The sequence below is a fragment of the Onychostruthus taczanowskii genome, unplaced genomic scaffold, assembly GCF_017590055.1.
Source record: "Onychostruthus taczanowskii isolate IOZ18803 unplaced genomic scaffold, ASM1759005v1 scaffold24, whole genome shotgun sequence".
Classification (NCBI taxonomy): Eukaryota; Metazoa; Chordata; class Aves; order Passeriformes; family Passeridae; genus Onychostruthus; species Onychostruthus taczanowskii.
Genome location: NW_024499684.1, coordinates 9784402 through 9855551, shown reverse-complemented (window position 1 = coordinate 9855551; position 71150 = coordinate 9784402). Strand labels below are relative to the sequence as shown.

Below are 71150 nucleotides of genomic sequence, written 5' to 3'. Positions count from 1 at the left end.
TTCTTTGCAAAGCAAAACAGCATTGATTTCAGTGCCAGCTCTCCAGCCCTGTTATTTATTTAGCATGAAAAGGCTAGTTTGCACGCTTCTTCCCTCTCTGCTTATCAGTCAAGGGATGTTTACACTGTGAAAAGCATCTGTTAAGACAACAGCAGCTTTCTCCATAGTAATTTATTGTCCTCAAAAAAAGAGTGGGGCAGTTTAGTATCTTGTTAATGAGTCTGTCAAACTGACTGTGATGGCTGGGGAAAAATACAAAATAAAAAATGGAGTTTATATTGAAATCAATGGGAGTCTAACTACTTTTTTAAATGACATTTTTCCCATTGGGTGTCGATTAAGCTGTCAGACTTAATAGGCCTGTCCCAGAAAAAAAATATATCTTCAATAAATAAACGGCCTAGATAAATACATTAATAACTGGTATGTACTGAAGACTCCTCTGCTGGTACTTGTTATCTTTTTTTCCTCCTCTCTGAAGTTTACATAACTGTCTGAGAGCTAAAAAGCATTTAATTCTCTCCTAGCATATGGCTATTAAGTAGGATTTACTGTAAAAAGTGCTTTCTGACATGTGGCTAATGAAGTCTGTGTATGTCTCGGCTCTTTAATAGGCTCTTGAACTGCAGCCACACTTCCATGCTGCTGAGGACTGAGCAACAGTCTGCCTCTGCCATCTACCAGCTCCAGACTAATTTGGCAAGTTTGAGGAGCTCCTCATCACTTCCTCCCTGGTCACAGCTCCCCATCCCTGCCTTTGGAGGAGACCTGGGACCAGCATTCCCAATCAAGCAAGCAGCTCATGGGCTGGCTGCCAGGAGGAGAAATCACATGGAGGATTTTGGGCACCTATGGGACCTCCTGGGTCCCCCACAGTCATATCAAGGCCAGGACATAAAGAAGGAAGTCATCAGGATGCATAAAATAAAGGATTTTGTGCTGACTTTTTATCCCATGATTTCACCTTCTTTCATTTTCCTGCCCAAAGACTTGATGGGAAGAGGCTATCTAGACACAGAGATGTAAAACCAAATCAAAGGCTTTACCTTCTCTGGGTTTAAGTAGCAGCAGACATCCCTGAATTTGCTGGAATTACCTTGCGTGTACAATCACGGCTGAGCCTTGAATTTTGCAGACTCTGTGTCCATGCCAGTACACAGCTGTTGGTGCAACAGGCTCGGGACACAGCCTGCTCACCCTTCAGGGCTCATAGTCCCTCCATTCTGGGTGTCTGGGACTGCCCCGTTCACAGGTGGATCTGTGGTGCTCACTACCAAGATGTCCTTCCAGATAGGAATGTTTTCCCAGGCTCTGTGCAATTGAAACAAGCCACTTACTGAGCAATCACCTACTAGAGCTGTGCTGCCAAAAATCCTGTCCCTGCTGAGCCCTCTCTCCCAGGACCTCAGATTCTCAGGCAAGGACCTTCATGGACTCTTCCTATGAAAGGCAAGTACTCTTCCCTACAAAGAGCCACTCCTTACTCCTCTCAGCAGCAGTTTTTTCAGCAAATAACTCTTCTGGATGAAGAGTCCTTGTCAGTTCCCCTGTCTAAGTGACACATAAGGTCCTGATGAGGCCCATCAGCCACTTCTGGGGGTGACAAGGCTGGATGGGGCTCCTGCATCCTGCTGTCAAGAACAGCCAGCCAAGACACCCCATCCAGGGATGCTCATTAACACCCGGCCATTCCCATTAGAGCAGAGATGACTGTAAGTCACAGCAAAAATAGAAACTCCCATGGAGCAGGGAGCATCTCTCCCGGGCAGGGCTGATTGGCTCCCTGAGATGAATCGCTTGCCGGGGGGCATTGGGGGTCCCATGTGGCAGGGCTCGGAGAGGTGGCAGTCCCTCCCCCTTCCTCCTCCCTGCCGGGGCCAAGCTGCCGTTGATACAACTAAGTAGAGTTACTTAAATATTCAGACTCCTTCCCCCATGGTGTTTACCAGGAATTTACATTTCCACAAGCACTTTGATTTCACCACATTTCCTTTCATTCTTCCCCCAGGGAAAGGCCACCAGGGGAGGTTTCTTCTCCTTTGCTTTTCAGCAAAGCTTCAAGCCCTCCCAATTTCAATTTGGAGTGTTTCCTTTTTCCTTTCCTCTCTTCACTTTTCTTCAAAGAAAGAAAGCAAAGAGACAACAGAGGGGAGATGAAGGAGAGCCTCTAAAACCACCAAAGTCCTCCCCCACCTCCAAAAAAATGCCACGTAAAAACCCCCCAGCATTCCCAAGCATCCCAGGCTGATGAAAGAGAGAAGGTCTGCAAAACTTCCAGAGCTAGACCCATCGCTTGAAAACACTCGTTCCTGTTTTACACCCAGCTTTGCCAGACACCGCTGTTCTCCAAAGGGATGTGTCCCTTCCCCGTGCTCCTCGACTGCTGCCTTCCCTGGCAGGCAGCAGGCAGTGTTTGGAGGCAGGAGAGCTCCCACTCGCAGCCAGGCTGGCTGGCAGGGCGTGTTGGCTGCCAAGGCAGCTGGCCAGGGCGCGGGGAGCTCCTGCTGCTCGGGCAGCTGCCAGGCTTTGGCTCCCAGGCTGGCCGGGCAGGAGGAGCTGCTCTCCGCGCCGGCAGCCCGGCTCTGCAGGCAGCCTGTGGCCAGATGCTGCGTAGGTCTGCGCTGCAGTAATAGCCGTAATTAATAACAATAACATGCCTGCAAAGCATGATGACAGCAGGCACTAATCTTTCATAATACTTTTAAGACAGGAAGGGGAGAATCCTGCCATACAAGTCCTGCTCTATATCCGTTTGGAGCCAATGCTTACAGGAAGCAGAAGACCTCTTAAATGGCATACAAATTTGTTTTTCACTGAGCCAGGTTCGATCAAAACCTTCTGTCTTTACGCTGTCACTGAATTTACTTTGTCCCAGCCTGTGTCTATTGCATTAGGCAGCAAACATGGTCCTTGCAGGAGGAAAAATATTCAGGAAAATGGCAATTTTATATGGTTACAGCTGCTTCACTAAGGTGGGAATCAGGGAGGACTTACTGCTGTGCTGAGTGTGAGGCAGTTTAGTGCTGCTGCTTCTCCTTCACTGAGGTGTTTGACTTGATCAGCTGGGAGCAGGGTGGCAATGGTGCTACCTGAACCCACGCTGGTGAAGCAGTGTGCAGGACACCAGCTCCCAGGAGCACAGCAGCTCCCAGGGATCAGAAAGTCAGGGCTCAGTTTCCCCAGCCCTGCCGTGTGTCAGTGTAGAGGGCAGAGCTGTCCCCTCCCCACTCCACAGCCCCCCCGTGCTGCTGTCTCACACCTCCCCATGCTGCTGTCTCATTTATTTCAGGGTCATCAGCCAACTCTCATCCTGGAAAACCTTTGGTGTGTTAAATTCCCTGCACCTGAAAGAAGGATAGAGCACAGGCAGCTTTGCTAGCTCACCTCACACCCTGCCTCCCTCATCCTTCCCCTCCAGTGCCAGCTCCATTAAAACCTGTTTTGCCCGCACTGTGAGCCAGAAGTTTCTTGCCCCACAGCATAGTTGATGTGGCAGAGTCAGTTGATGTGGTAGAAGGTGGGCAGCCGTATCCAGACTGTCCCAGGAAGAAAGGACACCTTAGAGAACGCACACCATGCTGCTGCTCCCTTCCCCTGGCTCTTTGGAAACAGCTTTGGAGGGAGGTTTTCTGAGGGAGGTTTTCTCCCCACATCCACCTTTTCTAGCCTCACAGTCCTCCAGGGGCAGAGAGGAGACAGCACTGCTCCTCTTCTAATTCATAGCCCTCTGCCTCAGTTTCCCTATCTGTGACACAGGTGCTGGATAACTACCTCCCGATCCCTGAGGATAAATTGTGAGTTTTTCATAACTGTAGACAACCTGTGGGTACCTAGATACAATGGCAAGCATTTATGAAGAGGGTGTAGCTCCAGGGGCAGAGGCGTTGCAACACAGGCATCACAGAAACAACAGATGCTATTTAAAAAGCGCTGTTGCAATGTTTGCTGAACCCTGCAAGGAGTGAGTGCAGAAGGTCCCTGTGAGGGGTCAGAGCTGATGGTCCCCCTCACCCTATTGCGTCTCAAGTTACGGGACTCACTGCCTCAACAGTCTGATGGTTCAGTGGCTGGGTGGGCTCTGCTAGAGTGGAAACATCTCCCAATTACACTAATGAGGTGCAAGTTCCCCAGAGGGATCTGGAGATGAGGCACATCGCTTTAAGAGGATTTTAATTGGCCTGAGAGTCTGAGGGCTACTGGAGGTGCACAGCAGCCAGTGGAGGCTCTCCAGGGTCCTGCTCCTCCCCTGGTGCTGGAGACAGACAGGACACTCTGCACATCAGCCACTGTCATGGCTGGGGTGGGCACTGGGTGACCTCAGCAAGGACACAGAGTGGTTTACAGCCACCCTGTGCAGCAGGACTCTCCGAGGCACCTGGCAGTGGGTTGGGTTCTCTGTTGCCCTGAGGACTGCAGCTCTCTGTTGTCCCATGTGCAAAGCATTGACTCCAAGCACCCGTGGAAAATGGAGCCTTGCTCTTCAGAGGGTCCTCTCAGCATGTTTGCTCCCACCGAAGCTGCCAGGAGAGTTGCTTTAGCTGCTGTCACCCACAGAAGGGGAAATCCAGTGTTTTATCCTGCAGAGCCCTCTCAGCCCATGTGGCTGCCGAGACCTGCCTGCTGCTGTGCATTGCAGGGGCAGGACTGAGGGACCTGACACAGGTGATGGAGCCAAGCCTTGGTCATGCAAGGCTGGGGCTGCTCTGTGCAATCTCTAAATTCCCAAGAAGGAGAACTGGAGCTCTTGCAGGGGTGATAATGTGGCAGTGTCACAGGGAAACATCTCTCATGGACAACTACAAAAGCCTCCCCTGCTGCTTGCTGCGGGGGATAGATGTTTGCTCAGCATCTTTCCACCTGGGCTGGTGCCTCTGCAGGGGTGTAGATTCCTATCCCTCCCCTTTGTGAGCCATGGATCAACTGTCCCAGCATCTTCCTCCTCTCTCGAATGTTGTCCCTTTCCCTCATCCCATGCCTCCCTGCTTCTTCCTCCCCAAGGAGAGACAGTGAGGATGGGGACAGCATCACTCCCCATCCAGGGAACAGAGACAAGAGTAGTGGAGAGATGAGATGGGAGCAGGACAAGTGAGACATGCAGGGCAGGAGATCCTGGCTCTGCCATGCCCTGCCTGCCTGCTACACCTGTGCTCCCAAACACTCTTCTGGAAGCTGGCTCAGCTTCATGCCTGGATGTGAAAATTCCCAGGGAGCTTCTTTCATTCACAGTGTGACTGCTCTTGCCATGCTGAGACACAGGAACCTGTTGAGAGGCTGTGAGATATCATCCAAGGCAACCCTTTAGTGTTTGATTTATCAGAAAGGTGACCTTGGGAGGACCAGGGTAAAATTTGCTAAAGAAAAGATGGTTTTCCTTGACAAGAACCACAAGGTGCCAGTCTGGGAGCTCCTGCTGCATTACCAGCCCCAGTACAATATGAGGGTGGATGGGTGGGCTGGTGTGTTTGTGCAAAAATAATGGCTGTACTTCAGTGCATAGATAACTGCGGGGTTCACTGCAGATGGATGGATGCATGGATGGATGGATCCACTAAATAGAAAAATAATGCAGATCCTCAGAAACAAGATATTTGAAAAGTCTTGGTAATGTCTGCTGTGAACTCACTGTGACTGTCTGCTTTGTCAGTCTCAAATTCAGAGAAATGGGAAAAGCTTTTATAAATCTCCTTCATGTGCCAAAGGGGTAAACAAAAAGGATTGCCTGCTCCTGTAACTTGGGGTGAACTTGTCCATCAGGTGATTGGAAATCTGAAAGTAATAGAACCTTTAGAAAGAAATGCCATTATCTATCAGCTTTGCATTTGTACTCTGTGTTAATCCTTTTTGTTTTAAGTCAGAGAAAAGCAGCCCTTCATTTTGGAGTGATTTCAATGTATGAGAGATATTTTCTAACACTGCAAAAAGTGACCAATCTGAAGTGGAGGATGAATGTTATTCTTCCTGCTGGGAAAATTATTAACAGAGCTGTGGGAATTGTTCACCTTATCTTTATTTCAGGTACAGAGCTACTGCATCATGCATCAAGTTTAGTATCCATATCTGCAATACTAACACAAGCTTTCTCCAAAAGAGCTGTAGGCAGGATCAGGAAAGCTTAGGTATAAATATATATATATATTTTTTTAAATGTATTTATATAAATGTGTAAGTGTATAAAATTGTCTATACTTTAAACGTAGGTAGAATTTACTTATTCCTTCTGAGTAGAAGCACTGAAAAAAACTCATAGAGCATGACAAGCCCATCATCATAATTAACATTTTCTACAACAGTTTAAAGGAAATAAATTCAGTTTGGTTTCTTTGGGTTTTTGTTCTTACTTTCAAAAGTAACTACTTGTTGTCTTAAGAAAAGCCTACAGATGAGGCAGAGACAGAAACTGCTTATTTAGAATGCTCCTTATTATGGAAATGTTTGACTACCCTTTCGGGATTGTTTCAGAGGAATTAGGCACACAAGACTGGAAAGGAAGAAAAGGGACTTCAAGCCACATCCCCGGCAATTGCAGCCCCGGGGCAGCCATGTGATGCAGGAGAGTCCCCAGAGCATCTCATCCACATCCCGTGAACACAGCACGTCAGCATCCCCTTGTGATGCTGGAGCTCTGGCAGAAAACAAACCACAGCTCTCCAGTGGCACAGGGAGAGGGAACAAGAGGTAGCAAGTGTGCCTCCAGATGTCTGAAAATGCAGTGGGTTTGCCTGGGGAAGTTCAGAGGTGCACGGCTCAGGAGATAAGATGCTGGAGCTCTGTACCCATGCTACCACAGCCCAGGTCTTTGCCCAGCTGCTCTGTGCTGAGCCCTCCTGTGTGTGACAGGGGTTGTGCTGTAGCAGGACCTGCAGCCTGGGGCAGGAAGCACTGACAGAAGAGCAGGCAGCATGCTCCTCTTCCAGGTAGAAGCCACTTTGTTAAAAATGCATGACTCATGGAACAATCTGCCCCCAGCTGCTTGATCCTCAGTTGCTCCTCTCCACCTGGGCACAAAACTTTCCAGTATTTGGTGCTGCTCCCCTTTGCCCTGCCATCAGCTCACCCTCCAGGCTGCCAGGTGAGGAGATGTGCAGAGGTCTTGCCGAAATATGGCTTTTGCCATCTGTGCCATCCACACAACAGATGGACATGCTAAATAGAGGTCCTTAGCAAAGGCCCATTTGAGCCCTGGATTTTGATGAGCTGTCTATCAAACTCATTAGCAGCACCAGCTCTGTGCACAAAATTAAGTCATTGGTAAGCCAACACAGTGATGAGAATGATACAGGGGCTGTGGACCCATTTCTTCCTCTGGCAAGAGCAACATTTCACAGAGTCAAGATTGACTGTGACTGCTGCCAGGAGATGGGTCAGAGTGTGGAGCATCCACAGGGCAGAAGTGGCTTTACGCAGCAGCTGCAGGCAGGAAAAGTTGTGGTGTCCTGGCTCTCCTCATGGCTCTTTCCTTTGCATGTCCCCTCCCACTCCCACTGCAAGAGTAGCCCAACCCCAGTTTGTCATCAAGAGCCATGATTTGGTCTTAGCCTAGAGATGCAAGGCTTGAAAGTTCAGGAGGAGCTCGATTAGCAGAGATGGATCCTCCTTCAATGAGGAGGATCCGTGGCATCAATATCAGTGATTGTTTAAACATCAGTCAATACCAGTATGGCCTCAGCTCAGGGAGTGTGTCACAGACCTATAAATACAACTGTGTGATCCAAACTCCTGACTACAGGAATAGTCACAAAGGCTGCAGGAGCCTGCTGTAAAATCCCAGCCCACAGAACAGGAAGCTTTCAAGCAAGGGGACATGGCCCTTTCACTCATCCTTTGTACAAGGAGACTGACTCATGAGTGACTTCATCCCCCACGACATTCATCAGCCTCATCTCTTCTGCTGTTCCTGCAGCCAGGGATATCCCTCTCATGTTACTCCCCCTACACAGACCCCTGCATCTCCCTCCTGCAGTCATGCCCCTCCTGAAAACATGCATTTTTCTGCTCTTGACTCAACAGAGCCAGTAGCAGGGTGGAGAAGCAAATGAGCTTCCACTCTGCCTTGCACATTAGCAACAAAACAAGACTGACTGCATCCTGATTGCAAACACTTTATTCTTGGTGACAGCATGGCAGAGGCACAAAGGATACAGTTGGATTTCCAGAGCCCAAGATGAGCTCTGCAGAACTGATAATTAGAAGAAATCATCTTTTTGACTTGTGAGCTGAGTACATTTGAACTGAGATCAGTGAGGGGGAATAAATATGAAAACCAATTATGTCATTTGAACCAAGTCACTTCCCCTGATTATAATCACCTCCCTGTATGGACATAAAAAAGGTGAAAAAATGCCCATGTCAAATTATTAAGGAATTAGGGTGACCAGACTGCACTTAATGACTCTGTTGCTCGTAGAATTTAAGTGAAGTTGTCTGATGGGATTCTGAAGTTAGGTGTGCTCTGAGAGGGATAATTGGAGCATCGGAGTGAGGATTTATGGTACCGTTGTGGTAGAAGTCTCAGCTCAGGTTGTACCGTGCTGCACTGCTACAGCAGGAAATCTCCCTGCTGGCACAGGCTGGAGAAACAGCAGCAAAGTGTTCTGCAGAGTTCCTGCCATATGGCAGAGCTCCTGCCATAAGGTTTGACTGTGGTGAAAAACAGTTACACAGCCTGATGGTCCAGCACCACTCCTGGCATCCCAGCAAATACTCCTTGATTGCAGCAAATGGAAGAAGTGGGGACTTAGCTCAGAAAGAACGCGAGAGGTCAGGTGAATGCTGCATGAAACAATCAGTTGCAATCTTCTTGTGAATGTGGCTGAGATCCAGGGTCAAAGGTCCACAGTCACAATCCCTAAAAGTGGAGATGATCCCAAAGGATTCATTTCAAACCCACTTATTGCCACTCTAAGGCTGGATCTGAAAGATGCTGAGCATCCATGAAGAGGTACTCCGTTTCCTCCCAAGAAACACATTCACATTTCTCATCTGTCTGGTCCAAATTCACCAATATTATGTCAAGAATATTCCTGTATACAGCTGTGCTGCAGGCAAAGGAGAAACCCTGACAGCAGCATGCAGCCCTTTCACCAAGCTCCAGCACCCATTTCACCATCATAACCCTCCAGAAAGCCTTGAGATGAGATAAAAACTTCAGAACTGTCCGCTTTTTCTTGCTGTTCTGCATGAACCAAGCCTGTGCTGAGGAGCTTTCTGAGCAGTGTTTACACACTTACATCCTCTAAGCCTCAGCAGCTTTGCTATCTCTCAGTGGAGATGTTTCAAGAAATACATTTTTGATCCTTTGTTAGCTATCCACTGGAGGTCTTGTGGAATCTAAATTAAATGCCATTAGGCAGCGCTTCCAGTAAAACCAGATGGTCTCTCCTGAGCACACAGACTCTCCCGGCACGCTTACCCTCCACACTGCAGCTCGGAAAGCCAGCCAGGAGCTCAGCAGGATGGAATTGGCTGGGTTCCCCTGCCGTCAGAGGGGAAAAGCCAGTCTGTGCCAGCCAACAGTCTGAACCGGTATTCCCTCACAGGAAGGAAATCAAGGAATTTGGACAGCTCTTCCCAGTGGACTGCCAGGATCGTCTAAGAACCTGCGTTGCTGTCTTTTGCTCACACAACAATTCAGGAGGACAGAAATACTTATGTCTGTCAAACTGTTTAATCTCCCTGGCTTAAGCTGCCTGTCCAAATTTGAAACCTGGCTAGATTTTCCCCAGACTGCTTGTAACTGTGTCTTATCCTTTTATTAAGATGAGGAGGATTATTTGAAGCTTTTGTTCTTTACAAATTCCCCTGTGCAAAGGCAAGGTGGCGCTTTAGATGAAATCTTCATTCCGGGCTGCTCAGATGAGAGATGCAGTGCTTTCCCACAAAGGATTTAGTGACATTGGATGCTGAAAACTGGTACAGCATTGTTAGGGGGGTGGTGTGTGATGCTCTAGTCTCCATGATTGCTGCTTTCTTCCTTAGAGCCTAAGAAGCTGTGTTACTTCAACCCCGCAGAATGAGTCAGAAATCCTCATTTTTGGTGCTAGAAGCACAAAAATAGGCAAATTTTCATGTTAAATGGAGGACAGGAAGAGAGTTCCCTCTGACAACTTACAAACCTGTCTCCTCTGAAAGCCTTTTCTTAGCTGCATCACTTGCTCATATTTCAACCTGCCTTAGTGATTTGCAGTCATTAAATCACTTAGTTAAAACATGTATAAGTCTTAGTGTTGAATCCCTGAAAGCTAAACATCTCTGGGGAAAGTCTGATCAGGTCCCCCTGAGAAGGACCTAAAGGATATTTGCTCACTGGTTCACAGACATACAGGCCTGCTGAAAATGGGCAGCAGTGACATTGGCTGGACAATATTATCCTCAACAAAAAGGATAAATCTGGGAGGTGGGTCCCTCCCAGACCAAGGGCTTTAGAAAGCACCCAGCTTCACTCGTGTTTTGTCCAAGGAGCAGGGCACAGCCATGATACACATGCCTATCTCATGCCTCCTTGAATCTTTTAAGAGACAAGGACTGATTGTTGTGGATGGAAAGGTAGATAAGGACTTGCATCTGCAAAATTGTCAACAACCAGCAAAACTGCAGGTGTGGTATGGGGGAGCAGGACCTCTACAGAGACACACACAGACCCAGAGCAAGGCACAAAGCCCCATTCCTGCAGAGCAGGTACTGTAATGAATCACTTCCTCAGCCAGTTTTTCCCAAGCATTGCTCAAAAAAAAAAAAAAAAAAAAAAAAAAAAAAAGCCCCTTTTTTTGGTGGGATACCCATCTGGGAGATGTGCCAATTTTGCCTTAGCCTCCAGGGAGTTTCTTAGCATTGGTGAGCATTTGAGGTTCTTAGATACCTTTTTGAAGTTGGGTCTTCATTTCTCTGGGTTTCCAGCCTCTCTCCTTTGTGTAGCCCTTTCAGACTGTAAATGTCTCAGAGCAGGAAGTCTCTTTTATTATGTACAGCACCTAGCACCGCAGAGCCCACTTGATGATGCCATCAAAAGCCTGCTACATACCAGCAAGGGCAAAAAGGGATGCTGAATCAAAGGAGCTCTCATTAGCAAGCCAGGCAGGGAATGCTGGAGGAACTGCCACACTTCGTGACACGTTGCATATGCACCCAAGAAGTCAAGAGCTCCTTTCAAAGCTGCCTGACATCCCACTGTGATCTGCTTGCAGGATGCTAACAGGGCCAGCAGGGAAGCCATGTCTGACAGACACAGTTTCTGATTGCTGTTGTAACCTAGAGTGCATCAGTAGAATTGGGTGCTGGGTCCATCCCTCGGTGCTTGTCCATTCTCAGTATTCTCATGCTGCTGTGACAGAGCCTCCCCTCCTAGGTAATCTTCTTGGCAAGTTGTGGTGACTTTGACTTACTCTTTGGGAAGTCGTTCTGGGGAGTGTAAAGGGAAGAATCCCGTAAGCAATTAGCAGGAGGAACACGTGCATTGCAGATGGTTAATCTGCCTGCTTTCATGTGAACAAAGGAGAAGTCCCTTGAATGAAAGGAAACGGGTAACTTTAATGCAGGCTACAGTAAATGCAAATTAACTCCACAAATAAAGAAGCTTTTCTTCTTGGAGCCAAGAAAACATTTCTCAAAGTCTGTATTTTAAATATACAATAATCTCTTTTATACCTCAGAAAGCTGTCCCTGCCGTGAGCAGTCTGATATCTTCTTTGCAGACAGTAATCAGTCCATCACCAGTGCTCAAGGATGAATATTAATATTTAATTGTTCTCTTTGAATCCTGGCACATCCAGTTGCAGGGCTGGAACCAGACTGACTTCCCCTGCAGCCTGCAACCTGCCTGGCCTCAGGTTTTGGCTGGAGTCCAGGAAGGTGTCTCACATCAAGCTCTGGAGCATCCAAAGACCTTGATATGGACTTGCTGCCCTCCTAAGCACTAGGGTGTATCAAAGTTGTGACCCATGATGCTGTAAAGACCCCATATCAATTCAGCAGGTGCAGGGGAAGAGAGTGGAGCCAGATGGACGCAACAGGCTCAGCCAGGTGGCCCAAGAGTCTGGGGAAGCTTTGCTTGAAGATATGACCAAGAGCAAAAGCTCCCAAAGGAGTAACCCGGCCCCACTCAGCACCCTCACCCTCAACACTGCTAGTCCCACCTCCAGCCCAGTGTGACACAGAAAACCGGCACTTCAGATAGTGCAGGAGAGGTTATGGAATACCAGTCTCCAGCAATGGCCAAGGCAGTCCCAGCACTGGTTCCTTCCAGCAGAAGTTTGAAAGGGACATGAAATCCAAAGCAGTGTCAGGCTTCTTAAGGCAGTCCCAGCACTGGCTGGGAACTTCCTCCCAGGAGAAGTTTGAAAGGGACATGAAATCCAAAGCAGTGTCAGGCTTCTTAGCCCACTCAAGCACATCAGATTTGTAAGTCAGTGAAGCTGGTGGTGCTTGTGAGGATTTGGTTGCAGACGGATCAAAGAAAAGCCATCCCAGGAGAGAACATTTGCAATGAGAAGCAGTGTGTGTGTGTGAGACAGGGAGGAGGGAGCACAGTGGGGGTAGAGGAAAGGACACAATGCAGAAGATTACTTTAATTTCCTTCTCCTTCAGGCTCTTTATTAACACCCAGCCAGATCTCTCTCCCTGGCTGCTGCAGCAGTGGTAGGGGCCAGGCTAAATGTGATGGCAGGGGGGTGAAAAGCATCTACACATCCTGCTTCTCTCACAGCAGCCATGAGATCACATGGGGCTGGAGGGGACATGGGAATACAGGACCCATGACAAGCTTTTGCTTTTTGTGACCAACCCAAGTGACCTGCTGCAAACACAGCTCTGAGAGGTGCTAATATGCAAAGATGTAATTTCCTGGCCAGTCCACACCTGCTCAAGCCTGCACATCACCTACTGCCAGCACAGCTGTGCCAGTCCAGCAGCCACTTGCCTCCAAGGCTTGCCTGCAATGTGGCACTCATGGCCTGATCCTAAGCAGGACACACAGGCAGGGAGGGAGGACAAAGCCTACAGGAGCTCTGGCTGGTTCTGGGGTTAAAGTCCATCGTGAGGACTTTAGAAAAGGGGATCTTGTATAGAAAACAGCAGCCAGTTTCAGCCCTCAGGTACAGAGCTGCTGTCCCAACACTGCCAGAGCTGCCACCTCTCCCTTGGCTTCCTGGAGAGATGAGGCTCATATGGACCAGCTGAACCATGAAGCACCATGCTGCCAAAGGGCTGCCAGTTTTTTTTAAACCCTCAGGCAATTTCCAGAGAGGAAGACATCCTAGAGAAGTGAAGTCCCCGCAAATGTTGTGAGCTACCAGATGTGACTAAGCTGAGGAGGTGCTCCTGCTATTTTTTCCACCAAGGCAGAGCAGCTGGAGCTCAGCCCCTCGGTCCATAACAGAGAATATACACATATACCCACAGAGACAAGCACACAGGCACAGAGCCAAGCTGGGATGCACTTTCACATCTTCTGGATGCTAGAGAGTGCAATTGTGAGAAATGGAGGCACAGGAAAGATGGCTTGATATGGGCTCAAAGATAGCTCTATTTCCAAAATAAGAACATATATAAGTAAAATAAAGCCAGGGCTGAGGGAGATGATAAGGAGAGGGAGCACTTTCTAATTCTCCTTGAGGTGCCTCAGCGGGTGGGCAACTGAGCAAGTGCCTGGAAGCCTCCACTCCGTCAGGGGCACTGGAAGTTAAAGCACCACCAGCGAGGCAAGCCCTGGAGTATTAGTGCTAATAGCCATCCCAGCCAAATTAATTCCAATTGCGTTCAGCCGACCATGAAAGCGTTGTTGGTGGCAGCGCTTCCCCATCCGCTCACATTTTCGTGAAGTAATTAAAGCCATTAGAATGTAAACCAGCTCTTTTGGCTTGGGAAGGAAAGAAAGCAGGAAGGGAAAAGGGAAACTGAATGACAGCTTAGCTAATTCAGCTAATATTCCCACTATTTCCGTATATACTGATTAGTTCCCATTCTCCAGCCATTTCCATACCGATGCAGAGGCTCGGCTCCTCTGCAGAGGTTCCTACAGCTCAGCAGCACACCCTGACCCCAGCTCAGCATCCCCCCCATGGAGGATGCTGGCAATTGGGCTTTCTTTCTACCAGCCCTCACCCCTCAAGCATTCACATCCCAGGATGCAACTCAGTTCTCTCCCCCACCAGGAATATGTGGAAGGAGGAAAGATAGCAAACAGGCTTTGTGCTCAAAGGAAACAAACCCCACCGTGAACTTCGAAACAAATGGACATCAGCAGTAGATCTGAGGCAACCACAGTGCTCTGGAAAGTCATTTCTTGTCTGAAAAATCCTGCACATGGCATTCAGCTGCCACATGAATAGCCTCAAGTGATGGAGCTACTTCTTCAGTGTCTTTACTTTTTGGGCAAGCAAAGGGAAGCAGCCTTGTGCATGGCAGATGGCCAGAGCTGGTACCTGGGGCTTACTTCTCTGCCTGGTGCTGCACTGCATGCCAGAGGGCAGGCAAAGTTCAGGGCCAGCAGGACCTGCAGTGAGGGTGGCAAGTCCAGGTTAAAGAGAAATTAGCTTGAAAGCAGAGAGGCAAGAGAAGGAGATGCCGAGCAAGGTGCAGAGGGTTGCAGGTGAGAGATAAAAATGCCAGTGCCAGGAGGAGGAAATCCTGCTGGACCCCAAGGCCAGATGTCAGCTGGTCTCCACTAGTGCCACTGTGGCTGGGCCAGTGCCTGTGATCCTCCCTGGACAGTGGCTGGGAACTGCTGTCTCCATGTGCATCCAGGGCAGATGCTGCCTGCAGGGTTGGCTCTGCCTTCCTCACACTATCCTGGTTAGACAGAGGTGGAAAAGCTCTGGTTACAGCAGCAACTGTCCTACTCATACAGCTTTTTCCTGCCTTCCACCCACTCTGTCCCTGCTGAAGCAGCCCTGTGCCAGGGCAGGTGTCTCAGGCTGCAGTGAGGACCTGGGCAGCACAAGCTGTCAGTGAAGCCTGAAAAGCAGGACTAGCCCCAAGTGCTTTCTGTGAGGGCTGGAGCCAAGCACAAAGTGCTGTGATGGACAAAGAGGGCACAATAAGTTATTCAAATACCTGCAGAGAAGTTCTTTGTGGAGGTGCTCTGCCTGTCTCTGGCTCTGTATCCTTCCCTCATCAGCCTGCCCTGCAGGCCATGTGGGGCTGTGGGTGTCCTGACATTTCTTTTCAAGGCACAGGAGTTCAAGAGCATCAGAAGGACATATTTTGTCTGTGAACAGCAGTAATTCCCTCTTTGGGAGGACCTTGTAGGAGACCAAGGGGCAAGTGATATTGGATGCAGCAGCCGTCTGGGGGCTCTTCTGAGCTCAGCCTGTGCTTTATTGCACCAACTCTCGCTTGGTGGACTTCTCTCAACACTTCAGAGCTAAAGGCCTGGCAGCATCATGCAGTCTGCAGGACCCAGAATGGTTTAACCAGCTGGGCCTGTTGTGTCTCTCACATTGGCAGACTGGAGCATTAGACTGAGAGTTCAACTTTCCCAAGGGATCAGTCTACCTGGAGGATGATTTCCCCACAAACAAGCCGGGCTAGGAGGCTTGTGAGCACTGCTGCAACCAGCTCAGCTGGCTTATTTTGCATAGGACTGACCTAGGAGCATTCACATGGATTGTCCTGTGTGCCAGCACTGGGACACAGCAATGGGAGCTGTGGAGGGCTACTGGGACTGAGTGCATGCAAGTCAGCGACAGGATCTGGACTGAGAAAGGTACTCTTTATCTGTATACTTGGACAGCAAAGAAAAAATCCAGTCAGGAAGCTAAGGAGCAAATTTACATCTAGGATTACTGAGGTAGCAGGTACTAGTGTAAAATCAAAGGGGTTTGCCCAAGAAATACAATATTATTGATCCCAATGGAGCAAGCAGTGCAATCTTCCCACTGAGATTCCCACCAGTAGCTGCTCATGCACACATGCCCCAGAGATCTTGGAGTAAGAAGCATGGGGGAAGCAGCAGGAGGAGGAAGGAGCTGCATTTATCTGGCAGATCTTTGTAGTGGGATTCCACTTCCAACTCCCCCAGTGCAATCCCACCACTGCTGTCACAAAGTGTGCCTCGAGGAGCACAGCACAATGCATCCATCACCCAGGCATTCATCCCACCTGGGTCTCCTGGCGCAATGTGGCAAGCAGCTCTTTCAATCAGGCAACACTAAAATGAGAGAGATTCACTTTTTCATTGACATCAGCAAAAAAAAAGAAAGAAGAAGAAGAAGAAGATGACACCAATTGAACCCAATGGGCTAAATAACATCTTTCACTCGATTTTCTATGGGCTCCCAAAACTATGGGAGAAAATTGAAATCTGTCTCTTTCTGTCTCCTTTTCTTCCTTTTTTTGTAATAATTCCTGGTATGCAAGGCCTTGTGCCAGGGCTGGTATTGTGGGTGATGAATCCTGAGTCAGGCGGCGGGGAGGTTTCTGTCCTATCAGAGCACGCTTGCCATGGTTTGGGATAATGTGCCTGCGGCTTGTCAGGTGCTGATGGGGAGCAGGAGGGGTGGGGGGATGAATGCATTTTTGATTGCTATAATTGCCACAGATTGGATGCTTGAGAGGAGCTAATTAACAAGGAGGCTATGGGCGGATTATACTTGCAGAACAGAATCCCATGCAGATCCTTTCCCTTTGTGCCACATGTATGAGATCATTGGTAGGTGATTATGGCTGTGAATACGGTGCTAATTTACTTTGCACGTCTGACGAAAATCCTGTACATAATAAAACGCGGAGGCAACTTAAAGTAGCCCAGTTCAGAGGGGAAGGACAGCCTTGCTGCTAAAACACTGAACCCAGAGCTAAGCTCCTGAGGTCTCCTACTTTCCCTGAGTAACCGTGGCTGCTCTTCCCCCTGCCTCAGTTTCCCTCTCCACCAAAGGGATAAGGCAAGCTCATAACTGTGGATGTTTGCAAGGCACTGTGTACCCTGTCAGGGAAGATGCTGTAAAGGATAGAACAGAAATATCATCATGCCACGGGAGCAGATCAAACAGCGCAGCAAAAATAGCAGCCAGAAAGCTGCGCACATGGAAAAAATACCCGTCTTTGTGAGGACTCTGGCTCTCTGAAGAAAGGAGTGTAAGCAGTAGCTCCAGCTGTTTCTGCAGCCTCGGGATTAGAAAGAACTGACAGGCAGGAATAGCTCTGTCATGCTGGTCTTGCTTCTCCAATCTTGTTTTACCAGCATATCTCCTACATTCTCACAGGCTTCCTGGGGCCCTGAGGGAAAAGGAGCAAAGGTTTCTCCTTAAAAGTAGCCCTCATCCAGCTGGAGATGTTTGGGCTGGGGTTTAACCAGGCTCTGACTTCAGGGCAAGGCTACACTTGTTTTCCTCTCTGGTATCTGTGCACTCATAGTGTCTGAAAATGAGGAATTATCCTGTAGATTCTGTGCCAACACACAGCTGGAACATCACCAGCCAAGCAGGGAAAAGAGTTACTGGTGGGGGATGATGAGCATCCATCCATCCACATCCATCCATCCATCCATCTCCATCCATCCATCCATCCATCCATCCATCCATCCATCCATCCTTCTCTGCTTCCCTGCAGATTTTAAGAGTAGGTTGAACTACAATACCCATCTTTATTTGGAGAGCTGGTGAAGGGTTTGCCGAGGGTCCTTTCACTGCTGTGTGTGCTGGTGGGAGTTAGGCTGGGCAAGCCTGCAGGGCTTTGGTTTTTCCATGCAGGAACACTTCGCTGGGAGTCAGGCAGCTTGATGAAGTACTGGTAGACTTTTTTAGGAAGTTGCAATATTCCTCACAAATAAATCACATCTTTACATTCAAAAATGGAAGTGATATTTATAGTATTGGATAATTTTCACTTGAAATATTTTCTGCATTTTTCAATGGAATTTTTTCTGGGGGGGAGCATTAAAGTCAGCATTTTCAGAGGAAAAGAAACAAAATCATTTTCCAACCTTTTTTCCTTTAAAGTCAGCATCTTGGATTCCAAATTATATACAGGGATTTAGACCTTTTCCTTCCACAGATCATTTTACCACAGTAATTTTTTATTAAGGTTACTGTTTCCACAATAATGACTACCCATTGATTCCAAAATGAAAATATCACTTGCAGATCTCCTAATAAGAATACTCTGTTTCATAATATTTCCTTAGTTTTATTTCATTTTGTACTTATTTACTATGCTCTGGATGATGACTCCTAGAAAACAAAACTCCACAGCCAGCCTTCTACAGTCAAGAACTGCTCACCTAAATTTTACATTTAAATTAATCAAGACCAAGAGAGAAAGCAATCTGTCTGCAGGTTTAAAAATACTTTCAATGTTGGACTCATTTCAACAACAGGAAAGGGTTTTCTTCCAGACAAAAAGCCCATGAGGTGTAAAAATGGATTTCCACTTCTGTCATGACTGAATTTGAGAAGAACAATCCATGAATGAGAAAGAATTGCTCTGCTGAGGGAAGAGGGCTGCTGCCTATTAGCAATCTGGACTGCTGGAGTCCGGGGAGATAAACTGGAGAGGAAATACTTCATTTATTGAGAGATAGGATTGACTGTCTGTGAATGCTTTTAGACAAGATAAGAATTGAACCTTGCCTCTCTGCAGCTCCTCTGTTCCTACAGGGATGGGCACAGAACATCCATGGACTGCCTCACTGCAGAAAGGAAGAGTAGCCTAAAACATGAAACAATACAGAGAAAGGAAAAGGCAGCCAGGATAAAACCCTTTTTCCAAGAAAGAACTCCAGTTTCTTGCCAAAGCAACCATTTGTGACACTCTGGTTCAGGTCCCAGTTTTACTGCTGGCCATTTTCTGACAATGTCTCAACCCCAGGTTTTCCTTTGGACCATTTCAAACAATGTCCCTCACCGTCCTGAAGTTTCTCTCTTTGAACAAACCCTCCATTCTTCTTCTGCTCCCCTTAGGAAAATATTTTCCATCCTTCCATGTCAAACTCTGGATATTTGCCTTTGGAAAGTTGGAGAGAGGAGCAGATGGAAGGCAGGGATCAAACTCAAAACCATGGAGTCACTTCCAAAGACAATGTGGTGGGAAGCTCAATGGGGTGGGGGTGATGGGTGGAAAGAAAGAGGACACGTAAGAGGATGGCGTAAGGGTGTTGGCCTTTTTTAATCACTCACATTGAAACATTGGCATGATTTGCCCTAATTTCTATGCAAAATATGTATCTCTGGTGCTGAGGAGAGACAGGTTGTCACAGATGTGGAACAAGCAAGGTAGAGATGCCGGCAGAGCACACTGCTAAAGGACCAGCATTAGCATACTGGCATTTGGGCTGACGCCTTATCTTGGGCTGACTTCTGAATGAAAAGTAATTCCAGGTACTCTCCTCATCCTGGAGTGGTCTGTTACTTTATTACTGAGATTGACTTTTGTCCTGTTGAGCTCTGCCTTCCCCCACTAAGTGACCAGAGAGGCCAAGTCCTGCCCTGGGGAGAGGAGGGGGCAGTGATGGAGGCACAGCCTTGTCTCCTGACAGCACTGGTGGGTTCTGAAGCATGGGGGTGGCTGATAAGGAACACAAGGGGAGCAGAAGAAAGGCCCAGTGATGAATTTGGCACAGGCAGAAGTGCTATCCAGGCATGCAGGCTAGCAGTGCTGGAGTGCCCAGCCCAGATAACAAAGCACTGTCCTGGTGTAGAGCCTGTGACCACCTCCCCCACCATGCCAGGGTGCTGCTGTCCCCTCTGTCACTGCCCAGCATCCCCAGCCTCACACATGGCTTCAGGAGGCCCAGCTGCTGCTCCAGCTCTGACTCCCTCTCAACAGCCCCCGTGATGTGTAGACAACGTTCCTCCCTGCTGACAGCTCTCCCTGTGAGATTCTGCTTCCACAAAGGGCTCTCGTCCCTCCCATCTTTAAATAAAGAAGAGTCCCATTAAATACTATAAAGTATTTATTGGCAAATGGGTAAAATGAGCAGGTTTCTTTATGGCTGCAATGATCATTAATGAAACTTCAGGGTCCCTGTTGGGACCATGCAGCAGAATAGATGACCTCTTGCTAGTCATCATCTCCCTGGTTTCTAGGACTCTGCACCAGAAATGATCCAACTTCATTTAAGGAAAATCAAATTAAAAACAGATTAAAGTAAAAGCACCTCATGCCCCTGTTCTGATTTAACTGTGATGAAAAACAGACCATGGAGTAACTTTATAATGGGAGGAAGCTCATTTAAATATTCCCCTCCCAACAGAAAGAGATTTAAGAATTAAATGAATGAGGAGATTTTCCTTTTAATGAGATTAGCCTTTTATAATTGCTCATTATGGACCACTCCAGAGATTTGGAAGAAAAAAAGTTATACAACATACCTGGAAAACACTGCATTAGAAACCAGCCAACCCTGCCCCTTCGCCATCAGTTCCAAAAAGTGAAATTCAAACTAGTTTCTACTTACAAATCACTCATCTCAAGTGGCTCCAGCTCCTCCAGATCCTCTCTGCAATTACTGGCTTTGTAAAGAAAGTGAAACAGAGGTTTGAGATTAGCAAGCCTTAATACATTTGCTAAAAATTCTCCCCTTTTCCCATGGAAACACATTTATTTTTGACTGTCAGCTGTCTGGCAAAGCCATGTGATTTCATTTCATCTTTCCAAATTTCAGTCCTACCTAAAATAAAGGCTGGACAGAGCCGCCCCTTCTGGCTTGGAAACGCTGGCCTGATTCAGAGGCACTCTGGGGAGGTTAGACCAGAATTTTTTGTCTGAACTTGAAGCATTTGGCTCTGAAGTCCCAGCTTTGGGCTGTACAATAATACCAGTATACATACACATGTATAATTTCATTCATCTCTGACTGTGATTTATGTTTAGTGTTAGGCTCTTTTGGATGACCTGAAACTAATACTCAGGGCAGGATTTTCTGACAAAGTGGGACTGAGCAGCTCTTTGCTCCATTCCTGTTGACAGCACTGAGCAGTAAAGGAGATCAATGGCTCTCTTTGTTTCCTCCATGTGCTGGGTATTCACAGCAACCAAAGTCTTGCTCCTTCTCCTTATCTCTTCACCTGCAGTGGCTGCAATGGATGAGCATTTGGCCATGCTGGTATGCAGGGCTGCAGGATGGATTTACACCTTTCCCACTGGGGCCCCTAGATGCCCTTCCCATCTGTTCCACTGGGGTGTGAAAAGCTACTAAATGCAGGAAAATACTCAACTCCCTGCAATGTGGCTGCCTTGGAACTGGCCATGGCCTGCTCTCCCTGCAGCAGGTAAGGATGGAGTAGCTGGGACAACATCCTGCCAAAGACCCCTGTAGCTAAGGCTCCAGGGTATCCATACAGGCTGAGTTTGGAGGCTCCAGATCACCTTTTTTTCAGGCAAAGAGAAGGAATTGTCATGTTCATTGCTGGGTTGGCAGTGTCCCAGCCCTGCCCTGCTCCCTTAGGTGGCAGCCTGGGGACTGATACCTGTGTCCCCAGCCCCAGTGCATGGCAAAGGAGAGCCTTTCACTCCTGCCATGCTGTCACCCTGGCACCATCTACGCCTGCCAGAGACGTGGAAGTTAAAATAATAAACAAAGCAAGCAACACTGCTTGTGGAGGCTAATGTACCATAATGCTCTGAAACACAGGCAGCTGCTGCCTCATGCTGAGCACAGAGGATGTGTTTGAAAAATGTATCTTCCTCCAACAGCAGTTATTTCAACAATATCTTTCTCTTTTTTTACTTCAAATAAGACATTTACTTTCCCCCAGCTCATAATCTCCATATGGAGAAGAGCAGAGGGCAGTGGGGAAAGGCAGAGAAATTACACTTTTTAACACAGTGGGATTTAAATCATAGGAAAACAAATGGAATTTAACTGCCTGGCTGAAGTCACATTTGTGTTGTGGGTATTTATGGCAATCATCACTAACAACAGGAAGAGATTAGATATTGCTGAGAGCCTGAGTGCTGGCTGGGGAGCAGGGACTGACTCTGTCAATGTGTGTGATCTCAAAAGCAAGGACAGGATGTGTGCCTGTACACACACATCCCTGCAAGTACCCACACATGGGGGGGATTGTGCTTGGTCCCTGTGTTCAGTGGCCATTCCAGAAAGCCCTTTCCTGCACAACATCAATTTCACACTTTAATCTCAACTTCCACCTGAGATTTGATGAAGAAAGGGGAGCTCATTTTATTGGAACTGGCAGAGAGTGACTACAAGATTAACTCCAAATGTAGATGTGGGTGTACCTTGAACATCTCCACCAGCAGAGATGTGTACTCATTTTCCAGCTAAGAGTGAGTCTAAATAGGAACTGTAATGGATATGGAGAGCCTTCTGAGATTGGAAAGGTGGTTTATCTCAGATCTGAGAGCAAGCTGTTTGTCTAGTTGATGCATGCAAACACTGCTTACACTGCAGGGCAAACATTGCAATGTGTTGTACAGAGAACCTCACCTCCAGCAACTGCCCCAGGAGCCAGGTGAGCACACAGCATCCCTCACCTTGTCCCTGTCCCCATGCTTGGAATGGGTCAAGACCCAGATTACCCTTTCCCTGCAGTGTAGATTTGAGCAGGGATGCAGCAGCACCTGCATACTGACTGCTGGTGTTTTACTACCTGAGCATGTCCCCCCAGCCAGCTGAGCAGAACCCAACGGGTCAGTTCCCCAGCAAAACCATCTCGTCCTTACTCTAGGAAAATAAACCACAAACAGCCAGAACCGCTGCATTGTTTCAAAGGATAAAATTCACTCAGAAATCCTCTTTTCCAATTCCCAAGCAAACATGTCCATATTAATAAAGCAAAGTGCTCTCACCCAGAACAGCTCTGGCAGGGAAAAGCATTTTAATGGACTGACTGGGAGGGAAAATTGACTTGCAAGAAGAAGAGTCCTGGCTGGGTCCCCTGAGCCTGGGCAGGGGCATGGCTTAGAGACCTGTTTTAATCAAATTGCTTTTAAAAAGCAGAAAGGGAAAAGCTCTCTGACAAATTTGACCTTTGGGTACCTCAAAGATGAGGGCACAAAATGTATTATACACTGGCTCAGGGGAAATAAAATAAGGTGGGAATAGATGGAGTCTCATCTTGGGAGTGGAAAGTAAAGGAGGGAACAGGACAGAAAGATCATCTGCTGGCTGGTGGTGTTGGATTCAAACCCACCTCAAGGTTCTAAATGGGACCCATAAGTCATCCCCAGTGGGAGCAGCATCAGCATCCTCTTGGCCAGCTCCCTCCTATGATCTTTCTCCACGCTGGGGTTTATTTCCGTTGGAGGCTCTGCAAGGAAAGACAGCCATGAGAACTCACTGCACCTGGGGGGAACCAAACAAAATAATTAGCGAAAACATAATAGAAAATAAATTAAACATGCACCAAAGGAATGGGAAATCTGCACTGCCCACCCCTGCCCCCTGAACAGCACTCCACAATGGAGAGGTTGAAGACAGTGGCTGATTTAAAACTCTCTGGTGCAATGTGGATATTGAAATCCCAGAGGCACCAAGCACATCTGCCCAGATGGGAAAATCAGAAGTTACAGCACTTGGGTGGTATGATAAGTCTTTTTTTTTTTTTTTTTTTTTTTTTTTTTTGCACCCTGAAAAACAACTCAATTGTGGGAGGAATGTGTCAATTGTAATTTTGCAACTTAATTAAATAAATCAACCAGATGGAAAGACGAGATGAAGATGAGCCCACACAGTCTCGTGGGAACACAAAGGCCACATGAAGCCAGCTGCTGGGAAACCAAGAGCTTGTCTGAAACACTTGGGAGCCCCCTTTGTGGTGATGACAATGAATTTCCCAAGTGAGCAATCATCTTTGAACTTTCTCCAGCCGGTGGGGCTGAGGTTTCAGGAACACTTGGTCACTGAGCCACAAGAGGGCAAGGGCTTGCTCAGCTGAGCAGTGATATCAGGGGACTGCAGATAGAGTTCTGCCCCTCCTCACCTGCCAGGATGTCTCCTAAGGTGGGCAAAACCTGAAAACCAAGGAGGCTGAAATTTGTAGGATGAGCAGGCAGCAGCAGCAGGAAGAGCCAGAGCCGTGCAGAAAGGTTGGGAGAAATGGCACGGCTTGACCCTGCAAAGCTGAGGAGACACTGCTGGCACCCTCCTGGGCCCAAGTCAACTGAGTAAACCCAGCCTCAAGAGTCAGAGCAAGACCTGACCAACCCTTGTCACTTAAAGGAGGCAGAAAATGCATGGCAGTTAAATAAGAAGCATCTTTCCACAGCAAAAGCCCAAGACAGAACATCCTTTGGCCAAGGATATGGAATGCTGCCATCCTAAAATAAACCCCAAAGGCCCACAGCACCCAGCTCTGCAGAAAGGAGACTTTACAGCAGCAAATTGATTTCCAGAGGCTCCCTCATTAATTTTCATGGCACCCAGAATGTGGTTTTAGAACAAGCAGAATTATTAATGTTTAAAGTTGCCCAAGCACTGTCGGGAGCACAAGGCCCTCTGAGAGTCAAAGCAGGGCTGACAAACTGAGGAATAAAAAGCCAGAATTGGGAAAGTGCATTCTTCAGGGTTCAGCCAGGCTTGTCCTTGGAGGCAGGCAGAGGGAGAAAAGCAAGAACTTTGGAGAAAAGGTCCTGTGCCCCCTTGATGGCTCTGCTGTTTGGAAGGAATAAAATATAACAGACATGTAGCTTTTAAAAGGAGAGAAAATTGTCTAATTGCACTAATTCAGAGCTGCCCTGCTTCTGAACCAGTTCTGACTTTCAGGGAGTGGGACAGCAGGCAATTAGGAAGGGCAAAATATTCACAAGGGGTAGAGCCCACCACTGGCAGGCAACACTGCTCTTGCCTTCAAAATCACATCTGAGCTTTAGTGACATTTCAGCTAATTAATGTGAAAGCCAGCCCAAGTCTCCCTGATTGAAGAATTGGTCCTGGACAGACATAAATCAGTATCCCAAAACCATCCTGAATGATCTCCTGGCTCACCTGGGAGGGAGGATGGGAGCCTTATAGCTGCAAAGGCATCTCTGTCTAGCTTTCCTCCTCCTGTTTTTGCACCCAGAGCCTCATTCCCAAGCACCTCAGTGCTTCTGGGCTGCCCCATGCCCGCAGCCTCCTCCTGCCTGCCCCCAGCTATTCCTAATCCCAGCCACTTCTTTGCATCTCCAAACACAAGACCCAGCCGTGGCAAACTGAAGGATTTTGCTGTGCCAGGGGATACTCTTTGCCTGGCACCACATCCCTCTGATCTCGCCCCGCTGGAGCAAGAGAAAATAAGTACCATTTGTTAACATGCCAATCGTTCTTTACACTGGCTGATTAAAAAATAATTACCCACAGCCATTATTGAGCACTCTTGCAAATGAGCTGTGGGAAGCTGTGACCGTGTGCTTAGCACACAGTGTGTCTTGCTTGTTTCAATATTATTTTAATTAAGTATCTGGGTAAAAGGCCTTTCTAATGTAACTTTCTTTTCATAAGCAGAGAGCCGGGCTGCGAGCTTGGCTGAGCGGTGACGGACTGCTGGAGCCCGGCATTGCTCCAGGCTGCTCCCACTCTGCCGACACAGTGGGACACGCTGCTCATTGGAATTCAACAGGACTAATCTTAGGCAGACCCATGATGGGAAGAGAGCTCTCTTTACCCGAAGGACATGGCCACAGCATGAGCTGTGATAGCTCTGGCAGCCCATCACCCTGAGAACGACCAGCTGGGACCAGCTGGTTTTGTCTGGGATGTGGACAGGATGGAGAAGATGACCCAGGACATCATTTGTGGATGAGGGACTTTGGGCCACCTCTCCTGCTGGCACATGGGACCAGAGGAGAGCTGGCCCTCTCAGCCAGGTGAAGGAGAGGATCTCAGTTAGGACAGCTCTGTGGGAGCTTCGTCCCACATCAGGAGCACAAACCCCCAGCACAGCTTCACTTGCCAGGGACTTCTTTCTATTCTTTCCACAAAAGATTTTGCAAAGGAGAAAACAGAAGAGGTGGAGGAAAACCCACATGTTCTGGTCGCCCCTCCACCTCCTGTAGCTGCCTTTGTGCATGACTCAAAGCAGTCACATCAGACAATCCCACCTCTTTCTTATTTACGTGTTTTCCACTTTCTGCATCCCAGCTGGAGCTGTATTTAGCAGAGCACGTGGCAACCATCCATTATTTTGGGGGGATGTTGCTCTTTCACATCAGTTTACATTCTCTCACATAGCATTTAAGCTACAGCACTGGTGTCAATTGTCTGTTGTTTGCAAGCAAATTAACCTGGCAAACAGATTTCAGATCCTCAGCTGGTGTAGGATGAACATGGCACTGGAGAAATTGAATTACTGCACAGGTTCAAGCAGCACAAAACAGCCCCAGAACTTGTTCTTGATCCTTCTCTTATCAGATGAAATTTCCTCTGCAGATATTTCTAGCAGGACAAAAAGAAGGCCCTGAGCAGGTGCGCTCTGAAGTCCCTCTCAAACCTGGCAACAGGGAATTGAAGTTGTTGCTGAGGCCTGGGTTGGGTTCTAGTGACACATTCTGTTTTGGGGGATGCAAAACCTGAGGATAAATAAGATTACTGGACACAAAAGGAATTTTTTTTCACTATGATAATAATTAGCCATTGGAATCATCTTCCCAGTGGCAGATTCCCCATCACTGGGCACTTCGAACACTCAGCTGGAGACAGTTCCAGGCCATCTTGTCTGAACCATGCTTTTGCTAAGAATATTGGACCACATAATCCCTGAGGTCCCTTCCAACCTGGAATTCTCTGATTCTAAATAGGAAGGTGTGGAGAAAGGTGCAGCCATAACAGACTATCATCACCTGGTGAGCTTGCAGCAGGGTGGATAAATAATCTCTGACTGATTTTTTGGCAGAGTCAGACCCTGTTGCGTTCTACTCCTGGAGCAACACACAAATAAAACAGCTTTTTGATCAAATGGACACTTAACATTTCCGCAGACAATTCCTCTCTGTGAGTTGAGAAGTGCAGTAATTCCAACAGACACTCCAGCAACCTGAAACCCTGAGATTCAGCTTTTGAATAGACTAAATAAAAATCAGAGGGCTTTTCTCTTGCTTCAACAAAAACATATGTTCTCACCAGACGTTTTTGATGGGAAAAAAATAACACATTTCCCAAACAGCTCTAGTTACTGCAGACAACTTCATTTCCCATCTCAGACACTGCTGTGGCAGGAATGTAAAAAGCAGAATTGATTAGACCAGATTAGGTTAGATAGGGAGCCTGGTGATGAAAAGCTGCTGCTGCTCTCCTTGCACCCATCCAGGGCCATTAGCAGCCTCCATCCCTCTCACTCAGGGATGCTGCCCCACTGCTGAATTCTGCTCTAAGCAGCTATTCCATGTCTCTCAATTTCTCACTGCAGTCTCTGTTTTCAAGCACATTTTTCCCCCGAGTCCTTCCCCCACTGGAGGTGGAGCTCCACAAAAATGGCAAGGAATTTCTGTACACACAATTTGACAACATGCTTTGGGATCCCTTGGGATAAAGATTGCTAGATTGGTCCACTTTACTATCACAAGGATGATGATGACTATCCATTTTCCCCTGAAAGCCTTTTTTTTGTTTGTTTGTTTTTCTTTTTTCCTTTTCTTTTAATGCAGCAACACTTCCTTATAGCTTCCCCCAGGAAATCGATCTTTCCAGTGTAGCTTCACACTAGGTCACCCAAATAAGCTGGAAAGAGCCATTTTACCAGTCCCTCCTGTCTTCAGCATAAAACTACTATATCTTATTTGCCAGAGCATTAAGCTGGCTGAGAGCGGAGCAGGTTGTGGATGCAGTACAGTTTGCTCTAACTCTCTCCTTCTTTTTTCTTTCCTTGGATAATTTCACAGTCCATTAGTTTCCTGTAGCTGCTTCCCACAAACGCACAGGCATCACCATGGTGTGTATGAGCTTCCCTCTCACTAGCACGGGCACTGGGCAGAATACCCAGGTAGCTGCCACACTTGCTCCAGGGCACAGGAAGAGCGGCTGAGCCGTGCCCAGAGCAGGATCCCCAGGGATGCTGACGGCCAGAACAGCCAGCACATGCTACATGGAGCTGTGGAAACGCTGAGCTGAACCCACTGAGTTGTCCCCACTGACACTGTCCCAGCACAGTGTGGTTTAATGAGACCCATCTGGCACCCACTGCATAGAAAATACAGCAGGGAGAAGGATGAGAGGGGGTTTTCCCACCAGTGTTTTCCCACCATCCAGCCCTTCAGCTACAGCAGGAGCTGGAGCATCCGATCACAATCCCTGGCCAGAGCAACCTCTGGGCTGCCCCAGCTCACCCTGAGAAGGCAACAGGTCCAGTGCCCTCAGCACCCTGCCTTGCAAAGAGAGCAGCTGAAGCCTCATTAAGAGTCTTGCTCTGGAAGACACAATTTTGCGTCTCTTGTTTTTAAATCACCTGGAGGGAAAAAAAGAAACAAAACAAACCTGTGCGTGAGGACTTTGCAGCTACATTTCACCGCTCAGTTCTGAAACGTGCAGATTTGGGGAATCACTTGCCAACATAGAAATCTGTGCTCAGTAGGTGTGAGACTGAATTTTCAAGGAGAGGCTTCCCTGTCCTTCAAGGAAAGGCTGGGGGCAGCGGGGTGAGCAGCCCCCTGGACAGGCATGGTGTGGGTGGAGGGGACTGATGAGATTGGTGTCTCTTCAAAACAACAGCTTTTACTTGGAGTACACTTTCATTCTCTGACAACTGAACTTTGGGAAGGGGAAAAAAAAAAAAAAAAAAAAAAAAAAGAGGCCAGAGCAGAATGCGAATCCTGCAGAGAAAGGATAAAAATAAACAAAAAAACCTCTCCGAACAACCCTCAACAAAACAAAGGAAGGTGGGGGTGGGGGAGAGAGCTGATGGGTCTAACACACAAAGAAATGTTATTCACAGGCATTATTGATTAAGTTTTCCTCACCAACACATACATAAATACTTATCTCTCAAACGAGTAAGAGGCTCTGTAATGCTGGAGGGAAGGAGGAAAAAGATTATTGAAAACATGAGGGTCAGAGAAGCATCCGGCTGCAACAGATGCACTGAGAAGATAAACGAAGATGTCTTTGTCAACACGATGGTCTGCCAAAGACCAAATGTGATAGAAGGCAGGGACTTTCAGGCACTGGAAACCACGCTTGGACTTTGATAACAATGAAATAGACACTATGGAGCAGATCCTCACCTGGGCTCATTCAGTGCCAGAACCCTCATCACAGGGCAGCCACATCAATTTACACCACCTGAGGATCCTACTGGCTCTGGACAACGCAGCCCATTAGCAGCAGGGCAGAAGCAGGTACTTATGACAACCTCTGTAGGGCACAGGAGAAAAGAGAAGAGCAGCGATGAATGAGATCAAATGAGAAACAGAGGAGTGGTGGCTCTGACCCATGAGCCCCCAAACCTGCCTGGCTCCCTGGGAACCATCCCTCCCCAGCGCCGCCTTGCCTGCTGCCACACGGTGGAGCACACAGCTGTTTCTGGGATGGCTGGGACATCAAGGAATTGTGCCAGATCCAGTGACACTAGACCTGGCCCGTTCACCTGTGGCTCCTTGCAAACCAGGGCTGGGACCCACACATACACCCTGAAATGAAAGGGAGCAGAGAGGAAGGTTTGGTGCTGAGCATTTGGTGATATCAGCCGAGAAGGTTTTGAGCCATCTGAAGGCTATGAGGGACCATCAGGATAATCTGTTCAGCACCCCCATGGGATCACCTCATGCACCCTGCCTGGAATTCACACCTCCATCACCATGCCTTTCTCTCAGGGCAGCAGGATTGTCTCAGGGATATTTCCAACCCACTCAGCACAACTCAGGTCTTACCTTTCTACAGCTACATCTCTGCATCTGCCACCATGCAGGGCAGAAATTCCTGGATCATACAGGCAGGATTTTTGTCAAACAGGACATTGCAGTAGGTGTGTTGACAATGAAGTTAAGAAGTGAGCTTCCCGCAGCACAGTGGCTTAACAAAGGGGGCTGGGCTAGCACAGGTGTACGAGTGCAGGATTGAGGGTGCAACTGCAGCTGGAGACATTACAGTTCTCCCAGAGAAGCTCTGGTGCTTCAGGTCCCAGCCATCAGGTTTGCCCAGCTGTTTCCAGAATTGGGTCCCCCCAAGCTCTCCCAGTGTGTCTATGGATTTTGCTGTTATTACACACACACAGACACAGAGACACACACAGGCTGTGCTCCTGCCCCCTTTTGTGGCAGCAGCCACAGACAGGCACTGGGCTCTGTGTGGTAACATCCCCCATGCAGCCTTCCTCTGCCTGTGAGCAGGGACACAAGGTACATCCCTGAGGTCACAGGTTTGCTGCGACACCTGCTAGGAGAAGAAAGGAGAAAAAAACAACTTCAGGTCTTCTCCTGATTCCTCCAGCACAGGCAGCAAAGCTGCAGTTATCCCAAGGAGTGGAAGCTCAGGAGCTGGAGCAGGGCAGCCTCTAGTGGCTGCACGCCAGGAAATGTGGTCCCCAAACCCGTGCGGAGGGACGCTTGCTCCCCACAGCACCCACCCGAATAAGCCACAGCCTGTGCTGCTGGACTGCCCCACAGCCCAGAAATAAGGGTCCTTGGACTCCCCCTCCCTCTTTTACATCCCTGCCTCCCTGCTGCTGCAGCCACCTCTCAGATGCCCCTTCCTGCACCTCCAAACTCCTCTGACCCCCTGCTCTGCCCAGAGGTACCAAGAGACACATCCCAGACCTCACGGATGTGCCACCCATGCCCACAGCACCTGCAGCATGCCTGGAAGCAGCTCCATCCCCAGCACAGATTTGGCCACACAGCTGATTGTGGGTAGCTGTTGGATCTACAGCTGTCCAAGTGCTGGAGCTGGCTGTGACAGTAAATCCATCCAAATTCATTCATCTTCCATCTGGAGAAGCCTGGCCTTCTCTACTGCAGGATGCTCTGGCCCTAGGGATGCCCAGGAGCCTGCAGTGCATGGGGAAGTTTTCCCCAGGAACTCTTCTGACCAGTCCTAATCCCAATATTGCATCTATGGCCAGAATCACAAATGCCTCCTTCGCTGTCTTGAACTCCCTCTGCCAACAAAACTTTGTCTACCAGGTAAAACATTCATGCTCTGGAGCCATCCCACAGCTTCATCCCAGGCCTTCAGCTTCCTCTCCCACAGGACATAAAAATCAGTAGAACAACCAAGCAGGACAAAAATCCTCCTGGCTGCTTCCAACAGCCTTTTGGCTTCTCCTCAGCATAACTGCACTCCCTGTCTCATCCCAGTTCCACTGGTGAGTCAGAGTTCTCCTTTGGTGTCTGAGCACTGGGGCAGGAATCAGGAAGGCAAACAGGAATCAGGGTGTTTGTGGGACCTATCAAAGGACAGACACCCAGACAGACGAACATAAATCTGCAGGTAAGGCAGAAGGGGAGTTATTTACACACCAGTGGGGGATGGTTTCTTGCCATGAGTTGGACCAAACGTTTTCCTGCCCCATGTTTCAGGGAGAGACTGGTACCAGAGCACAGCACCAGTGTAACAGGCTGCCTGACTGCTGGCTGTCAACTCTGCAAGCAATTTAAACACAGTTTATGTCAACAGTACAAGCCTTAAAATGAAAAAGGGGTGGGGAGGGAAATCAAGCAAAGAGCTTGATGCTTAAGATGGGTGTACCTGTTCCCACTGCAGCTGCTGAGTAATCCACGTCTGCCAAGACCCTGCCCCACTACGCTTCCCTTGAGAAGAGAGATCAGTCTGTGGCATAAGATCCAGGAGCATGGCAAGGGTATATCAAAAGCAGAAACAGGGAAATCCCTTGAGCACTGGAAATACCGGCAGGTAAATCACTTTCATGAGTGCAAGAAGGTTTTCCTCCCCAACTCCTTTAGCTTTGACCATTTCACTAGAAGATGCAGACACCTAGCTAAGCAGCATAGGCAGCCATGCAGAGCATCAGAGATTTTGCTGCTGCTCTGGACATCAATGGAAAGCTCTTAACTGCAGCAGAGCCAGGCTTTGTAGCTCCCAGAGGCTCAATATTTAAGCTAAGGGATGAACACATCCCTAGCCTAGGCTAGGGTTAGGGTTACAACGAGGCTTAGGGTTTTGAAAACCACAAAGCCCAGGGCTCCAGGCACACTGCAGCTGCAAAGGGCATCCCAAGGGGAACACAAAACTGCCACAACATGCCTTCCTTCACAGCTTTTTCCCTGGAACCAGCCCTAGCCCTAGGAATATAAAACACATGTTCATGCATATTGTCATTTCCTAATGAGGAGATTCTCACTAATTGGTCTCTGCAGAAGAGACCCTAATCCTGCACAGTGTCTTCTAGTTAGGAACAGAAGTCAGCCAAACTCAGTTTTGAAATACTGAAAAGGGAGTGAAGCTGACTATTGGTTTGGACTGGATTGTCACAGGGCTGAGAACATCTTCTGTGACAGCCTTGGAGTCCAGACAAGCTGGGCTACATCCATGGGACAGGAATCACTTGGCCAGAACCAGTCAGGGAGCATTGACATAAAGACAAATTTTTGCTTCTTCCTGCTGAATATCACCTTGTTTCTTTTGACTGTTTCTCCTTTTTGTTTGGGCAAAAGAATAGCTAGAATTTCCCCCACCAAAAAAACAGCTCCTTCTTGTTGCTACTTCATAACTACTGTGTTCTGAAATAATCTCTGCTCTCAAAGGTGTGACACCTTGGAGTGACAGGTGACAGCCACCCACCTCAGAAAATGCATCACAGGCAAGTTAAGGCAGGACAATGCCCAAAACAGCACTGAACAAGTTGTGCGGGAGGAGATGAAAGCAGGACAGGGACAAGATAGAACCTTTCATCCTCTGCATTCACCAGGAAATTTGTCTCTTCTTCATTGAAGCTTCTCAGCAGCACCTGCACCCAAGGACCTGAGTCCAGCTCCTCCTGGACAGTGTGGATGAGGACAGCAGCTGAGTGGAGTGGGAGATGTTTTCAGCCAGACTTTTGCCTCCAGGAACATTCAACATTGTCTGTGCTGGCTCCTCAACACCAAGGCAATGGCAAAATTAGTGGCTGTGCCTCTGAATGGGATTTAAACATCAATAATGAAGAGGGTGGACAGTTCTGCAAGGCACATTAGCAGCCATCCAGGGCTTGGCTCAGATGGTTGTGAAATGGTGTGTGCAGCACCAGGGTCCTCTTGTGATGGGTGGCCATCTGTTGAGAGTGGGAAGGAGATGTGAGAGAGCCTGGCATAATCTTACCTCCACTGTACCCCACTGGTCCTGTCTCCCCTTCACTCCCTTCCCTTAAAGACATAGTGGGTCAGGGTACTTGGTTTCTCAAGAACATGGAAAGATTGTGTTAGTTCCAAATCTCCCCTGATGTTGCACTGCTTTCCATCTCACACACAGATTACCTGATATGTCCCTAAAGTTTACTGTCCTTCTGAGACTGTGTGTTTGGCTGTTTGAAAACACAGAAACATTTGTCTTGACCAAAACAGGAGAGGGGCCAATGCAGTTTTGTTTCCATCAGAGCAGCTGTCAAAGCTGTTCAGAGATGGAGCAAGATGTTGCATCCATCTCACCCCATTCATCTGATGACAGCATTGGGGCACAATAAAATCAGAAATTCAGTGGTCAGAGGGTCTGGCAGCTCCCACAATATCCTCCCTGACATCAGCACCAAATCCTTCCCCCACTCAGTGAGACAAATAACCCACGTACCCCGTTCCCCTGTTCCCTGTAAGTTCAAGCTGCAGAGATGCTGCAGACAAATGAGCTCCCCAGGAGGCTGGTCTGGTCACAGTCAGCTCACACATCCCACACCTCAGTGTCCCCAGACATTGAGACACATTCATTATCTGTACTGCTTTGTGGCAGAGGTGTGCAAAGGCAAGACCTCCTGGCCTGAATCTGACAGAGTGTCCTCTGAGCTCTCCTTACTCATTTTCTGGTTGCTGAGCTTCTGAAGTCAATATCAGGCCACAATTTTCAAGCTGTGTTCTATGATTATGAGGCATAAAACATCTTTTTTTTTTAACTAAAAGCTTAGAGTTACAAGAATGTCTGAATCCAGATTCCAAAGCTTTGGAACAAATGCCCATTCTTGCAAACATCACAATAAAATTATGTGAGCAAGCAATACTTGAAATAACACACAATTTATCTTCCTATTTCCCCTGTGTGATTATGGCTTTCATTTTGCTGGGGTAAAGAACCTTGAAAACAAGTGAGTCAGTTTGATTTTTGTTTCATGGAGGAGTTCATTTCCTGACTCCTCTGCTCACTTGCAATGTTCAGCTGACGGTCTGCAGTTCTCTGAAAAACTGGAAGACTTTGGAAACTTTGGGCTTTGTGGGACAGGAGGGTGAGTTCCCAGACACCACTCACCACCCTCCAGTTCTGCAGTGGCATTCCAGTGCCTGTGGCACCTGAAGCAGAGGAGAGCTGCCCTCCCACCTTTCCTTCCCAAAACATTCCCACCACTGAACTCAACACTGAAGATGACAGAGAGCCCCAAAGTCTGGCAAGATTTACCTGACACATTTAAAGTGTAAATAGCAAATAAACCACCTCAGCATCACATGGCGTGCTATGGGGTGGCAGTGGAAGCTTGCAAGCCCTTACTCCTGCTGTGTAACCCTGACCACTGCCATGACACAACCACAGAGCATCATTTACCTTCTGGAAATTAAAGAGGACAGAGTCTTTCACCTCATCCTGAAGAACAGCCTTGCACCCTTGGTCTCATGCTTCTTGACTTGCTTTTCAAGGTGACTCCACCAGGTGATAGAGCAGTTCAAAGACCGTGCAATCATTCCCTTTTCCAGACTTCTGGCTGTTTTCCTCCCTCCACTAGGTTTGTACTGCAAACAGGAGCCTGTCACCCTTGCCAAGAGGTTAATTGTATCTCAGAGCCAAAACTGGCACTGAGCACCGCTCCCCATACCTGCAGGAGCAGCCCCCCATATCTCCAGCCAAAGAGGCACTTGGAAACCTCATTCTCCTCTCCCAAATCCTCAGCACATCTTTTCACCCCTGCAGCACAGCCACACACTCACACAGTCTTGCCCAGTGCCATGAGATGTGGCCAATTTTGCATTAAAATGAATGCACGTACAGAGAAGTTCTGATTCAAACACTTCCATTAGATTTAGTCACTGGCTTCCAAATACAAAATGATGGTGACACCAATTCCTCCTCAGCCCGAGTGACTAATTGTCACACAGATGCAATTAGGCTTAGTTAAATGATCCATGTCCCTTCAAAATAATGGTCTGTCGAACTGCATTTGCCCAAAATAACCTGGGATTGACTTGACAATCAAAATATCTATTTCTTCAAAATTAATACGAACCCAGAGCTCCTTGTTTCTCCACAGTGCAGCTGCAAGATGAAAGGGCTTCCTCACTGCTCTTGCAGGAGGGTGGGCCACACCAGAGGTGTGAACAGGCAGTACAAGGCAAGAAAAAAGAACTATCACAAACTGCTTGCTGCAGGCAGAAAACAGCTGGAATAGAGCTGGAAAGACTGCTCTGGCCTTTAGAAAACCTCCATCCAAAGTCTCCAGCCTAAAAAATAGCTGGAATGCGGGAAGACGGAACAGACAGGCATCTCTGGTTACCACCACCAGATTGTTACAGAGCCCCCAAGTCTCCAACATGATCTGTCCTGATTGCACTCTGGGGGTAACATTCCAGTTCTGGGAGTTTCCCTCTAAAGAAGGACTGCAAACAACAAAAAAAAAAAAAAAAAAAAAAAAAAAAAAAAAAAATGTGGCCCTTGACGTGATCCTGCAAAATCTAGAGCCCCTTCAGTCCTGGGAAGGGGAAGAGCCACCTCATGGAAACGCCTTGCAGAGAATACAAAGCTACAGGGACTGTAGGACACTGCCTGCCTTGGGGACAGGGACACTCAGGAGATGGGAGCAGAGCTTCTCCAGGATTCAGACAGCAAATTCCAGAGCAGCCTGCACTTCCCCACCCAATATCCTAACCCAAAGTTAATAAGGACCAACCCTCAAGTTTGTTACCTGTCAGCCTCCACAGGGAGCTCCTACTAATTAAATTTAATGGTCTAATTGGAAGAACCCACACAAACCCCCCTAAGAAGCAAACCCCAGGAATGAGCTCCCCCCACCCGTGTGACCCCATACCACCCCATAAGATGGCTTTTTAGCACACCCACTACAGTGGAGTCACCCGCCTCCATGGGACCCCAGTGAAGGATGTCCTGGCAGTTTTGCTAATTTCTACATCACCCCCAAATTGTGCCAATGCAATTTCCATCCGCTCTGCACAGCTCACTGCACCCAGCTCTGAAAAGGGAATGACAAAGTAATTACCCATGTTAATGGAAGCAAATATTCCATCCTGCCTGTCTTAGTCCCTCTCCTCACCCCCGAGGGCTGATGGCAGAAGGTGCCAAGAGCCATCTAAGCACAGCTTTTAACTTGTCTGCCTCTGCATCCTACTCGCTCACACCGTCTTCCACAGACAGCAGATACATGAAGGGCGCTTTTTAGGGACTTTCCCAGGTGGATTCTCACCTCTGAGGCTGTCACCCCTTGAAGACACCAATTTGGGTCTTCCACCTTTCATTGAACTGAAGAGGAATTTAACATCTTTGAGACTATCAGTTGGCTAAAGGTGCCTGGTGCTGGCGTGAGAGACAGGAGGCCAAGCCCCTTAGCTCATTCCTGGCACATGAAGCTGCAAATGAGAGATTTCACTTTCAGAGCAAATTACCACCTGGGAGGTAAAAAGAGTCACTGCCTCCTCCTGAAACATTGGTCCATCCCACACAATTTCCTAAAATCAGTGCAGACTGAGGACAGACACCCTGGGGGAGACTGACCCTTATATTTGTGAGCCCTTGCCAGCAGCAGAAGGTGGGGGAGGGATCCCTAAAGTCTGTGTGATCTTGTGATGTGACAGAAGGGAGTCAGACTTGATGATGCCATAGGTCTCCAACTCCTGTTCTTTACAGTGAACTCAAGCAGCACAGTCAGTAATGCACAGAAATAGCAACTTACTACTGGGAGAGATTTTTCACCAAACTGTCATTTCATCTGTGACTGTCTGGGCTGATCTGCAAATTATGAGTGTAAAATCCCTCTGAAGAGATGGGGGAATAGAAACAGTTCTCTACAGTGAAACTAAAAAATCTGTGACCTTTGAAGGGATAGTGAGTTATTCATGCTAGTGCTCGTAGCATGTTATAATCATTCTCCCCCAGCACCCCCTCCATGTCACAAGGAGATTAATTACTTGTATTCCTCATTTTTCAATGAAGAGAACTGGCCTATTACTTCTGCTCTAGCTAAGCCTCTCTGCTCCACAGGTACCAGCAGCTTTAGCTTTTAGGCTAAATGGATCAACATGCCCACAAACTCAGGATGGCTGCTTTCAATTTACTCCTAAACCCAAGGCTTTCTTAAAACACACACAGTGACTCAGCCAGGCCTCCTAGCTCTGGGTCTCCAGCCCGTGACACCCTGAGGCTCCTACAAGTTCCCAGATTTCAGCAAGGAGAAGAACCACAGCTCCCAGCACCGATGGAGGTGGGCAGGAAGGTGTTAAATCGGGAGCTGCACAAGCTCTCCCACTCCCGCAGTGGAGACTTCATCCTTTATTTATGGGCCAGCCTTCTCTGGATACAAGACATTTAAATTTTTCAGCAAGGTCTATGTCCCATCACCCAGGGCAGTTTAAATTTTCACTCATCATGCACAGACATCCAGCAGGGGGATAGTAATTACAGCAGGAAAAGGATGAAAATAAGAGTCAGTTCTGCAGTGATTATCCCCTATGTAACATGGAATGATGTACGTTTTACAGGGTGGAAATGATCAGCCTGTTGCACTCAGCCCTGCCTGAACAGAGCAGAGACTTTAAAGGAGCTCCTCATTAAGGTGTTGTCTCAGCCAAAGGACACTGCTGCTGGAAGCAGCTGCTGAACAGGAGAGAGCCCCAGGTAGCAATCAGCTGGTTGTGAGCAGCATGTGACAACAACACCTGATTCCTCACCAAAAGGCAGCCCAAGAACAGAAAGTTCTTTGGCACAGGGGTCAAACAGAGCTGTAATGTGGGATGTTTCCATGTAGGGTGTTGACATTTAACTCTTAAGGGCTCAAATTTTCAAAGACTTGTGAAAACCCAGCTCTGAGACAGCAGGAGAGTTGTTACAGTCCACAGGAAGTCCTCGGGCTTGCTGCCTCCTGTCACCAGCCACACCAAGAGCAGAAGCCACCACTGCCCCAGCTGCCAAAAGAGATGCTGATCACCAGACCACGTCTGAACATTAGGCACGCTCAGACAGATTGGCTTTATGTGTCAGAAAAGGTTCAGGCTCCCAGCAGAAGCTCCTGGGCAATTTGCACAGCTCAATATAACAATTTGCTAGTGGATAAGGTAATGAGAGAGAGGAGAAATGCTGTCTGAGTGCTAAAGAGAGCTGCTCATTGCCTTGCCGTCAAGGCATCACTCTATGGTCATTTTCCCAGATTTTATTTAAGTGGCTGTTATTGCTGGGGGAGAAGAGGCAGACTCTGAGCTGCACAAGGACATGTGCCCAGCCAGAAGGGAGGGTAGAGAGCACAGGGGCTCCCAATTCCCCCCATCCAAGCCCAAGGGCTCCAATCACCCCCATAGCAGGGCTGCTGCAAGGACAGAAATGGAACTCCCACATCACACCCCCCACTCAGGAAACCCCAGCTGCTTTTCCTTGCACCCAAAGCCAGCTACCCTCCTCCAATGGAGCTGCACTTTTGCCCCTTTCCCATCTCTCCCAGACACTGCCCCACATTAGAGGCCTGCACGTGGTCACCGAGTGGTGTGGATTCCCTAAGAGCACAGCCCAGAGGAGCCCTGCACAGAAAGGGCTCACAGGCCACCATAGCAGAGGGAAAGGGGATCCCCCTGGGAACCCCACTTGGCACTTCCGGAGGCAAAAACTTTGTTTATTTTTCTTTCATGCACTGGAAGGCCTCTAATTGCACTAGACTGCTTCTATAAGAAGGATGTAATTAAAAGTGAATGGCTCCAAGTCTTTTTTCATCATGAATATTAAATAAAGATAAACACTACATCAATATTAATTTAAGCAGAAACAGAAAATGAAAGGCAGGACTTGATCCCAGCTGACACTTCAGCATTTTATAGATGAAATTACACAGCTGGGGGGTGAAAAAAAATACTCAAAAAACCAACCAAACAAAAAAAACCCACAAAACATTTCTGACCTTGGCACAAAGCAGATGGGATGGGCTGGAAGTGGCAGCCACTCTATGCTGTGCCCTCTTTCATCACCCAGTTCCCATAGTTGCTCCAGAGGAAGGTACAGGACATTCCCAGGCTGACAGCTCCAGCAGTAAGTGGCCCAGGAGCTGGGATCCAGCTCAGCTTTGCTCCCAACACTGGTGCACAAGTGTGTGCTGTAGTCACTCCATGGATGCACAGTCCAAACTGGATGCTCTCATTGACTTCACCAAGAGCCCATTGTGCTGTGGGGTGATCCAAACCCTGTGGAGTGGGCAACCCTTCCCCTTGCAGTCTTCTAATATGTTAAAAATTTTCTCACTTGGAAATGGATCTAAAGTCACATTTTCCATCCAGCTTCTCCTTCTCCATCCCTGCTCACACCTTTTGTTCCTCTTGTCAGCACTTCCCCAGCACTGATGAGACATGAAGCATATCTCACCACCAGCACCTGCTGGAGGCAGCTGGATGGTTCCTCAGTCTCTTGTTAAGGCTGCTGGTGTCTCATCAGTGACTGTCTGTGTGGGTTTGGTATCTTTTTTACTGTTTATAGCATGGCAGCACACAGAACCTTCACCCACCTACGCTAGCTAGCGACACAGCTTATCCCCTGCACATTGTGCCCTCTGGCCTACACCCATCACAGACTGGCTTTCCCCAGGGAGCCCAGACTGAGAGCTGAAAAAAGATTTGTGAGTCCCAGCTCAGCCCCCACAAGTCCTAAAAGACACCATTAAAGAGAAACTGGACATAGCTGGCTTGCAAGGAAGTCCTCCTGGGCAAGCCAAGCCTACATCCTTCTCCTGCAGGAGGTCACAGGTGCCCCCACCCAAATCACCAAGCTTTCCTAGGGACCAGGCACACCACACCTCACCCAAACTGCATCCCTCAGCTTTCTGAGCAGCTTCTCACACTCCTGTGTGCCCCAAGCCTGATGGAAACAGCAGAAGAGGATGGCAGAGCAAAGGAATCATGGGGAAAGTCTTCCCAAGGTCTAGGATAACAAAATGACTCTCAGCTTCTCTGCAGCTATTTCTGCAGTTTCTAACTGGTCTGAAGGCAAAACCAGTGCAGCTGTGTCAGACCAGCAAGCACCATTACCCTCAGCTTCCAGCCACCTGCTCTGAGAGGGGAGCACAGCCCAGAGGCACGGCCCATGCAGAGCTTTCCCTGAGGTGTAAAACTTATGTTTTGATTTCTTCTGTCTGTAAGGAAGGGCACAGAGTGTCTGGGTCACTGCCTGGCAGTGGCTCAGGCAGACACTGGTTTCAAACTTCTCCCTTGCCCAGTCTGCCCCTGCCTTTCCCCTGCACTGGTAACGGGTCCTGACAGCAACTGAAATCACCTGTGTGCAGTCAATTTGTGATGCTACAAATGTTCAATATCATTTTTCTGCGCTCAAATACACTCCCAAAGAGCTCACTCATGAATGAATAATGCAGAAATTGCTCTTCACAAATTCAGCCCAAGGCACCATCCCTCTCTGCCCACTGCTGCCCTCAGGACTAACAACCTTCTGCTTTTCCCAAAACCATGGCTCATCATCAGCTGAATTTTTATGTCTTGGAGGGGTCAGTGGGAGCATGAGTAAGAACTAAAATGTGATTTGAAAGACTTTGTAAATGTGGTTGTCCCAAAAAGCACAAGGCACAGCAGATATTGAAGATAACTAAGGGCCCATTGCTGGGTCTCATAATCCAGGTGAGTTGCTGAAATCAGCCCCCCACCCCCCCATACTCCTGTCTCCAGCTATGGGATCTGTAAACTGTGCTCACCTCCAGCCCACAGAACGGATTATGCATTTTCTGCCGTTCTGCACACCCCCTAACGACCCGCGGTGGGTGATTAACAGCTTGTAATGAGGGCAGAGCTGCTGCTTGTCCATAATCCTCCACTGCAGGGCTCACAAAGCCCTCATGAAGAACGACAGCTCCCGAGCTGGTTCAGAGCAGTGCACAGAGGCAGGCAAACAGCTCACAGCCCTCTCCAGCATCCCTCAATCCCTGAGTCCTCTTCTGCTCCCCTGTCTGCCCATAGCCACGAGTTTCCAGTCTTCCTATTGCTGCTCCAAGGGATGGCCAGAGGAAGATTGAACATCCAGACCTTCCTTGGGCGGCTCACACAGCTGGCCTTTGAGTTGGCCACATGAGAGGCAGCAGTTTGGGAAGCACATTTGCCAGTTAGTGGCATAATGGCCTCAACATTTGTATTGTCATTGTGTCCAATGGCACCGTGAGGAACTGAGGTGGGGGACATCGTGCCTCTGCCATGGATGTTGCACTGTGTGAAAGGGGCGAGGCACACACCCAGCTGTGGCTGTGGGGCCCAGGGGTCTCCTCAGCAGTGACACGGTGTGCGCCAGTGCCGAAGGATGTGTCTGAGACCCCTTCTGCTCCTTGCAACACCCCCATACTCCAGCCTCAGCAGCTCCTCAGCAGCTCCTCAGCAGCCCAGCTGCCACGCCCCACCCCAGAAATGGGAAGCAAGAGGGATGATCCCTGGAGTGACTGAAAAGCCCTACAAACATGTGGGTTTCCATGCTGGCAGCAGCAGTTTCCCCTTGTGGCCAGGAGGAAATGAGTCACTTGGCACAGATGTCTGTACCAGCTGTCTCATCTCTGAAGCAGCCCCAGCACCAGGGCTTTCCCAACAGTTCTGGCCTCACCAAATCCAGAAGCAATGGATGTCACCACAACATTTTTCTGTACACCAGACCTCCTTTAGGTCATTTTCTTTCCAGGCCATGTTGTTTGAGATAGCCAGCATTGTGAGGACATCACCAGCCTTAAAAATGCTTCCTGCCACAGGCACAGACAGGGGCCTCAAGCATAAATTTGCATTGGTCATGGCACACATGGGCAGTGTCCCTAGCACCAGTGACACACAGCAAGTTGTCTGCCAACCCCTGTTCCACCAAGGACCAAATGGCAGCCCCAGGAGCCACCACTCATGACAAATTGCTCCCCAGGCACCATTCTACTTGGTGCCACTGGTAACCTAGACCCCACGGAGCAGGTGGACCCAACACAACACTCTCAGGGATGGGATTGTTCATTGCTGCAGCTAACAAAGACCTGCAGCTTCCACATCCATCACACCCTCACCATCGTGTCTAGAAGTAACTACAGCCAGCCAGGGCAGAGGGCTTCCCCTTTGGGGAGCTTCAGGAGCTCTACTGGTCCTGAGGAAAAATGCACATTCCATAGCAGAAAGCTTTGGGTTCCCCAGGGCATTTATTCCCAGGCTTCCCAAGAGGAGAAAGAGGCTGCATTTAGGGTAGACAGAGACACACCTGGAGCAGGGGCTGCAGACCTGAATGCTGGGAGCTATGAGCTACAGGGAATTGCAGTGAACCCTGGGCATGTGAGCAGGGGCTGGTGCTATCAGGACCAGCAATGACTCACATCGTGGTCCAACACCCACCAGCTTCAGCAGGGCCAAGCTTTTGGAAATGAAAAAAAGAGAAGGAAACAATGCTCTGGGATTTTTCTGGGTCTTTTTTTTTCCACCAAAGCAAGGTCCTGCAAACAAACTGTTGAGTGAGCTCAGCCAGCTCACGTTATCTGTGCTTGGGAGCACAGCTCAGCCCCCTCCAGCGCCATGGATTTGCTATCATCCCCTGCCACCCACATAATCTGTCACACCACGCTCTGTCCCACTGCAATTTCACAGCTGCTCTGTCAGGGGGAAATCACAGCAATTTGGGCTTGTCTGAAAGCATTACAACTGCTCTCTGCCTCTTAAGAGGACGCTGGTTTGCACAGAGGGATTGGTCATGGTGTGACCCTTACAGGCTGCTGTGACCCTTGCAGGCTACACCCCTGTGACTCACTTGTCACCAAGAAAAGTGCTTGGACAAATAAAGGATGCTGAGTCTGGGTACCTGGGGGTGGAAAACTGAGCCCTTCTCTTGCCAAGTGCTCCCCTGAACTGGGGAGGTGTGGGGCATCAGGTTATGAGGCAGGACCAGGTTTCAAAGCCTTTCCCTACCCCAGGTTTTCCCTGGATTGCTCAAAATAAATTTCAGAGATCTTTTTCTCTCAAAGGTGTGCAAGAGATCTCTGCTGCTTCCCTCTGTGGGTACTAAGTGCCTCAGCCCTTCACAAGTCTTGTGCCTGTCCTTCAACAGTGGTGTAGGCTCAGCCAAGCCTGCATCCTGTCAGGTGGATGATGCCCAGCACCTCAGGTCTCACACTCTCAAAAGCACTCATGGGCTTCCCTTCCAGTGGAATACAAAGGGGAGCAATGACAAAACATCCATCAAAGTCAGGCCCAGCACACACGGTTACACAGCAGCACAGTCTCAGATCTGGCAGCTGTCAGGAGCCAGCGATGCAGCGGCTGGGATCCAGAGGAGACGAGATATGTTTGACTTGGCCAGTATATGACACCACATCCTGATTTCTCTGGTTTTATTTCAATGTTATATACATGTTTAATCCTCTGTGCACGTTTTTGGGGTCACCCAAGCATCCCTCAGTTTCAGCAGAGAGGGGAATGTCTGGTTGCTGAAACAATCCCGACATCTGGTGCCAGTCGTGAACGTGCTGTGACAGTCAGGGTGCCTCCCATGACCTCACAGTGTGTATGCAGAGGCAGAGGGTGGGCAGAAAATGAGGAAAAGTGCTCAATATTTCCATCCACAGCATTATGGATCTGACTTTCTCTCACAGCCGAACAAAGCATCGATTTATAGAATAACCACTGGGCTGTGCTGAGAGTGCACTAGATTTTTTTGAGGTACCTTCCAGTGGAAGCCGTGTGCTACCTCAGCAGGTCACCTCTGCAAGGGACTGTGGCAGGAGCCTCTCCGCATGGCAAGTGCCGGAGGAGAGCCAGCACAGCCCAGGGACGGGAGGGAAGTACCTGTCCCAAAAACCTCTACGTTTTCTCCTTATCCAGCCCCCAGGGCAGAATCACCGCTGGGAGCTGCTGCCAGGAGCATTTTGGGATGCCGGCGCATCCCGGGAGCCCCGTGTCGCTCGGCGCTGTCCCCCGCCCGCGCAGAGGTTCAAGTGCCATCTAGTGGCACTGGGGCCCGAGGGACACACGGGCATCCAGCCCCCGCAGCGAGCCCTGCCCTGCCCACGGCACGCCGCTTCTCCACAGAGACCCTCCCTCTGCCACCGCCCCACAGCCCCTCTGCCACCGCCCCACAGCCCCTCTGCCACCGCCCCACAGCCCCTGTGCCACCGCCCCACAGCCCCTCTGCCACTGCCCCACAGCCCCTCTGCCACTGCCCCACAGCCCCTGTGCCACCGCCCCACAGCCCCTGTGCCACCGCCCCATAGCCCCTCTGCCACCGCCCCACAAACCCCTTTCCCCACCTTTGTGTCGCCTCCTCCCCGATCTCCACCTCCCTTTTTTCCCCCCATTGTCTCACATCCTCCCTTTCCCGTACATCCTCCCTTTCCTCCACGCCGGATCTGGGCTCCCTGGGGCTGTCACGTCGAGCAGCAGGCTCCAAGGGCAGGCACTGCAAAGCCACTGAAGGATTCATCTCCTGCCAGGCTCACAAAGCAGGGAAATGGCTTTGGTGTGGGACTGTCTGCCCTGTTCACTCTCCTGAGTGTCTCTGTTGTCACCGCCATGCCCTGTCCCCGCTGTGACATCCCCAAGGTGCCTCCCCAGCACTGGAGCTGCACAGGAGCTGCAGCAGAGGTGCTGCAGGCCCCCAGCAGCTCCCCAAGGGTGGCTTCGGTGGGACCTTGTCAGTGGCAGGAGCCACGAGGGGGCTCCAGGAGCCCATCAGAGATGGGGAAAACCGCCAGGAGCAGAGCCTGCATCTCCTGCAGGACTGAGGAAAGATGTTAGGAGCAGAGCTCACATTTCCTGGAGAATGAGTCTTCTCCAGCATCACAGGTGAAAGAGAGCAGAGGAGACACCACAGCTCAGACCAGGAGCAGGATCTGCCAGCACTTTTGTCCCTGTCATGACAAGCAGCAGTGCACAGGGTGCAGTGTGCCCTGAGACAGACTGGTGTGGGCTGTGCTGGCCTGACCCAGGGAGCAGCAGGGTCACAGACATTTGCAAGATATTGGTTTTCAGTGTATGACCATTTTTACCAGCCATGATTCACCCCACAGTTGCATTCCTGTGGGTCCACACTTATCCCTCATATCTGTTTTATCCCTGTCTAATTCCACTCAGTGCTGGAGTATTATTTCAAGGAGGTGAATTTGTCCCCAGCATTAAAGAGATGTTTTGAACAACTCTGCTGAGCTCAGTCCTTGATGAGCATCATGGACCTGCAGAAGTAATTCCAGAAATGATCTCTCCAAGAATGGGAGACATCGGTGAGAAAGCAGGTCCAAGCCTGTTTGCTGACCTGTCCCAGTCTAACTCCATTGTTCCACCAGCGCCTGGGGAACAAAACACTCCTTCCTAAAAACTCAGCACGCCCACTCCAGTCACTGCATGATGAGACCTCAGGTAACATTTTTGCAAGTGCCCCAGTAAGGTGGGACATGGCCCCACAGCCCTGGCATCAGTGGTAGCTGTGAGCCAGCTGGATGTGTCAGGTAACAGCACACACGAGACCTTGCCTGGACAGGACCAGATCCTCCTCTGGTGATCTTTTTTGCCTTTACCCTTCATGGACACTTCACACAGCCGTGTCAGTGGCCAGGCCTGGCTATGATGAGCGCTCTTCTCTATCAGATGGGAATAACACTGGAGAAGGCATTGCAGCCAGAACAGCTTCTGCACCACCTTCCCTTTGCAGGTCCTCATCTGCCTCCCCACCAGCAGACATGGCAGCACAGGGTTTACCTTGCTACAGAGGGCAATCAGGGCTGACCTGCTGCAACCCAGGGAGGCAGTGCAATTAGCCAGCCCAGGTCATTAGGGCTCCAACAGGACTCATTTGGAGATCAGAGTCCCTTCCTAGAGGATTCAGCAATGTAGGCATTGGGGCTGGAGTTTGGAGCAGAGGGCAGTGGGGATGCAGGAGGCTGCAGGTAATATTAAGCACTTGGCAGAATTGAAGTTGTGGCCATGCAGCCACTGCCCCTCAACTTTCTTTAGGAGCCCACAATGTCTCAGGTAAGATTTGGCATGGAAAAAGCTGAGTCCTGAGCTGGTCAGCATGAGCTTTCAGGGAGATGTGATTCTGCACACCAAGGGGGTTGCGGGGTGGGGACAAGACTGGACCAAGGAAAACCCGTAGGATTCAGCAGCCAAGCAGGGAAGTCAGCTCAGAGGACTGCTGATGGGATCTGCAGCGTGCTGCCCCTTGGGCATCCTCTCCTGCCTTCCAGAGCCTACACAGTCAGCATGGATGCTCTCAGCCCATGCTGCATCCACCAGCATGGTCCAAAAACCTGCAGAGCTTCTGTTACCACTTTACACTTCCCAGTCCAGCCTTGAAGTGTAAACACTGACTTTGACCCAAGGTGATCTGTCTTGAAAAAAGTATCAGCGGGCAAGGAAAATCTCACTTCAGAATTAATATTGTGCCTGAATTAGAGAAGCCATTCCGAAAAGCTATAGAAGACTGTCGTGATGGAAAAATTAATGCATAAAGGACCCACCCTACAGGGAAGAGGCAGGGAAAAAATAGATCACAGTATATTCAGGCCTCAGACAGGACCACACTTGCCTGCAAAAATAAATCCTTGCATTTGACACATTGCTTACATATTAATTAGTTTGATCATCTTGCCTGGGTGTGTTAGCATGAGTGAGAGCTTGTGTCTGTTTAGTGATAAGCTGTTAAAACTTCCCAAATAGAGCTAGAAATTATGGCAGACTGAGATCTTCCCTGTACTCAAGACCTTTCTCCTGTTTTTCTAGTGCTTTTCCACCCATATTTTTCTATTTTCTTTCACTGTGTCTCTTAGGTACCATTTCTTTCCCAGTGCAGAATCAGAGACTCACAGGAACGAGAGAAGCAGCTTCTGCACGGGAAACCAAGGAACCATAACCCCACAAAATACAAAGACAAGAAATGGAAAAAGAAAATTTTACTTTTTTCACTCTATCCCCTTCCCTTCCAGCTTCTCTAGGATTGCTGGAGGGGCAAAGCCTGTGCAGAGGCTGGAGGTACCATCGCCCCTTTAACGCCAGCGCCACAGCCTGACATCAGCGAGCTGTGGAGCCCGGGAGGGCTGGGAGCTGCTGCTCCAGGAGTGGTGCCAACACATCCCTGCTTCCCTGCCTTTCCCAGCTCTTGTTTTTGTGTGCCTTTCAACATGCCGCACGGGTATCCGTGCCTGCCAGTGGATATCTGCGGGGTTTACATTAACCAGCTCAAGCTGAAGTTGGTAAACAGCTATTAAAGTTTTGCTCCTCAAGTGTCCAAGGAGATTTCTGAATGAGGGAGTCGCTTGCATCCTTTGACGTCCTACTTGCTATTCCCTTATCTGCAGCCCAGATAGATCTTCTTCCCACTTAGCTATGCAGACAGGGGAGTTTGGGTTGGTTTGTGCCTGGCACAGGGAGGGGAGATCAATCTCCCGTGGCTTAGCGGGGAGTGTTCATGTTTTTACCTGTTTCCTTAACAGGAGGGAGTCAGGCTCAAAACACTGAAACTTTAGTGCTTAAAGTTTTCACTCCTGAGCAGAGTCCACTTCTAAAGCTGCTCTTTTGCCCTGGGGCAAAATACTGAATCTGGCAATTCCTCAGTTATACAGGAGGATGCAAATTAGGGCTTGATTTTATTCAGACTGTCACAGCTCCAAAGTTTATTGGAAGACAGATCCCCATCCCAAACGCTGATCGGCACTAAGCAGAGATGGTGAAAGCAATTCCCGAGCGCCGATCCCAGCGGCAGCACCACCATAAAGCTATTTATCCCCGCGCAGGTTTTTTTGGTGGCTTTGTTTTTTTGTGTTTTTTTTGTTGTTTTTTTTTTTTTTATTCACACATTCTTGCCTTCTGTTTTTGCTGGAGCCTCAGACCCTATTGAGAGGCAAATTTTAGCCATCTGGCAAAGCAGGCTGTGAGGGGGAAGAAAAAAAGAGAGAGAGAAAACACAATGTGCATGGGCACACACACATACACAAAACTCTGGAGATTAGGGAAGACAAAAACTCCGCTGAATGCTGGAGCGCAGGGCAGCCCCGCGGCGGAGAGGAGGGAGAGGCGGGCGGGGAGGAGGGCTCGGGTGCGGGCAGGTCTGCCTGCCTGCCTGGATGTGGGGAACGGCTGCAGGCACGGGAAGGCGTGACCTGCATGGAAAATGCCAGACAGCTCCAGACGCACACACACATAGGCGCACACACGCTCGCAAATCTCCGGACAGAGATAAGGCGGACAGCGGAGCGCTGGGAAAGAGGCAAAGCCTTCCCCCGCAAGCGAGCCATCGATCCTGCGCACCAAACCCGCCGGGAAACGCTGCCGGCAGCACAATGAGGTGAGTACCCCCGCCAGGGCTGGCCCCCGCGCTCCGCGGGGCCGGGCACGGCCGGGCACGGGGTCGTCCTGCTCTGGAAGGCTTCTCGGTGATGAGCGCGGTTCCAGTTCCCCTATCCCCGAGCGAGCACGGCGATGCTTCGTGCCGCAGCCCAGCTTGCACGCCGGCATCCCGGCAAAGCCGAAGGGACATCCCGGCAAAGGCGAAGGGACATCCCGGCAAAGCCGAAGGGACATCCCGGCTCTGCCGTGCCGAGGGGAAGAGCTACGAGCGAGGTGGGACCTGCTGCGCGGGCTTCAGGTTTCTGTGCACACCACGGTCATCTGTCACCTTGACATGAGGTTAAGGCTTTGCTGTCACGAGGAAGAAGTTTGATGCTGTTGTGCCTCCCCTGCTTCGGGGAAAGCAGCGGCGCGCAAGCAAACAGCCTGTTGAAATGGAGGAGGTGATGCCCATTGCACCAGCTCAGCATCCAGCCCCGTGCATGTCCTCTGACCAGAAGAGTAACAGTTTTTCCCTTCACACATTTTTGTGGTTTCAGAACAGCTGTCAGAAAAGGGCATGTTCAACCTCATTCTGCTTGAAAGAAAAATCAATCCAAATTTCTCAGCTCCCATTTACTTTTCTTTGTAAAGAAGAGCTGAGAAAAGTGATGGCAGTACACAAATGAACCCCAGAAATGTACTGTCCTGGCTTTGAAAGAACACAGACAGGTTAAAAATAATCCACTAATGCAGCTTCAATTTCCTCACCAGCATACCTAAATCAAGCCCTGATTTTGAAACCAGGTGTACATGTGAGTAGTTCCAATGTCTGTTGTACACACCTACAAGCCTTTGCCAGGCCTTAGTGCCTATTTTAGAAATTTTAATGTCTAATGGCTCTTATTTCCTGCATGTTTCTTTTCCTTTGTATGCTCCACTATGTGTAAAGAGCCTGAGGTCTGCTCCTCTTTCTGGGTCCTATGCAATAGCACAGGCTTTTGTGTTCACACCTCCAGCACGGGTGGTGTTCTCTCCTTGTGCAGAGGAATACTCAGCTCATGCTCCCTTTCATGTCAAACAAAGCTCGAGGCTGGTGTGAAGACAGCTGGACCACCACAGATTTACCTGTTCTCTCTGCCCTCCTCTGGGATAAATAAGTTGGTAACAAGTTGGGACAAACTCTCCTTCAGACTGAGATTTTTTAAAAGATGGGTTTGATGACAAAACATCTTTATGAATCTCAGCCTCTGTGTGGAGAAGAGAAGAGAAGAGAAGAGAAGAGAAGAGAAGAGAGAAGAGTAACATGCAGGGTTGCAAAGCTGAGGCCTGGTTCCATCTTTGCCCAGCTGCAAAGACGTGTGCTATTTACTGAGAGTTAATGATCCCAATTTGGCAGGATGAGTCTCAGCAGTAATAGTGATAATAATAATAATAATGATACTTAGCAGTTATTGCCATGATGCTTTCACTAAATCGATTTAGAAAGCATCATTATTTTATTAAGCATGCTTATGTTTATTCTTCCATTAAATGAAGATTTGCCCACCAGCATTCCATCAGTTCACGGATGTGTTGCCAATAGCTGCTGCTCCCAGAAGCATGGGAAACACCGAGCTCCTGATGGCACTTCAGGCTGGCTGGGAGCTGTGGAGGTGCCTTTGCATCACTTGCAGCACCTGTGGCACCCACCTTTCAAACGATCTTTCCCCTCATGGGAGCCACATGCAGATCCTACCTGCACCTCCCAGGGGGTGCTTGTGGTGCCATGGTGCTGCACCTCCTCTTGCATGATCCGCCTGGGAAAAGAGATGAGCCTTCCACAGCTATTGTCACTGCCAGAGTTTCATTTCATCCCCTCACATGTGTGTTCCAGGTACCCCCTGGCCTGGCCCTTCTGTGCCTTGCTGCTCTGCGTGGCAGATGCCGTGGAGCTGACAGACATGTTCGGGGAGATCCAGTCTCCCAACTTCCCCGACTCCTATCCCAGTGATTCAGAAATGACGTGGAACATCTCTGTGCCTGATGGATTTAAAATCAAGCTGTACTTCATGCATTTTGACTTGGAGTCATCCTACCTCTGTGAATATGATTATGTGAAGGTGAGCTGTGACATCTCAGGGCAGATGGTGGGATAGACAGCAGACTGCTTGGCCAGGTGGGAAAGGGTAGTGCTGGAAAAGCTGGGAACAAGACAGATTTCCCCATTTTATTGGGCTCAGGAGATGTCAGTCCAGTGGACCACAGGGAGAACACAGGTAAGCTGGCAGCATCCACTGGACCAACAGTGAGTGGGACACCAGAGTCAGAGCTTACCCAGGGACAAACAAATTTCTGAAAGGATTTGGGCACCTAATTTTTACTGCACCAAGTGGGATTTTCACACCTATGGGCTGATAAAACACCTGTGGCTAAACACCAGTTTGTGCCACTCTGATGCCAGCAAGGAGGACTCCTGAGCTGGGGACACTTTGTCAGGCCATGGCTGTGGGTGCCTCCTGCAGCCAGCCTGGATCCTTGGCCACGCCTTGCAGGCTCTTGGGACACCCTGTCCAGCCCCACGGGAAGCAAAAATGAAAGGTCAGACCTGAGCTTGAGGCTGCTATGGAGGTTTCCAGGGAGCTGTCATGGCCAAAACCTGCAAATATTTCAGTCTGCTTATCTGGGTGATAATCCACTTGAAACTGTGGTGGCCACACACTGCAGTGCCCCAGAGCAAGCTTGCCTTTACACCACAGGTTCTCCAAGCAGGGTTCTCCTTCACATCCAGGACAAGGGTGGCTCTCCGTATCTCTGAAAATGTTCAAGTGTGGTGCTTCTGGCAGATCAGCAGTAGCAAGTGGGTGCTGTGGAGGCTGCCTGGCTGAACACACATCATCACCCAGGACAAGCTCCACCCTGCTCCTTCACACAGAGGCAGGTGGAGCTTGCTCCCAGGTCTGGAACCACACAACTTTGCCCTGGTGCTAGTTGTCAGATAATTGAAATTATTGTTTTATTCTTGCCCTAAGAAAACAAAGCAAACATTTGTGTGTTTTTTCCTCTAGGATCTGTTGCTCCTTGCTTTAATTTCCCCTTTGTGCTGGCGCTCACCCTGCTACTAACAGCTCTCATTGAGGTTTGATTAGCTCTTTCTGCTTCTCCTGGATCTTCTCCAAGCGCAAGGGCCCAGGGACATATATAGAGATATATTGTTTTAAAACCTCAGTAAGCTCAAGGAACAGATTTCTTGGAAACTTTCCCCATTCCAAGCCTTACCCCTCCTCCTGCCCTTCACCCCCTGCACTTTTTTCCTTTTTCATAAGGCTCCTGTTATTTGGCCATGGTGCCAAGTTGGCACCACAGCTCTCCCTGCCGCTGGATTTCCATAAGAAGGAGGTATTTTTCACAGGGATTTCAATCTCAGCTGTATAAATTTCCTCGGGGCTGTAACTCAGCTTGTGGAGCCTCCACCACAGAATTACATTTGGAAAGTAGTGAAAATGGATGGATTACAGGAGATCCAGAGGTTACTCTGCTGGGTAAGGGTGCAATCTCGATGCTACTAAACCACTGGCTTAGAAAACATTAAGGAGAGCAATGAATGACTCTGTGGCTGTTTTTCTCCTTGGGTTTGTGTGTCCAGCTCTTCTCCACCAATGCAAGTTGTAAAAACAGCATCAATCAGCCCCCTCTTTGACAGAGGCCACAGTGCATAGCTATAGAATATAACTATAGATCTAGCACATACACGTGCTTCTCTGTAATATTCTGCTGGTGACAGTGAGGAAGCTCAGAAACACAGGCAGAGCTCTGTGTTCCATGATGCTCAATGGATTCCCCATCTGTGAACTTGTACCACTGCTTTCTGAGCTCATGGGTAACTTTAATCTCTGCAGCACCACATGCCAGAGAGTTGGACAGGTTAAATATATCATTATGTGCCTCTGTGTGTGTGAAGAAACACCTTCTTGTTTGTTCAGGGTCTTCATCACCTTGACTGATATAAGAAGGGGGTTTAAAAGGGACTGAGCAGGTGGGGACTCAGTTCAGGACAGGTAAAAAGCCACTGTGCCCTGGGCTTTTCTTCTCTCACTCCCTGGCTGCCCACACACCCAAGCTCTTAAGCAGTGTAGAAGCTCATCCCAAGTGGCACCTCAGGGTGATCTGAGCTGTAAACCCACACAGACCTCTGCCTTCGGGGTGGTCTGCAGAAGGGAACAGTTTCCAGAGCTCTGAAACAATGGCTAATTAAAACAATAGCTGTTTATTTATATATATGCGCATGCACGCGTGCTCGTTTGTATAAAAAATGAATGTGGCTCCTAAAGAAATGCTCACAGCATGGGAGGCTTGTTTGTGCAAATGGGCATGGCAGAGAAGGGGACTTGCACTTGTAAGCAAGTGAGCCGGGAGGAATGGGAGGAACAGCCATCCCCAAAATACCTGGAGAAGCCCCCCATGCAGGTAGAAAACTCCAGTCACATGCTGGAGAGCCAAACTCCGGGCCTTAGCACACTGGATACAGCCTCTCCTCAAGTTTTGGGTGGCTGCTGTCAGCCCCCTGCCAGGTGCATGTGGACAGGGATGGAGCAGCCACCCACCCTGGGCTGCCCTCCTCCTGCTCCTCCCTTTGCTGTGCTGCTCAGCAGGCTCTGCCCAGCTCATCACCATCCACAGGGAACCAATTTGGGAGTTCCTCATTTGCAGAGGGATTCACCATGGTTTGCAAGCCTGCAGTTCTGGCCCAGGGCACCCAAAAAGCCACAACCCTGACCAGAAAATCAGGTTAAATGACTTGAACAGTGTCACTGAGGAGCACAGTGACAGGGACATGGGCAATGAGATCCTGGCTTCTAAGGGACATCATGAGTAAATTCCCAAGCTTATTATAGAGATCTGAGCCTGGGGAGCTGTCAGTGGGGTTTTGCACATTGCTCAGTCAAGCCCTGGAATGAAATCAGCCTCCAAGAGCTTGGCAGGCAGCTCCTTGATAGGAATGAAGATGGGGGACACCCCATCAACGATTGACGAGGCACTGGTGGGGCACATGCAGGACCAGGGAACAGGCTTGGTTTTTCATTCAGGGCAGTGCATGCCCAGCCTGGCGCTGCAAGAAAGGTGCACAGGGCCCCTTTCTCTATTCAAATGAAGGAGAAAAAGCACAAATCAAGGTTTGGCATGAACTGGAGGTTCAGGAGGAGAGCATCCTCTTTTGGTCCTGTCAGCCAGCCCCAGCCAGGGGGTCATTCATTCCCTGGGAGTGCGGGGTCCCAAAAGGAGCACTTTGAACCCCAGGAGGAGCTGGGAGTAGGGAGAGCCCAGGGCTTTGCTGCTTGTCTTTGCTATCCTGATAGCTCTCTGCAGAGGTGTCTGGTGGCACTGGCCATTCCCTTGGGGACAGTGCAGGGGGAGGAGGAAGACCAGGCATGGGAGCACGTCATCAGCTCTTGCAGGAGCGCAGCATCCTGCCTGGGTCTCTTTTCACCCCCAGCCCCTCCAGGGAACAAACCTTGCACAGAAACAGGGCATGTGGGTGCAGCTGCCATGCAGGAGGGGACGGTCTCTGGAGCCAAGCCAAATCCACAGCACAGGAAACCAGCTATCCTCCTTCATCACCCATAGCAGGGCTGCCACCTTTGTTCCCGTGGAAATTCAGGGCAATTTCATGTTTGCAGCATATGAAGGGACCCTAGATATATATTGGGGAGAAGATCTCCAGGAGACTTAGATGGAGGCTTTTGCAGGGGCTGTCCCTGCTTCATTCCCAGCCGTCAGTAGCAGCAGCATTGTGGAAAAAAAGCCCCGTTGCTCTGGGTGTTGCCTTCTTGCCACGCTCTGCGGGGCCGCTCGGCGGGGGCCGCTTCATGCCCTGCCCTGGCTCTGAGCATCTCCTCCCCATGTCATGTTCCCAGTGTCTTCAGCCCAGCACTGCGATTTCTCTGCCTAATGAGCCATTTATATATATTACAAGTGGTATGTTTGGCCTTCATCAGTCCAATTAGTGCATTCCTGGAGGGCTGGAGGGGGGGCTGGTGGCGGCTGTGTTTCCGTATTGCCGACTGCCTGCTCCTCTCCAGCAGCAGACACCAAACTGCCGGGCCAAATTCCCCTCGGTGTTTCTGGCATTTCATTAACCCCCTGGCTGCAGGAGGCACCTTCGGAGCATCAGTGCTCCCAGGCATCCCCAACAGCCCATGCTCTGGGACAGCACTTTTTTCCTGCCAGCCAGGGCATCCCAGTTCCTTCACCCAAGGGGGGAATCACTGTGGGGCAGAGAAGGACCCCACAGCTTGGGACACCCATTAGCCACAGCACCAGCCAAAATGCAAAGGGATAGAGCCACAGCCAGAGAGGGACTCCAGTCTGCCTCCATCCAGAAGGGCAGAAGTCTTAATGAGGGACTGAGGATGCAAGAAAAAACAGGGAAGACAGCAGGAGGCATTGGCAATGGTAAATTTAAGGCACAAGGGTGTCGCTGTATTTTATTTTTCAAAGGAAGATTCTTTCAGCGTATTTTTATAGGGAATTTCTCTGTGGCAATTGATATTTCCCTCAGGGACACATCTTCTCTAGTGAAAACGTCGACATCGTGACCCGAGAGGGAGAAACTCCAAACAAACAACCAGGATTTAATTACCAGCCTGCTCGCTGGATGTAAATGATCTACAAAAAAGTATACAGTCCCCAGCAGAAGCAGCAAATATTAACCAGGGATGATGACCTCTCTGTTTAGTTTACTGCTGAAGGGCTGCCTCTGCTCCCTGTGGCTCAGGGCATGGGACCCGTCTCAGATAAGGGGCTGTGATACCTCCAGTGAGGAGAGCACAGCTCTCCCGGGGCCCATCCTGCTGCTCCAGAGCTGGATCCAGGGATGCTGGGGGCACTGTTGGGGCTGACCCCATGGCTGGAGCATCCTCGAGCAGAGGCACAGGGCACTGGGAAGATTTTTCCAGTGCTTTGGGAATGCTGTGCTGCAGGTCCTGCATTCCCTGGGGCTGAAGGCAAGGAATGGGAGCACACACGGTGGCTCTTGAGTCCTGGCAGAGGTGACAGCCACCAGCCCCACACAGAGCAGCTGGCTGGAAATTCCTCCTTCCCACAGATTTCCTTAAGAAAAAGCATTTTCTGTGGAAGAGGCTGTGTTCCACGTGCTGGCACAGCCAAGTCTGTGCATCAGGGCTGAAATGCCTTTTTGCTTTGCTTCTGGTGATGGCACTCCTGTTTTTCAGTCTGAAACACTATTTCATTTCAAAACAATCTTTCAGATTTAAAAGCAATTCTAAAGCACCACAGTATATTTCAAAGGGATTGAAACCAGATGGAGCCCAAATTACTTGTTTTCTTTTTTTTACCCCAGAATGCTGTTACAAAAAAAAAAAATTCAATTGGGTTTTTGTCCCCAAAGCAGGGTGCGTGGTTTTTTTTTGAAATTCCCAAAATTTATCATCGGGAAGTGTCTCTCTTTTCTGGCCAGCTCCAGCTTGTATGAGAGGATGGAAAATATCTGGAGGCAATGTCAAGGCATGCTGAGTTGCCATTTCCATGTTGGCTTTCCCTGGTGTGAATGAGTTTCCGCCTGTTTGTTCAGCTCTGGGAAATTTCCCTTTCAGCCCCAGACCCTCCCCAGCAGGCACATCCTGGGGGTCTCTCAGTGACAGGGACAGAGTCAGAGAAGGGTCTCTTTTTGCTGAGGCCAAGCAAGCCAGGGACAGCATTCCAGCACCTCCAGGACCCCATGGGCAGATGACTGTTTTCCCCAGGCATGTGCTGGGGGGCTGCGGACTTCATCACAGCCTCAATAGCGGTGGCTTGGCTCGAGGAGTGGCAGCCAAGCCCGTGGTGTTCATCACATTCCTCTGCCGAGGCTTATTCATATTCAAATCCCTGGGGGAAAGCAGGCAGGGTGCTGGGAACTGCCTGGGAGAGGTCGTGGTTGAGACAGGGCTTGGGGATGCGATGTGTAGGAGAAGGAGGTGGATCAATGCTGGAGAAAACAGCAAGGAAAAAGGAAAGGAGAGGGTTTTCAGGGAAAACTGAAGGGCTTTCTGCAGGGATTACAGTGCTTTAAGGCACAGATATGGCTGTGTTTTAAAGGGAGGCACATAGAGGCTACTGAATGTGCCGATATGACAACAGGGCACCCTGGCTCATCATTCCCCTTCCTCAGCCCTCTGGGTGCATGGTCACAGTCCCAGCAGTGCCTGGAACCACAGCTCTGGAGCCAGACAGAGAGCCTGGGTGGGAGGGACAGAGCCAAGCTTGTCCAAGGCAGCCTAAGGGACAGGAATTACAGCTGCTGCTTTGAGCTGATGCAAAACCGATAGGCAGGGACTCCTCTAGGCCCCTCACACAGATGCTTGCTGTCTGGATCAGTGTTTGAGCCATGGGAAGAGGTGAGGGGAAGCATCTCAGCTACCACCAACTCTGAGTGAGAATGACACAGCCCAGGGCTGATTTTCACATCCCTTCTGCACTGCCGCCCCATGATCTCATCCCACGTCCCAAATGGGCTCCCACCCTGCATCCTCCCCTTACACCCCCCGGCTCCTCCCCACACCCTGGATGCCACCTGCTCTTGGCATGTGCCTCAGAGGCCCCTCCAGGCAGAGCAGGCAGAGCTGAGTCCCTGTGCCCCATAGGGACACTGCTGAGTGCTGGCAGGGGACAGCCTGGGTGAGCACAGGCAGAGGTGTGAGCTCCTGGATAGAGAGGGTGATTCCAATCCCAGCCTGACTGCCCCAGGGAACACACAGCAGGTTCTCCAGGCTCACCCCTTCTTTCTGCTAACAGATTGAAACTGAAGACCAGGAGCTGGCAACCTTCTGTGGCAGGGAGACAACGGACACAGAGCAGGCTCCAGGACAGCAAGTGATCCTGTCCCCAGGGCCCTACATGGGGCTCACCTTCAGGTCTGACTTCTCCAACGAGGAACGCTTCACTGGCTTTGATGCCCATTACACCGCTGTGGGTAAGCAGCATTTGAGCCTGCAGGGCCAGCTTGCTAGGCTAGGGAACCAGCTCTGCAGGGACCACATCTCAGGTCAGCCTTGGGTTCCCTGGCAAGAGCAGAACTCGTGTGCAGCCCTTGGGCCATGTGGGATTCACTGTGTGCTCGTGTGACCCACCACATGGGATAATGGATTTCTCAGTGTTGTGACAAATGTCCCCACGAAGAGTGACGTGTGGAGAGCTTCAGGGTGACCTCCCTTCCTTGTTAACTCCATTCTAGATGTGGATGAGTGCCAGGAGAAGAGTGATGAGGAGCTGGCTTGTGACCACTACTGCCACAACTACATTGGCGGGTACTACTGCTCCTGCAGGTTTGGCTACATCCTGCACTCCGACAACAGGACCTGCAAAGGTACCACAGGCACAGCCCAGACACAGGGATGGGCACACAGAGGGTCCCTGGGTAGACATCATACAGGCACAGACAAAACAGCCCTTTTTTTGCTGCCAGGAGGGATGAGGTGCTTCTTCCCCTACAAAGCAGTAGTCTGGGACTCCTTCTCCAGGAGCTGTGCTCCTCAGATAAGCTCTACAGATCTCCTCCAGTCAGAAGAATGAAAAGCTTTAGTCCCTACTCTGAAATTGCATCATGTAGATCAGCTGGGACTAGCTCTCAGCCCAGGGCTTCTCTGCCATGGGCACATTTGGAAGTTGGCTATGTGAGATTCTCCTTGCATGGACACATATTTGGGATCCATGTACCCATATTTGGAACCCATGGATCCACCCAACAGACCCCATACCACTGGGAGGATTCCTGAGTATGGTCAGGGCTGGGACATGACTCTCAGGGCCCTGATGGAGCCATGACTGTGTTTCAGTGGAGTGCAGTGACAACCTCTACACCCAGAGGAGCGGGGTGATCACCAGCGCCGACTTCCCCAGCCCCTACCCCAAGAGCTCAGACTGCCTGTACCGGATCGAGCTGGAGGAGGGCTTCTTCATCACCCTGAATTTTGAGGACAGCTTTGATGTGGAAGACCACCCTGAGGTGACCTGTCCATATGACCACATCAAGGTGAGCTGGGCTCTGCACTCTCCTCTCGTACCGCCTTTTGTGTCCCCAGTGCTCTGGTGATGGTATCAGAATCGCCCCAGTCTAAAGAGGGAGGATAGAATCAGCAGGAGCTTTGTGCTCTGTTCACCCTGTGTCTCTTACCACATCTGCTTGTGACCCTTCCAGCCAGCAGTGACCCTCTTTCTGTTCACACCCCCCCAGCACATGGTGCTTAAGCCCCACTCCAGCCCCATCCATTGGGCTCAGGGATCAAAGTGCCCCCTCAAATCACCCACTCATCTTTGCCTCGGCAGATCAAAGCAGGCCAAAAGGAGTTTGGACCTTTCTGTGGAGAAAAGTCCCCAGGACGCATTGAAACCCAAACCAACAGCGTGCAGATCCGCTTCCACAGTGACAACTCCGGAGAGAACAGGGGCTGGAAGTTGTCATACACAGCAATTGGTAACTCCTGCTGCTTTACTGTTTGCTGGGCTTGGGAATGGGAAGGACTTGATAAAGGTGGACAGCATGAATTTGGTAGTCCATGATCCTCTCTCCAGAAAGGATCTGTTCCAAAAATCACAATAGGAGAGGCATAAAACAGCATGAAGCCCTCCCTCCTAAGGATTCTTTCTTTCCCTACAACAACTGGGCTCTGAAACAAGACCATATTGCAGAGCAGAGCAATTTTGGGCAGGATAATTGCACAAGCTACTGTTATTAGCTCCCAGGTTTGTAATGCTCAAAGACAGAGAATTACAGACTGAAGGAAATATGTGGAGCCTCCATGCCTTCTAAAAGAGCCTGGCTGTGCCATGCCAGTGGAGACTAAGGGTAAAAGGGCAGAGATGCTCAAATTCTGCTGCATGGGCTGGGTGGAAGAGCTGGGAGTTTACACCTGCTCCATTTATTCCTCTGTTTAGCCTCATTTGCTTTCTATTCAAAGGAAACCCGTGCCCACTGGTGCAACCACCAATCAATGGGAAAATTGAGCCTTCTCAAGCCAAGTACACCTTCAAAGACCAGGTTGTCATCAGCTGCAACACTGGATACAAAGTGCTGAAGGTATGGGCTGACAACATGGAGCTGGGAGTGTGGGTAGGAAGAAGAGGATACTTCCTCTCAAAGCCATTGCATCTCTGGGAGAGTGAATGCAATCACACATAATCCTCATCTCCTTCCCAGGGGCAAGGAAACCACCTGCTCTGAGAGCCAACACCTTTCCTTTCCAAAGATGCAGAGGGAAAGAGGAGATAGCACTTCCCTGAGCCACCTTCTCAGCATCCCTCCTGAACCAGCAACCTCATAGAATGTCAGGCCTGGCACCCCTGCCAGAGAAAAAGTCATCAAAAACTCGGAGGCTGCTGCCAGGGCTCAGCCTGCCCCCCACCTCAGTGGGCACCGTCTCAGCAGCCCTGCAGAGGCCAGCCTCCACTGACTGGGAGGTCCTTGGGGACTTGGGGACAGCTTTAGTGAGTCAAGGGGGGCAGGACTTTGGCAGGCTCTCTCTGGGAAACAGCTGAGAACCACAGAGGGCATGGCTGACTCATGGGGTGGCTGTCTTCCTTCCAAGCCAGTAGCCCACTTTGACTTCCAGCACGGACTTGGGTATTTCTCTGATCTCCTCCCAGTCCCATCCTTCATGCAGAGCTGCCTCCTTACTCATCTCGTCATTTACAACAGGAATAAGTGACTCCAGTTCTTTGGCTTTCAGTGTGCCACAGAGTTGCTGGCAGCAAGAAAACTCCTCAAGTTTTTCATTACGATTTTATTGCAATTTTTAGCTAAAAAGGTCCTCTTCCAGGGGACACTAGCTATAACCTGACTAAATCACGAAGAAATCCCCTTTTTATTGAGAGATTTATTTCTTTGCCTTGAACACTGATAGGTTGTTTTTTTTTTGTTGGTACCTTCTGCACAGGATAATGTGGAAAGTGACTCCTTCCAGATCGAGTGTCTGAAGGATGGCACATGGAGTAACAAGATCCCTATCTGCAAAAGTAAGGACACCCTTCCCTACCCTGCCAATGTCCTTTTCCTGCTAAAATCATTTCATGCTAATGGGAGCTGCCCTGCCAGAGTGGAGTTCCTTACTCAGAGACACAAACCCAGCCAGAGAGGCTACGTAACCCTGCAAAGCTCTTCTGGCTTGTTCTTGGATAACATAACGGGGCTCAGGCCAAATGCCACAAGAAGGAGATCGGTGCTTTCATTTAGATTACTCATATAACTTGGTTTGTGAGCCACTTTGCTGTCTCCCTGTCAAGGAAAGAGCAAGCCCAGCTCTTGAGAACTGGCTCAGGTAAGCCTGGGTCAATGTGAGATAATCTAGTTCCTGGTCCAAGTTTCCTTCCAAATGGAGGCTATTAAAATGCAGGGCATTAGAGAGGTCCCAGGTACTAAACTGAGCACTGGTCAGGTAAGTGAGAGGGGAGAGAAAAATGTCCAAATATTTACAAACCTTAAAATGGGAGAAAAGGAGAGAAGAAAAGAAATGCCATTTGAAAGGACAGGTGATAATTTGAATCATCTCTTGTTTCATCTAACCCAGCTCTTCTCTCAGCTCAGGTGTGAGATATGTAGCTGATCACACCTTTTCCTTTTCCCCCAAACTTCTCAGAGCTCAGGGAGGCTCTCACTGCTGCTCAGGGGTGTAAGGCTGGCCCAGAGAGGAGAAAAGCAGCAAACATGGTGAGAGATTGTCCCAGGTCCTTCCAGGAGAGGCAGGAGGGGATGCTTTCTAGGGGGCTTGGGATCCAGGTTCTTCTCATTTGGGCAGACTCTTTTAATAGTTGTGCATCTTGGAAGAAAGAGTATTTCTGGAGTTCTAATTCATGTTTTCTCAGGCCAAATGGAAATTGGGAGGCTCTCAGACTTGCTAAATAGATTAATAACTGAAAGGGCTCCTTCAAAGCTGTGGGGTCAGTGATGCCTCTGCCCTACTGAGGATCTCCCCACTCCTCCATTCTCACTACCACAAATTCCCATTGATTTTATCCAGCTTGAACAATGATTGGAGAAAATTTTGCATTGTCTAAAACTTAGAACAAAATCTAGGTAAATATTGTTAACACCAAAAATTATTAATTTTTTGAGAAAATTGAAATTATTACCTGCATTGTTCCAGCTGGTCTAGAACTAAACCCTTCTTGTATAATATGACTCACTACACCAAATTTTTAAGACCTCTTTGAAAGCCAAGAAGCCCCTAAATGGGCAAAGACTCCCACCTCCCTGGGACGTCTGTGCGAGGCAGGGCACAAACAATGCAGAAAATAGAAAACTTCTCAGCAAAGTGGATAAAATCCAGCTCCATAGCCTGGAGATGCTAAACAGAAACCTGTGACAGCTTCTCCCAGCCACTGCCCCCAGGCTGCCCTGGCTGAGCAGAGTGAGGGGGTCCCCAGCAGGGCCGTGGCTCCGCTGGCATCCACGGCACCCTGGCACAGCTCACTGGGAGCTCATTAACGATTTCTGGTGTTTTGGGGGCTGGGTTTCCTGCATGTCTCTCTCTGCTCATCTACTAATTGGGCTTTCTCTCTCTGCTTTCCTCCTTCCCCTCTGCTTTCGGTGCAGCTGCAGATAGAGCCGACAACCAGACAGAGGGAAGAGCCGGCTCGGAGCAAGTGGCCGCGTGAGGCTGGCGCCGGCCGTGCCCCCCGACGGGCAGCCTGCCTCGATGCCCCTCTGATCTGTCCAGTACCCAGGGCAGGTTCCCTTTCCACTGGCCTGGCTGCCAAATCCATCTCTGTGGCTTGTCTAACCGGCATGGCACTCTTAACCCCCACGCCTGGTGCTTTCTTAACTGCGTCTCGAGAAGGGTGAAGGAAATGGGTGTCGAGCCCCCCTTTCCCACTGACACACTGCCCCAGGGGAAGGGGGCCCCCCTGGCCCCAGCACCGCTGCCTGGGCACCATGTGCTGCTGCTGCTGCTGGCTTCCAGCATTTCTGCATCCCTCCCTCTCCACTCGGACTCTGGGCTGCCCTGGCTCCCTTCCAAGGCAGCCATGCAAGGACGGTGGCACGGCCCCCGCTTGGTGGGTTGGTGGGCTGGATTCAGTCTCCCACTGTCCTTTCTCACTGGCCCAGCGTTGCAAATAAGAAACACTCCTTCCCCTCCTCCCTCCAAGAGTCCTGGTGCCTTTCAGACCCTCTGGACAAGGAGGCCTGGAGAATGGGTTGGCATCCCCAGCCCTTTCCTGCAGGCACCGAGCCCTGGCGCCAAGACAGGGGGATGGATGTTCTCCACTTCCCCTTTGCTCCCCACAGCTGGCCTGGAAGAGGTGAGGACAGACTGGCCTCAGGCTGGCTGCAGCTGAAGGAAGTCAGAGCCTGGTATCTGGCCCCATTCACATCCTCAGGAACCATGGGCACGCACGCTGTGCTCCCTGGGGCGTTGGAGGCTCCACTAGGAGAATGCTGGGATGTGGACCAGAGGCTGGGAGAGGAGGAGGAGGAGGAGGTGTGTGTTGGGGACATCAGTCCACTTCTGATCCTACAAAGACAGAGATGCTAAATGGCCCCTTTCCTGAGGCAAAACTCTAGAAAAGCTCACAGAAGGAATGCCCTCCCCTCACCCTTTCAGCACAACCTGGGACACTGGTGCAGCAACACCTCTCTGCAAGAGCCCATTCTCCAGGGATCAGGCCTGCCCAGGTCTGAGGGGCACACAGGGATGAGATGGGCTGTGCAGGCCAGTGAATCCTGCCCTGCAGCCACGAACAATCCCGGAGCAGAGATGGTCAGGAAGTCCCCTGACATTCATTTCCTCTTTCCTGCAAGGAAACAGGTATCTAGAGTCTCCACCCAGACTGCCTGCACCTACACACTCATCCCATCACTTGCTGTCTCTACAGACAGTGAAGGGGACCCTGGTGAATGGTGAGCTGCAGTATTTTGCCATAAATCAGGCTTTTTTCACCCAAGGAATTAGACAATTCTGACCAGTGGTACATATCCCTGGTTCCAGCTATTATGTCTATTGAATTGCCTCTTTGTTAGCCTGGATCAGTCAGGACTGCTGTCCAGCTTCCCCTGACATCCTGGAGCACATGGGAACCAACAGACCTCACATCATCCCTGATCCACAGGACCTGCTTACTGCAAAGTCACTGTTTCCCTACTCAACCCCTCATCCTAAGCATAGCAGAACCCAGCTGCACAGCCTTGCATTTCCTGGCAGGATCAGACCCTGGTTCCTGCCTTTCACTGGGGCAGGTCACCCAGGATGGGGTAGGGGAAGGCTGCACAGCATCACCTGAATGTGCTGTGAACTTCCCATGTGCTAGGGAGACTCAGCTCCAAGGAGGTGACTCCTGGATTTGGCAGATGAACCCTTCCACAGCCTGGGGTCCTCCCTGGAGTGTTTGGCAGAAACCTAATAGGGGGACAAGCCATGGGGAGAGGCTGTGCAGAGCACTCAGGGATCATGGGGGGAAAGGGAACCATGGATAGGCCATGGGGAAGGGCAATGCCACCCCAAAATTCTCCCTCCATCCCACCCTGAGGACTGGTAAAGCAGAGCCAACCCTGCTGATGTCTTGGGGGATGGAGCAGGTTTGGTCTCACCCACATATACTGGCCTCACCCCTGCCTGCAGAGCAGCCGAGGCACACTCAATGTCCTTCATCTCCTGCTGTCATAGGACAGCCAGGACCAAGGCTGATCTGTAAATGCTCATCAGCACTGTTTGGTGAGCAAGACCAGAGCAGGAAGCACAGGGCTGTGCTCTCAGCCATGCCTTGTGCACAGAGGAGCACCCCTGATGCACAGCTGGTAAATCACTGCCTGCCTCTCCCTGCACACTTCTACAATGCTAAGACACACTCTGGGACCATCTCACAACAGATCTCACCTGCCAGGACAGGCTTCTTCCCCTCCCACTGGTGCAGCAGAGAGATCTTAATCCCTCATGGAGGGGCTCCCAGGCCTGAGGTCTGCACCAGTGTGAGTGCTGGTCACACAGCCTGGGGTGGGACACGCTGCTGGTGTTCCATGGTGCCACTCATGTGCTCTGGCTGTGCAGGGTGGCCGTGGCAGGGTTTACAGAGCCAGGCTGCCCTGCCACAGCAGAGCCTCCTAACGTGCCATAGAGAAAAGGGACACAGCATCATCCGGCCCCTGGTCTGCCCCACGAGACCACCATCCCATGCCAGAGCCCAGCACCACGTGCCTGCTGGCTGGCTGAACACCCCAATATGCAGCACAGGGTTCAACCCCCCCTTCTGTGTTGGCTTTCAGTTGCTGACTGCAAAGCGCCGCCGGAGCTGGAGCACGGCTTTGTCACCTTCTCCACCAGGAACAACCTGACTACCTACCAAGCAGCCATCCAGTACCACTGCCAGCACCCCTACTACCACATGGCCCCCAACAGCACCGGTGAGCAGTGGGGCCAGGCCACGTCCCCACGGCACAGCGAGGGTGGGCACATGGGATGCACGTGGGGGAGCTTGGGATGGCAGCTCCAGGGTGTCCTGCAAACGGCAGGCTGTGGGTGTAGCCTACACATACCAAACCCTGTGTCTGCCCTGCCTGGACTGTCAGACTGGACAAATCCTGCTCCACAACGAGGTAGGATGGAATTGGCCCTGCCAGCTGCTTTGCCTGAGTGTTTCACAGCCTCTCCAGAGCAGTGTGGGTGTTTGTTTTGCATTCTGCCTTCTTAGCCTGCCATCTGCTCCCTGCAGACTACAAAATTGTCTGTGTCTCTTTGAAAGGAGCTGCTGCTGGAGAGAGCACCAGGTCCAGCAGCCTCTGGAAGGGCTATGCAAGGCTTCTCATCCCAAATGTTCAGCACAGACAAAGCTGAACAGACAGTGGTGGGATCATACCAGACTGAGTTTTTTCTGCCATCTCCCTTGATCCACAACCACAGAAAAACTATAAGTTGGTTTATCAAGCACCACAGTTCTCTGTACCCTCCAGACCCAGTTCTGGACAGTAGAAAGGGTGCATACACAGCCCAGCTTTTCTCCCTTCTCCTCCCTCAGCAAGCAAAGCCAAAAGAATTCCTCACATTCTTGTCTTCCTGCTTTTATCTCCCTGCATATGGTCCCAGCATCACATATGAATTAGAAGAATGGGCATTGGCAGCATTTTTACATGGAGGCAGCTGCCAGCAGAGGCTGAGGCTATAGCACAGCCCTCCAGACAGCTCCAGGCAATGAAACCAAGGATGGAGACATGTCCCTGCATGGGGGCAGGGCTACCATGGCCCCCCAGGAATGGAGCAAGGAGGGCATTAAAAGGAAGATCACTTGCTGCTTGAAAAAGGGTTCAAAGGGCCCTGACAGCTGGATGAGGTCTCCTCAGTGGAAAGGACAATCCCTCGTGCCAGGACCAGAGCCCAGCTAACGCTTTGCTCTCTTGCAGCCACCTACACGTGTGATGCCTTGGGGCAGTGGAGGAGTGAGGAGCTGGGGACCAAGCTGCCATCCTGCAGACCAGGTACTGTGCTGGGCTGGCTTCACCACAGCCAGGGGCGCAGAGCAGGGACACGCAGGGAGGGGATGCTGCCGTGCAGGAGCCCTGCTCCTGGTGACAGTGCCAGCTATACATACCCAAATGCCACAATGCATGGCCAGGGGGGTGGTGGGGACAGAGGCTTCCTGCTACCCCAGCAGGCCCAGATGGTCAGGGTGCAGTGGTGGCACTGGGGTCACAGCCATCCCAGCTGTCAGGGCTCCCCAAGCTCCCCACTCCAGTGCAGAAGGAAAGCAGCAGCCCACTGGCTGTGTTCAGCTGCCAGCATCCCTGGAGATGGTTTTAGCCAAGAGCAGAGCATTACCTCGCTGTCAGCTCCTGTTGGCAGTGTGTACACATCCAGTAGCAATTATCACCTCTTCAAGACTTCCAGAAAAAAACAAACTGCTTTACAGGGAAGGAAAAGTCCCAAGTCTTTGAGCAGTGGCAGAAATGTTTGCAGCCAGCAAGTTTCCAGGCCAGGCACCTGCTCAGGATTAAACAAAAGTCTCTGGGAGCTTCTGGCCATAGCCAAGCATGGGGCCAGGCTGGCTGGCGCATCAGGGGCCTGGAGGCAGCTTGGGGGTGGATTATAGTGGGATGTGCAAGGATGGCTCTCCAGAGAGGTGCAGGCATCCGGCTGCCATGCAGCAGCTGCAGCTGCAACCACTCCGGGGTTCGGACACTGGCCCAACCCCGTGGAGGGTATCTGCTCTCCAGCCATGCTGAGACACTGCAAGGCTAGAGGAAGGACTCCTAAGATTCCCTGCATCCCACAAAACTCCAAAACTCAAAAAAACATAAAACTCCAGGGCTGTGGCTGCTCTTGTTGTGGCAGCTGCTCTCTGCATCTCTGCTTGATGTTTCAGCCTGAACTAATTTGAGCTGGGAGCATACGGGGACAGCTTTGGGGCCATAGCTGCTTTCATGGGCCATTTCCAGGCCTTGTGATTAGTGACAGGAGTCAGAGAGACTTCAGGAAAATGGAAAATCCCAGAGAGAGGGTGACGCTCTCCTGAGATCGGCATCTGCCGGCAGCAGCTGGCCAGCTGCTCTTCAGATCTTCCCGTGTCTCACGCACCTCCCCATCAACAGGAACCTCTCTTCCAGGAACCTCTGCTCCATGCCTGCCTCTACCATTAGTGGGAGCATTTGCAGCCTGGTCAGCATTTTTGAGGTGTAATTTAATAGAATAAATATTTGGCTGGATGCACTTCCTCTAAAAGCATGTCCCTGGGACAGTCATCGGCTTCGGTGCAGCAGAGCAGCTGGGCTGGGACACAGGAATTTTTTTCCTGAGCATGTTTTTTATTCCTTTCAGCGCTGGGAATGACAGGGGTGTGGAGCACATGCAGAGACACATTCACCATGTTCCCGCCCTGCTGGAGTTACATTTTTCCTAGAGACAGACCCCAGCCTCAGCAAATCCACAGTAGCCGCTTCCAGTGCTCCTGCCCTAGTTCCAAGACTGATTCTTGCCCTGACCCCACCACCCTGAGGGGTCAGATCCTCTGTTTGTGAGGCTTTGCACCCTCCCCTCACAGCACAGGTGGCATTGAGGCAGAGTCCCAGCATTTCCATGGAGGATCTAGGGGTTTTTTGCAGACTGAGAGGTATGAGACCAGCACCTGAGTTTCTGTGATTCGGGACTCTTTCAGATGTAGGACAAGACCAAATAGGCTCCCACAACCTCCCAGTGACATGAGCATTCCCAAGCCACCTGAGAGTCCTGTTCCACAGTGCTGCCACAGGCAGGAATCAGCCCCACCACCAACAGCCATATCCCAAGGCTTAAATTCTCTAGGGACAGGATTGTCCCTCTCCACCCTGTGCAACCTCTCAGCCACCTTCAGCATCCTGGTTCTCTCATCTTCCTAACACTGTGCCTAGATAAAGCTTCTGGAAGCAAAGCAGGCACTATGTCAGGGCTCTTCAGGCTTTAATTCTGGGTCTGTTGAAGAGCTGAGCAGAGAGCTTCTGGTTTGGCTGCCAGAATTGTGGCTGATGAGACGCAGGAGTAAAGCCCATGGTGCTAGGCAACATCCCATGGCTAAGCCTTCTCCAGCCACAGCAGCTCCAGGAGGGCAAATGCCATGGCTGTGAGAACACAGACCTCGTGACAGGTCTCAGAGTGAGGGGTGAGACTGGGTTGATGTCAAGCTCCAGTCCTCCCACCATCATTCCCCTGGGTCTCTTGGCACACTGAGCAGGAGCCAGGCAAGTGCCTGAAAGGTCTGGGAAGGGCTGAGTGAGCTCACAGGTCACAGTGAGGCTGTAAGATTACTCATTTGGCCTTTCTGCTTCTGAAGTGGCGCGGATCTAGCTAAATCTCTCCAGAAACTGAAAATGGAAAAAAAAAAAAAAAAAAAACACCAACAAACCCCGGAAGAAAATGTTTGGTTTGAAGATAACCAGCCACATGGCCCTTTTCATTTGTTCCCTAGATAAATAAGGTGGAAGTAACCGTCCTGTCCCTTCTGTCCCCAGTGTGTGGCCGGCCAGCTCGTCCTCTGCCTGGCATCATCAAGCGCATCATCGGCGGGCGGAACGCGGAGCCCGGCTTCTTCCCCTGGCAGGCCCTGATTGTGGTGGAGGACATGTCCCGGGTGCCCAACGACAAATGGTTCGGCAGCGGGGCCCTGCTCTCAGAGTCCTGGGTGCTGACGGCCGCCCACGTGCTCCGGTCCCAGCGGCGGGACAAGACCGTCATCCCCGTCTCCAAGGAGCACGTCACCGTCTATCTGGCCCTTCACGATGTGAGGAACAAGATGGAAGCTGTCAACAGGACAGTGGAGAGGATCATCCTCCATGAGGAGTTTGACATCCAGAACTACAACCACGACATCGCGCTGGTCAAGCTGAAGGAGAAGGTGACCATGGGGAAGTACGTCATGCCTGTCTGCCTGCCCCAGTTTGAGCACGAGCTGGAGGGGCCTCACCCCAACACGCTGGGGCTGGTTGCCGGCTGGGGGATCTCCAACCCCAACATCACGGTGGACGAGATCATCAGCTCAGGCATGAGGACCCTGTCTGACATCCTGCAGTACGTCAAACTGCCCGTGGTGCTGCACGCCGAGTGCAAGACCAGCTACGAGTCGCGCTCAGGCAACTACAGCGTGACCGAGAACATGTTCTGCGCCGGCTACTACGAGGGGGGGAAGGACACTTGTCTGGGAGACAGCGGGGGAGCCTTCGTCATCCAGGACCCAGGAACGCGCAGGTGGGTGGCCCAAGGGCTGGTCTCATGGGGTGGCCCGGAGGAGTGCGGCAGCAAGCAGGTGTACGGCGTGTACACCAAGGTCTCAAACTACGTGGACTGGGTGGAGCAGAAAACAGGCTCCTCAGAGAGATGGACATTTCTGGACCCAGAGCTGGAGAGATGAGTGACTAAGCAGCCTGCTGCCACCGCGGCTCCCTTTCTTCTTGTTGTTATTGTTTAATGTGCTCCAGACTCGGGTCTTTCGCAAGCAATAGCCACGATGCTCCACGCATGCCAAGCCCCTGCCAGGTCATTTGTTTCGCTTGGTCCCGCATCCCTTCGCTTGCATTCTTAGGAAATGCTTGCTAGGGCGCTGGAAGGAGGGGGCGAAGGACAAGATCTCAGCTGGTGTCCTCTGCATGTGCTGCCCATCTGCAAACCTCACCCACACTCCAGGGAACTTCCCTCCAAGCCAGGAAAAAGGCACAGCAATTGAGGCAGCGTTTCCCTGACACCAAATCTTTGTGCTGTGTACAGGGAATTGTCCCCACCCCCAGGACTTTCTGGCCAGATCTCTCTGTCAGAAGATGCAACTACAGAACTTCAGAGCCTATGGACAGTGCAGGTAACCCATGTGGGCAGGGCTGCACCTCAGGTTCCGCATGCTGGTGAAGCCCTTTTCTGTGCAAGGAGTAGTGAGAGAGTCCTGGGAGTTTGCCATTATTTTTATATGCAAATAAACATCCTTTCCTGGTAGCATCTCAGGTGATGTCCACCTGGCCGCAAAGATGTGAGGATACATCCACATTTAGCCCTAAATTTCAGCCATGGCTGCCAAGACAGCACCAGCCCAAATGGGATACCTGTATCCCACCATGTGGGATGAGTGACCCACAGAGAAAATGAGGACACAGAGCAGGGTTTATACTCAACATCACCCTGACCTCCAGCCACAAAAATTTCTCCAGTCTTCTATCACTTGAAGCCCTCTCCAGTCCCACCCCGAGATTAGTTCTGTGGTTTCCAGCCACAGCAGACCTCACAAGGAAAGTGTTTTCCATTACAAGACAGCTTCACATCAGCTGTATCTAAGCAATACTTATTTTCAGCAGAATCATTTAATATAAAACACCCTTTCTTGGCTTTCATCTCTTTCTCAGGAGTCTGGTTAGTCCTGCATGACAGTTTATTCATTCTTGCAAGAACCTAGTCCCTTTTCACTGCTTTTGAGGCCACTTATTTAGCTGATTTACAGGTTATCAGTGGTGTTCAGTGTTTGTTCATGGCACTTGTGGCCTATTGCAGGTGTCCAAGTCCTTCTAGACTGACTCAAACCCACCTAACACACCAGAAGTATTCATATCTCCTCAGCTTCCCTCCATGGCCCATGCAGACAAGTTCCAACAAGGAACAAGGTCAGGTGAGCTGTCCTTCCTTCAGCAGGACCTTCTTCATTTGCCAGCATAGCTGTAAGCAACATGCAAAAACTGCCTGCTGTGCTCTCTGCGTGCCTGTAGCCTCCTTCAGGCCTCTCTTTCTCCTCCTCCTGCTGCTTTGGTTTTTCCATGAAAGGAAGAAGCCAACAGTGGATGAGACACTCTGACATTTTGCTATCATCCAAAAAGCCATTTGTAGAACTTAGAGAGGAGCAGAAGGCCTAAGGAAGGTTGAACTTGAAGACACACTATGAACTGTACTCTTGGCTATGTCATGTAACTGCAAGGTATTTTTTAATATATGTATTTCTTTTTTTATATATATTACATTCTGTAAAATACCTGATGTCAGGTAAAGATGGTTCTCTTAGTCTTCCTCCTGAGAACAAAATAAAACTTTTGTATGTACTGAGCTTGTGCCCTGAGGCTTTTATTGCAAGAGGAACATGGTTAAAGCTGGTTGCTGATGTCTGCCATGCACGCCTGCACTCCCAGGAGAATCTTCACACCATCCCTCACTCTGACGGCTGCTCAGCCTTGGCCTGTGCAGCTTCTTGGGCTGAGACAGACCCTGAGCAGCCCCTGAATACAAATCACAAAAAAGGGCGACAGAGGA

General features: G+C 50.0%; 1 protein-coding gene across 1 annotated transcript; it reads left to right on the top strand.

Annotated features, from left to right (window-relative positions):
- The first annotated feature begins 48155 nt into the window (after window positions 1-48155).
- On the top strand, window positions 48156-69809 carry MASP1 (MBL associated serine protease 1). The gene is made up of 11 exons (XM_041405831.1): window positions 48156-48469; window positions 50327-50552; window positions 57223-57400; window positions 57662-57793; window positions 58263-58459; window positions 58753-58900; window positions 59385-59503; window positions 60360-60438; window positions 64679-64816; window positions 65810-65884; window positions 68387-69809. The coding sequence occupies exons 1-11, from the start codon at window positions 48156-48158 to the stop codon at window positions 69280-69282; spliced, it is 2502 nt and encodes an 833-aa protein (XP_041261765.1). The 3' UTR covers window positions 69283-69809.
- Window positions 69810-71150: the final 1341 nt, after the last annotated feature.

Excerpts from the sequence above, each read along its gene's own strand:
- MASP1 (XM_041405831.1), top strand. The coding sequence starts at position 48,156 with ATGCTGGAGCGCAGGGCAGCCCCGCGGCGGAGAGGAGGGAGAGGCGGG. Across the intron at positions 60,439-64,678 it reads CAAGATCCCTATCTGCAAAA|TTGCTGACTGCAAAGCGCCG; the intron begins GTAAGGACACCC and ends GTTGGCTTTCAG. Across the intron at positions 64,817-65,809 it reads CATGGCCCCCAACAGCACCG|CCACCTACACGTGTGATGCC; the intron begins GTGAGCAGTGGG and ends GCTCTCTTGCAG.